General features: G+C 37.0%; 1 protein-coding gene and 2 long non-coding RNA genes across 3 annotated transcripts; 2 read left to right on the top strand and 1 right to left on the bottom strand.

Annotated features, from left to right (window-relative positions):
* The first annotated feature begins 35,156 nt into the window (after positions 1-35,156).
* Positions 35,157-36,681, top strand: LOC111907296 (NAC domain-containing protein 79). The gene is made up of 3 exons (XM_023903075.1): positions 35,157-35,328; positions 35,549-35,826; positions 35,932-36,681. Exons 1-3 carry the CDS (start codon positions 35,157-35,159, stop codon positions 36,679-36,681), a joined length of 1,200 nt encoding a protein of 399 aa, XP_023758843.1.
* An 11,672-nt stretch (positions 36,682-48,353) lies between these two features.
* Positions 48,354-49,973, top strand: LOC122195062 (uncharacterized). Its single transcript, XR_006184999.2, has 2 exons — positions 48,354-48,725; positions 49,454-49,973. It is a non-coding gene; the product is annotated as an uncharacterized LOC122195062 (long non-coding RNA).
* A 12,274-nt stretch (positions 49,974-62,247) lies between these two features.
* LOC111907535 (uncharacterized) lies at positions 62,248-63,272 on the bottom strand. Its single transcript, XR_002855592.3, has 3 exons — positions 62,762-63,272; positions 62,523-62,676; positions 62,248-62,410 (listed from the first exon to the last, which is right to left on the bottom strand). It is a non-coding gene; the product is annotated as an uncharacterized LOC111907535 (long non-coding RNA).
* Between the last annotated feature and the right edge of the window lie 8,817 nt (positions 63,273-72,089).

Below are 72,089 nucleotides of genomic sequence, written 5' to 3'. Positions count from 1 at the left end.
ATTGGAAAGGATCTGAGTAGACTTGGGAGCCGATGTCCAAAATGCGGGAGCATTATCCTGAATTGTTTGCCGCAGCAGGCTACGAGAACGAAGCCTAGTTTAAGTGGGGGAGAGTTGTAACATCCCAAGAATTGCCATTTATAGTCCCTGGGGATGGAAGGGTGAAGCCATGAAAAGTCTAAGGGCTAAATTGCAATTTTGGGATTAGGAGGAGTACGTTGCATGTACATAAGGGTACGTTGAGCGTACTAGGCGCGCCCTAGTACACTGGGCGTACTCATGTCAGAAGGAAACCCTAATATTTAGGGTTGGGGGCTATATAAACATCCTTATGGCTCATTTTCTCTCATCATTACTAGCCTCCATATTCCAGAAACATTCCAAACCCTAGTTTTGTGTGTGAGTGTGAGTTAGTGTGTGTTTTAAGCTCTTGAAGGTGAAGGCATTGCATCAAATAGTTGGAAAAGGAGGGCAAGTTTGAAAATCTGAAGTTCTCTGGTCCTCTAGAAGCTCTAGGAGGTAAAAAGCTTCTAGCTTGGCAACTATTTTGAGTAGATCTTGTCTTGTTTAGTTTCTTGGCATTTTTTTTGTCCCAAAAACCCCAATATGGTGCATGATGCATTCTGGTCATATTAAGTTGTTCTTCCAGACCCTAGAAAGGGCCCTAAGTGATAGAAATGATGTCCAATTAGCTGAATGTGTCACATGCATGGAGTAAGAAGGTCTTAATGGTTTAAGACCATATGTTAAGAACTTTATGGACATCTGAAGTCTTAAATTTCAAGACTTTATGAGTATTGGGCACATTTGGTCGATGGATCTGAAGTTTAGGCTTAAGTGCTTAAGCCATTAAGAACTTCTGAGAGTTTTGGTTCAGACTTGCGTACGCCCCGTATAGAGAGCAGTACGCCCCACTTACTAAGTCAACAGTCCCGTTTTTCAGTCAATACAAGATGGAGTACGCCCCGTGTACCATAGGAGTACGCCCAGCGTACTACCCTTATTGGGCTTTTGTGATTTGGGCTTCGAGATTGGGCCACCTTTAGACTAGTTGGACTTGGGCCTTGATGGGCTCTCTAGATAAGAGTATTTTGGGCCAGTTTTGGTAGTGAGTCTTTGAATGAGGGCTAATTGGGGAGTTGGGCCCAATTTGGAAAAATTGGGCCAATAATGGGCCTTATATATGTGGACTTGTGGATCTGGTATTGGGCCTTGGCCCAAATTAGAGGAAAGGAAAAATGGACTATTATCATGGGTGGGACTCTTGGTAAATTTATTATTCCCATTTATTGACTTAATATTCGTTATTTTGGATAGTTCGGAACTTTTGGTGAGATAACGATTCGGGAATTCCGTTCTTCAGTTCAGATCGACATTACAAGGTGAGTTATCCTCACTATACTAAGGGGTCTAAGGCACCAATGTCGGCCCATTGGATATGATATCCTAGCAGTTGTATTATGTTGAGTATGAGTTATTTATGTGTGCTAGATGTTATGCCAGCAGGTAGATCTGTAGGACTACCTGTGTTATTACCTGATTATTTGTATGTGCATTAGTTATGTTTTATGTCATCATATTATGTGGGCTGGGTTGAGGTTATAGTGATCATGTGGTAGCCAACAAACCCTAGAGTATTCCAGATGTGAGCTGAGGGTCGGGTGGGGCATGCCAGACTCATACTGAGGACTCAGGAGCATTCCATATACAAGTTGAGGGTTGGGCAAGGCATGCCAGACTATAAATGACAATTCTTGGGATGTTACACGACTGGCAGCTGCAAAGGCGCATATTGGATGAGTAGGCGGTTGTATCGCTGGGTGATGTTCAGGTCGGAGAGCATTTGAAATATGTAGGGAGACTAGTAGCAGCATCGGAAAGAATCCGAGTAAACTTGGGAACTGGAGTCCAAGATGCGGGAGCATTATCCTGAATTGTTCGTCGCAGCAGGCTTCGAGGACGAAGCCTAGTTTAAGTGGGGGAGAGTTGTAACATCCTAAGAATTGTCATTTATTGTCTGGCCCAAATACGAGTCTGGTATGCCCTACCCGACCCTCAGCACACATAGCAGACTCGTACTGTGGGCTCGGGAGCATTCCATATACGAGCTGAGGGTTGGGTAGGGCATACCAGACTCGTACTATGGGCTCGGTGGCAATCCAGATGTGAGATGTGGGCCCGGAAGGCAATCCAGACTCACACTGTGGGCCCAGGGGTAACCCAGTCTGTATAGTTGTGGACCCAGTACATGTTGTTATTTGTACATGTGTTAGTTGCAATGTATCGGTTTTGAAACGTTTAAATTTGACATGATTTTTATGGGTGTTACTATATATATATATACATATATATATATATATATATATATATATATATATATATATATATATGTGTGTGTGTGTGTGTGTGTGTATGGGGAAAAGTGAATATACCTTTAAGAGTATATAAGTTTAAGTACCCAAACTCACCATACTACGTCGTTTTGTATCATATATACATTGTAATTGTCTAATGTTCTTATAATATAATTTCTAATTTCATTTACTTAAAATATTTTTATAAATTTCATATTTATTTTCCACTTACATAATTTTTATTTTCAACTATAATATATATATATATATATATATATATATATATATATATATATATAGTTTATTAGGTTTTCGGAAAAAAATATGTGATTTAAGAGGATATAATAGTGAAATTTCGAAAATCTTGAAAGTAAATAAAGTCAGTGGTTGAAGTTTAAGAACATTATAATGAATCTATCAAACAAAACACCACATTATGGTGAGTTTGGGTATCTAAGCTTATATATCGTTAAGAGTATATTCACTTTTCTCATATATATATATATATATATATATATATATATATATATATATATATATATATATATATATATATATATATATATATATGGTTCCAAAGCCAATATGCTAATAATTTTCATTCATAATCAGATTTAAGCCCGAAATAAAATGGTATGATACCTAAAATCGGTTCCCATATACCGGCCTGGTCATCAGTTCTTGCAAATCACACTTTTGGTTTTCGATTTTGATTCGGTTTTGGAACCTAACACATCCCTAACTCACATAATGTTTTTATGGCTCAACTTAAGGATGTAAATTGTATTGTATGAATGTATGTGTGTGTGTCTATATATATATATATATATATATATATATATATATATATATATATATATACACACACACACACACATAAGTCAAATATGAATTACAAGTATTGTGTGAACGTGTGACAATTTTTTTGCCATTAGATTAAAAAAATAATGAGAGGATATGATCTTATGGTACATATTATTAACATCGATCAACAATTGTATATAATTATACCTAATTAATTATAAAGTAATATGACATTTTATTAAGAAAGAAAGTTTAAAACTACTGATATTTTAGGCAACTAAGTCAAATTAATTAATGTAAATGAAATGAAATCTTATATTTTATTCAGCATATTCAAATTAAACAACGTCATTCAACATAAAATCTTTTTTTTTAGAATTATCAATATTGAAGAATGCACCTACATATTATTCTTTAAGAAAAAGTATTGTAATATAACCAAGAATATATATTATAAAAATAAAAAATCATTCTTATAATATAAAACAATCATTTTTATAACATAAAACAAGAATGTATACAACATTTTGAAGAATATACACTAGAATTTGTCTTTATTCTTAAAAAATATACAAAAAATGTATAAGAATAAACTACGCATTCTTGAAAGAAAAACAACAAAAAAAAATAAAAAATGTACTAAATTCTAACAATTTTTATAAAATATACGTTTTATTTTTTAAAGAATACACTATCATCTTTGAATCTTTTTGAAATAAAGTATTTTCAGTTTTGGAAGCATACAACAAAATCCCTCTAAAAGCATAATATTTACAACGAAAACAATGAATATCTAAATTTTAATCATTCTTGAAAGATGATGCTTTATATAGTTTGACCTGATTCAATTTTAATTACTGATATTAAGGTTGAGTGTATTTGAACCTTTTATATCTTTTAAAAAAATTATTTTATTAGTTATATATTTGGAGTTTGTATAAGTTATAAAAATCACTATTTTAAAACTTATAATTGAATATTTCAAAGTTTGCCATTATTAATGTTTTTATAAAAACATATTTTATTTTAAAACAATAACTTGTTACATCTTATATCCATATTATAAATTTTGAAAACCAAAGTCCATGTGATGTTTATTTTGTCCAAAGTTATTTTAGCATGTGATAAACTAATTTATCAACCACACATAATACTTGCATAAAGTTGTAAAATCCGAAATCTTGAAGAGAAATTGTCAAGATTAACCCTATTTCTAGGTGAACTCGACGAGTTGGAGGGACCAACTAGACGTGTTGAAGATGGAAGAATCGCGAGGGTTTAATGAACCAACTCGACGAGTTGGGATGCCTCAACTCAGCGAGTTGGTAGCTGGGAAGGAAACCCTAATTTTTAGGGTCTTACACCCTATTTAAAGTCCTTAAGTCCTTTCTCTAGCCTCCTTATCAGCCTCCATTGTTATCAAAACCCTAAAACGAGTTGTATCCTCCATTGTAAAGCTTTTGAGCCTTGGAAGGAAGTTTGGTGTTCATTTTGTGCCTTGTGAAGGAATTAGAAGATCTTGAAGTTTCTAGCTTGGAGGAGGAAGTCTTGGATCCAGAATCACTCCATTTCTTATAGTCACTTTAAGGTATCAAGTTCATACCTTGACTTGGAGATGATTAGGTATCCTCATTTTGGGTTTTGTTGTGTTTTGACCTCTTTTTAGGGATGATGATGGGGTGGAGTCATTTAAGGAGTTGTTCTTTCAGATCTGAGTTGGTTTTGATACTCTTGAGCTTAAAAGTGCAAATTTATGAGGATTTTGGGTGTTATGCATGCATTAAGTCAATTATTAAACCCATTTTAAACTTAAGAGCTTCATTTAGACATGCATGAATGTAAAGTTGGCAACTTTACATGGTTTTCCAACTCAAGGAAGCCAAATCTATGTTTTGGGGCCATGTCCTTATGTATTAAGATGGGGGTTTCTGGAAAACTCGGCGAGATACTGGATAAACTCAGCGAGTTGGCTTGGTTTTCACTAACCTCGCAGATTGATTAAGGAACTCGGCGATTTGATGGACAAATCGGCGAGTTAGGTAAACTCAGGGCGTTGACCTTGACTTTTGACCAAGCTGTTCTAAGGAGGTATTTGAAGTAATCAGAAGTGTAATTAAGAAGATTATGGGCTTAGGATAAGACCCATATGGGATTGGGCCTAATTTGAAAATCAAGCGATTAATAGGCCTTTGTGGATCCTCTGGTTTTGGGCTTGAGAGTTTGAGTCATTAATGGGCCATCAGAATACAAAGTGTTGGAATAGAGAGAATGGTTGGGCCTTAAGGCAAGGCCATGTATGGGGTTTGGGCATAATTTGGAAAATTGGGCCAATGGTTGATTTGTGTGCCTTTGGGCCTTTCAAATTGTAGTTGGGTCATAAATATGGACAATGCTAGGTTATGGGTAAAATGGTCCTTTTACCCCAGACATGGAGTTGTGGTTATGAATTGGGACCCAATTGTTAATTGGGTGTTGTTTTGTTACTGATAGTTCAGGGATCTGCCGTACAACAGTCAAGGGTGATGTTGTATGATTCAACAATGGGAGGCGAGTCTTCTCACTATATCCATGGGTTGAAGGCACCAATGTCGGCCCATTACGTGTTATGTGGTATGCTAGTTGTCTCTGTGATAATTGCATGGAAGACCTCGAGGGGAGCCCGTGGAATTTGGATATCAGACCCTAAGGAGAGCCCATGGCATTCCAGGCAAAGACCATGGGGGAGACCATGACATATCAGATAAAGACCACGAGGGAAGCCTATGGCAACTATATGTATGTTGCATGGTAATATGTGGTTGTATGTTGTGTGGTATTTTAGGGAAATCACTAAGCTTTGTGTTTACGGTTTTCAGTTTATGTTTTAGGTACTCTGGTTTTCAAAAAGAAGGGCTCAGAATGATTATAGAGCACACACCACATGTTCTGCACTCGTGAATTACTTTAATTTAATGATGTTTAGTTGAGACTTAATTACTCTGATTTTGTGGGAAAGATATTTATTAACGATTTATCAATCCAAAATTAAAAAATTTTATGTCATGATTTTTGGGGTGTTACAAGTTGGTATCAGAGTTTTGGTTTGAGGGATTTGGACATACTCTTGAGTGTGTCTGAACTCAAACCGAGGATTTGGTAAAGTTTTCAAAAAGAAAAGTATTTAAGGAAAGAGTTTTCTAAGATAAGAAAGGGTGTGGTGCATGCAATCAGCCGAGCTCAAGTAAGTTTTCCCAACATATTCATATGTGTTAATGATATGATTTGATTTATGAATATGTGAATCGCATGCTAGTTAGGGCTAAGGATCTGCTCAGTTTTTGCATGATATAATGCTAGGAGAGTTGCCTTTGTGTGTGTGTGTGTATATATATATATATATATATATATATATATCATATGAGTTGGTAGGCTTGCATGCTAGTGTTGATTAGTTAGTGGTAGTTTGTCCTGATATATGATACCTTATTGCATTAGGTGTATTGGATGTTATGCTGAGATGGGAATATCTATTAGAATCAGTAATTGCTAAATGTATGCTTTAAAAATAGTATACAGTTAGGATCTTATAGCATTAGAATAACTTATTTGGCCTTATTTCCTACTCATTGTATGGTTGTGGTCCTAGGGTAAAGTCTGTTATTCAGCTGTCTATTTGATCCTGTTCTGTGTATAATTTGCATGCATAGGGCAACCGACAGTAAGGGTGGAATTTCTTGCATCAGTGGTAGTGTGTAGGGTGAATGTTCTATGATAGTCCTATGGATTGGAGTGTTACTGCATGAATGCTACTTGCTTAATAATTTGTGGAACTCTTGGATGATAGGAGTCAGTTACTAAGTGAATATGACAATATTCTTGAGGTGGATGACTGGCATTATGAGGAGTTCTTCAACAGTTGATGGGAGGGTGAGTCAGGAACCTAGGGGGAGCCTAGGAAGTGCTTCGGCAGGTTTTGTGTTGTTGTTTAGCTAATATCTAGTGCATCAATGGAGTAGGTGACTTAGAGGATTCGGGATGATTATTGAGGAAAGTATGGATAGTGTGGAAGGTAGTATTAGGCCCGTACTACTGAAAGCACAGGATCCATACTCAAATCGGGGAGAGTCTTGGAGAATATAAGAAGCTTGGGAAGAGGTTATGGATATTGTTGGAGCTCACACTCTTTCTTTCTGTGAGTTTCATGCTCGTGGAGCTCTTACATTCGATGGAGGAAGGGACCACATTGCCAGTAGGAGGTGGTTAGCAGTTATGTCTAACGTGTTCAGGACAAATTTATGCCAAGGAGGCGAAGGTCAGGTATGTTTCCTGCCTATCGAAGATCAGGTGTAGATATTGGAGGGTCCCGGGAAGAGACCCAAGGCTTCTGATAAGTGTTTGAGAGGCCATCAGGGTTGGAGTCAATGTGGCATGTGTGGGAAACTGCATGATGGAGTTGTAGTTCCAGGAGTATGGGTTGCTACAAGTGTAGCAAGATTGATCATGTCAACAGGGATTGTCCTCGGGGGGAGAGGGGAAGCCCGTTATGTTTTCTCTGAAATCAAGTGGACCATATGATGGTTGTCTATCCGATGAGGAGGGGGAAAGTGGTGGGTGCAACTGCACTGGTTATTATGAGGATCTTTGATAGTCGTGAGGGTAGAGCAGGAACCCCAATAGTGAGGAGCCAGCGATTACGGTGTCAGTCAGGGGAGGCCAGTGCTCCAACAAGTGATATTACGGGTATGTTATCTTTTGCTTTTTCTTCGGTTGCTATCAGTAATTATGTTGCTTTGAGTGTTTTATTGGTTGGGGTAAGCGATATATTTGGTCTGATTCCCTGTTGTTTTGGGTTATATCTTCGAGAATTGTTATATGCCTTTTTCATGTTGTGAAACATTAGTAGGTTATTGAAGGGTCGTCTCTCGTATAGCAGGATCCAAGTGTTCGGTCGTATTTTGGGTGGTAGTCGAGATCAGTTCAGGGTCATTGTGTAGAGGGTTTATGGTCAGGGTTCAGTGGGTTAATTCTCCAGTATCATAGAGATTCAGTGGTTTTCCAGTCGTGTTGATTAGCTATTAGGGACGAATAGGGAAGTGGTCCATTGTTGAGGTTTTGGTCTAGGCATCGGTTCTGAGGGTTGCAAGTGTTGGGTATTGTATCATTTTAAGTATTAGGGATCATTAGTGTTGTTGGGATTTGAGAAGTGTTCAACGGATCTTCAGGGATTGTGCAGTCCTTTAGGATGGTTAGTGATAAAACACTAGCATTGGTAAGCACTAGATGTCAGCAGATCATTAGAGTGTAAGAAGGGTTAGGAATCCTTCAATTCTCGAGTTTTTTGAGAACTTAATCAAATCAAAGTGGGGGAGAATCGTTCAGGTATTTAGGAGCAGGAGCGGTTATGAAACTAGGATGAGTTTCGCATCCCCGTCGGGGAGGAAGGCGACCCAGGTGGCTGTTTGGTTTGAGGGATGTGTGAGTTGGGAGTTCGATAAACTTCCCAACATGTGAATCGCGTCCTCTTGGTGCGTGATAACAAGATTTGGGGAACCAGGTTGGGGTTCTAGTCATGAATTGAGTTCAGTTGGGTGCTCGGTCAAGTGCGTATGTAACGACCCAAAAATCCAAGGTACAAAATTCATTTTCAATTATAATTAAAACAATGTAATAACTTTGTTCAGGACACTGAAAATCATTTCAATTAACACAATTATCAGAGTCAAATCCCAAAGATCACATATTACGGAAAACATGGGTGTATGCGCTGCGATCGGCCCGAGCTCTTTCATTTGAAAAATGGAGTACATGAAACAAAACTGAAAACTGTAAGCACAAAGCTTAGTGAGTTCCCCAAATACGACATACCATACATATCCAACAATCCATACAAGCCATACATAACCGCGTGCCATACATATCATTCATATAACGTAATCAATAAAAGTGTTATGTGCCGCACATAGTCTTGCCATTATGCCACGAGCCACCTCGTGGTCTTTCTGTTGGATAAGGTGTCTAAGTCCATAACTATTTCAGGCTTGTACTTGACCCGACCCAGCATGGTCCATTTGGGTTGCATGGCACCATGCAATTGGATAGACTAAATGAGAGAAATAACACTTGGAGATTATTAATATATTATAAGTTCTAATATATTAATAATATTATTTAATTAGTTGATCAAAGAATTAATTTGGAATTAATTAAGTGATCAAAGGATAACTAATTAAATATATGGGTTGGTTATGTAAATCATCCATATCTTGTATAGTGGGCTAAAAGGCTCCATGGATTATCAAGTTGGGTTCTACCCATAGGATGCTCCATGGATGCTCCATGGGAGTTACAAACCCATGGGTCATGGAAATGAAGAGTCATGACACATTAGGGTTTACATGGTGTAACCCTAGATGTGCCAACACTATATAAGAGTCCCATTCTCCACAAAATTGGCGACACAAGTTGAACACTAAGAAACTAGAGGGCTTGGCCGATTTTGAGAAGTGTGTGTTATCTCAAGAGTCTTTCCAAGAGCATTTGGTGTTGTGTGAAGCATTTGAGGCATCACACTTGGGGTGCTAGGCTCACAAGGTTTCAAGGAACACAAGCAACAACAAGGTAAGTTATTCTATCTATGATTCAAGTTAAAATTGTTCCCCATGTATGCTAGATAGGAATATAACCTTGGAATTCAACTTTGCATGATAATTAGACAAACATAGATCCAAGGTTATTAGGGTTGCATGTACACTTAGGAAGTGTTAGAATGCTCAAAACCCATCAGTGGTATCAGAGCCTAGGCTTGTTTGTTTGTTATTTGTGCTTAAAAGTTGAAGAAAGTCGAAAATCTTGCTGTCTGACTGATGGACTCGGCGAGTCCATGGGGAGGACTCGTCGAGTTCATGTGTATCTTCAACCTACTCGGCGAGTAGGTTTATGCACTCGGCGAGTAGGGTCGACAGAGTGCAGAATTTCGACTTGAGTTGCTGGAAATGGATTAGAATCATTACCCTAAAATGTTTTGGTACTTGAAAACTTATTTTAGAAGGTGTAATGTCTTTTCTAACTCATTTACAACAACTAGTTATCAAAATTACAAAGATTAAATGTGATTTTGATTCTTGAAAGTGTTCATATTCATATTCTTGTTCTTATGATGTTTAGATGATCATAGGAATTATTTGTAACCTATGTGGTAGATTAATTCATGATCATAATGTGTTTTAATGGAGTCCATAACTTGTCCTCAAGTTATGGAAAACCAAAAGTCTCTTGGATTAAAAACCATTAAAAGAACACAAGAGTTAGGAAAAATGAAAAGTCCTCATTTTATTACTCTATTAAACTCATAAGTTACAAGAAATGAAAAGTTTTGAAAGTTTACAAAACTTGCCCTCAAGTTTTGGAACAAGTAAAGTTAAGTTAAAACTTTAGTTCCAACCCCTAGAATTTTAAAAGTTAAAATTCAACCCTTATACTTATATTATTATGATTTAATAATTATATATATATGTATAAGAACAAAGTCGTCTTACCGCTAGTACGTCTCATTCACGAAGCCGGTCTATAAGGTGGGTATAAGGTTGTTGCCTATAAAATGGTGACTTAATGGGTGTCCACTCTCACCCACCGCTTGCTTGATCGGTGGAGGGTCGTTAGCCGAACGGGTAAGACAAGGACTTATTAATTCTCATTCAAAGTATGATGAATATTATAAAGTAACTAAATGTTTTATTAAATTCCCAATCTTAGTTACTTTAGGAAAAATGTGAATAAGGTGCTATTCCATGAAATTACACTTTACACTTTGATTAAGTCGTTGGTGGAGCGTGTGTGGTTAACCGGCACACTAACTTGGACTTAACAAGGTAGGTAAAGGGTGACTTAGGGTTTATTATAGTATCGATGGAGCGTGTGTGGTTAACCGGCACATCGATTGAGTGATAAACTTTAAGGGTACCAAGTGATCTGCATGGTTACTTCACACCTCGTTTTGTGATCCTCGGTATCCCAGTCACAAAACTTGGAGGGCACACTCGAGATTGAAACATGCCTTTGAAAAGTTCATTGAATCTCAAAGAATCTAGGAATTTCTAAGAACCATTCAAAACCTAATACTAAAATATTGCGGTTTTCGTGGTGGAAATCGGTGAATCGTCATTCACCTACCTTTCAAATATGATATAGCTTAGATTACGGCATACCTCTTCTAAGTTATATTATATTGTGATTGGATCCTAGCCTTAATATTACATTTGGGTGTTTTATTAAGGACTCTCTTATATCTAAACTAATCTTGTCCTCTTTCCTTCAGATGTCTTTCAACAATGCTTCTGGCTCTAATCCTAATGGCTCCTTTACCCTTATGAACTTGTGTGGGAAAGTCACCTTTGATGGATCCAACTTCAATGAGTGGATCAGAAACATCAGGATGATTACCCGCTACGAGGACAAAGAATATGTCCTTGACAAGGAGCTTAAGGAGATTGATGAGTCCACTGCAACTCCTCAGGAGATCGCTGAATTTCGGGCACATGAAAGGGATGCTACGAAAGTAGCTTGCATCATGATGGCCATGATGACAGCAGAACTCCAAAAGTCTTATGAGGATTTCTACCCTTATGACATGCACCAAGATTTGATGGAAAGATACCATCAAAGTGCAAGACAAGAGAGGTATGAAATCATCTGCTCCATGATAACAACCATGATGAAGGACGGGGAATCCGTCACGAGCCACATGCAGAAAATGCAAAGGTATGTGGATCGTTTGCTGAAGCTTAATGTGAACTTCCCGGAGGATCTTGCAATAGATATTATTTTGCATTCCTTACCATCGTGCTATGATCAATTCCGCATGACATATCACATGAACAAGGAAGAAGTCACCCTCAGCAAACTTCAGGGACTTCTCAAGACCGCAGAATCAGGTCTTAAGGGGAAGTCGGTTGCTATCACTCCTACTCAAAACTCTACTCCGGTTTTGGCAATCGGGAAAAGTCGAGGGAGGAAGAGAAAGAGCTCTTCTAAGGGTACCAAGGCTCGGACCCTTGATGGCTCTTCTTCAAGTGGAACCAAGAAAGGTTTCATTACTCCTTCTTCTGACCCAAAAGAGGCTGAATGCTTCTATTGCCATGAAAAAGCTCATTGGAAGCGGAACTGCCCAAAATACCAGCAAGATGTGAAGGATGGGAAAGTTAAACCCAACCATGCAGGTATTTACACTATCATTTCTAATAACTCACCCCATTCTAATTCTTGGGTCCTTGATACCGGTTGTGGTATTCATATTTGTTGTGACTTGCAGGGACTAAGAAGAAGTGAGGATGTGGAGCAAGGAAGGATAAACTTGATCATGGGGAATAGGAAAGCTATACCTGTTACCAAGATTGGAGTTTATACTTTATCGCTAAGTAGTGGGTTTAGTTTAGATTTGAATAAGTGTTGTTATTCGCCAGGAATGGCAAGAAATATTATTTCCTTTCATGCTTTGTACAAACAAGGGTTTACCTTTTCATTTAATAATGAAGTTGGTTCTATTGATGCTTTCTTTAATAATGTTCTTTATTTTAAAGCATTACCTTGTGATGGTGTGTATGAAGCTGTATCTGTTGTAGATAACTTAGGAAATAATGTTTTGTGTATTGATTCTACTAATAATAACTTGGATAAAGCATCATTATGGCATTGTCGTCTTGGACATATAAGCAAGAAGCACATAGGCCAACTCCAAAAGGATGGAGTCTTGGAGTCGTTTGACCTAAAGTCAGATGATAGTTGCAAATCATGCTTACTTGGAAAAATGACAAAGTCACCCTTCACAGGTTCGTGTGAGAGGGGTGAAGGTTTGTTGGACCTTATACACACGGATGTGTGTGGACCATTCAAACATGCCACAAGGGATGCTAATCGTTATTATTTGACTTTTACTGATGATTATAGTAGATATGGATATGTCTACTTGATCAAGCATAAGTCAGAGACTTTCGAGAGGTTTAAGGAATTTAAACAGGAAGTCGAGAATCAATTGGGCAGGAACATTAAGATGCTTCGATCCGATCGTGGTGGTGAGTATCTTAGTTCAGAGTTCCTTGACTATCTAAGGAAATGTGGGATAGTCTCACAATTGACACCTCCCAGGACACCACAGTTGAATGGTGTGGCTGAGAGGCGTAATCGTACCTTGTTAGATATGGTTCATTCCATGATGAGTCGAGCTACGCTACCAATCTCATTCTGGGGGTATGCCTTGGAGACTGCCGCCCATATTCTTAATCTAGTCCCTACAAAGAAAGTTGCCAAAACTCCTCACGAGATGTGGACTGGTAAAGTACCTAAACTAGTCCACATCAAGATTTGGGGTTGCGAGGCTTTCGTGAGACGCGAGACTCATGATAAGCTCGAACCTCGAAGCGAGAGGTGTATTTTCATCGGTTACCCACAGCGATCCTTTGGTTACCTCTTCTACAGACCTAGTGACAATGTGGTCTTTGTAGCAAGAAGAGGAGTCTTTCGAGAGAGAGAATTTATAAGCCAAGGAGACAGTGGGAGACAAATTGATCTTGAAGAAATTCGAGAATCAAGCGGTGAAGGAACTTCAAACTCTAGCCCTCAACCTGAGGAGGAAACTCCTGTTGAGCCAATTGACAAATCTGTACCTCTAAGACGTTCCACGAGAGTTAGGAGTGCACCTGAGCATTACTATGGATTCCATATTACTGCAGAAGGTGAGACACTTATTAGTGATGAGACACTAGTAAGTCAAGATGACCCTAACAGCTACGAGGAAGCCATGGCAGGCCCCGAGTCTGCTAAATGGAAAGAGGCTATGGATAGCGAGATACAATCCATGTATGACAATCAAGTTTGGAACTTGGTTGAAAATGTACCAGGTCGTAAGACAGTAGGGTGCAAATGGGTCTTCAAGAAGAAGACCGACATGGATGGTAAAGTACACACTTATAAGGCTAGACTGGTTGCAAAGGGCTTCTCTCAAATTCCTGGAGTGGATTATGATGAGACCTTTTCTCCGGTAGCCAAGATTAAGTCTATTCGGGTTCTGTTAGCCATAGCTGCATTTCATGACTATGGAATATGGCAGATGGATGTCAAAACCGCTTTCCTTAATGGAAAGTTGGCTGAAGATGTTTACATGAGTCAGCCAGAGGGTTTTGTCAGCAACGAGTACCCTAATAGAGTGTGTAAGCTTGAGAAATCCATTTATGGATTGAAGCAAGCACCTCGCAGATGGAATCTTTGCTTTGATGAAAAGGTCAAGGAATTTGGCTTTTCTAGGAGTGAAGATGAATCTTGTGTGTATGTCAAGGCTAGTGGGAGTATAGTCAGTTTTTTGGTATTGTATGTGGATGACATACTACTCATAGGAAACGACATTCCAACCCTGCAGGAAGTAAAGTCCTGGCTTGGGAAGTGTTTCGCTATGAAGGACCTTGGTGAAGCTGCCTATATTCTAGGGATAAGAATCTTGAGAGATCGGAGTAAAAGACTAATTGGACTTAGTCAGAGTACCTACTTGGATAAGGTGCTGAAGAGATTCAGCATGCAGGATTCCAAGAAAGGAGAGTTACCCATCCAGAGTAACACCAGATTGAGTAAGACACAAAGCCCCAGCACTGAGGCTGAGATAGCAGAAATGAGTCGAACACCTTACGCTTCGGCTGTAGGATCGATCATGTACGCTATGACGTGTACTCGACCCGATGTAGCTTTTTCCTTGAGCATGGTTAGCAGGTATCAGGCGAACCCTGGCAAGGCACACTGGACTGCGGTAAAGAATATCCTCAAGTACCTACGAAGGACTAAGGACTGGGTCCTTACCCTCGGTGGGAGTGATGACTTGAGAGTTGTTGGGTATAGTGATGTTAGCTTCCAGACTGATAGGGATAATTTCCGCTCTCAGTCGGGCTGGGTCTTTACCCTAAACGGAGGAGCAATTTCTTGGAAGAGTTCCAAGCAAGAGACAGTGGCAGATTCTACTTGTGAATCAGAGTATATTGCAGCTAGTGAAGCAGCAAAGGAGGCGATATGGCTGAAGAACTTCATTGGAGACCTTGGAGTTGTACCAGCTATTAAAGAGCCAATGGAGATTTTCTGTGATAGTGAAAGTGCTGTTGCCTTAGCCAAGGAACCAAGGGATCATGGAAGATCCAGACACATCGACAGAAAATACCATTTCATTAGACATCGGATCGAAGAAGGACACCTCGTGGCAAAGAGGGTATCATCAGATGAGAATCCGGCAGATCCCCTCACAAAGGGATTGACTCGGGTTAAGCATCTTCAGCATGCTCGGAGCATAGGGCTGAAGGATGATATTAGATTTAGTAGTTAGATAATCTCGAAATTTGTAAAGTGTAATTGACATTAGATGATGAATAAAACATGTTTTATTTATGAGTAAAGTGTTGCTATCTCTTGTCAATCGTTTACTATATTTCTTTTTGCATGTTTTGACTTCCAGAATAATTTTGTTCGGTATAACATATTATTCAAACCTCCACAGTCGGTCATATGTTGGAAGTAGATATGAATCAAGACTGTCATGTTTGGTTGTAGAGGTCTTGGACAAGGCTACAACAATCATGAGTGCTCATAAGTTCTGAGCATTGGATTCAACCCACGCTCACTGGAATCACTTCATGGAATTTTATCTCGAGTGATCGTGAGACGGTAATATCATATAAGTCTTCAAACCTAGAGATATGATTTGTTACTTACAAGTTGGTTATGCATTGACTGTACGAAACCGCATTGGTAACTCGATGTTATAAAACGTACTTTTGTGTGTAATTTAATGAGTGGTAGAACAAACATATGAGTCGAAGTTTATCTGTTCCTTCTTGGATTAGAAGCTGATATCTGGGCCCCTCGATGATTTTGTTTTGACCCATGTACCGGGCCCGGTCAGAACTAAGTTGATGTGTTCAATTAAGTTCTATGTCAAACAAATCGGAAATCGGGAAACAAATGCTGGACAATAAGCAAGACGTGTTCCATGTATTTGTCCGGCTGATATCTAGAACAGAGGATTATATGATCACTTATCTTAAATGGCGTATCATCATCTTCTCAGTTCCGAGAGACCTTGAAAGAGCTACGATTGCCGGTCGGTTCCTGAAGTACTAGATATTTAGTTATTAGACTTATCCAAGTGGGAGACTGTTGGATAAGGTGTCTAAGTCCATAACTATTTCGGGCTTGTACTTGACCCGACCCGGCATGGTCCATTTGGGTTGCATGGCACCATGCAATTGGATAGACTAAATGAGAGAAATAACACTTGGAGATTATTAATATATTATAAGTTCTAATATATTAATAATATTATTTAATTAGTTGATCAAAGAATTAATTTGGAATTAATTAAGTGATCAAAGGATAACTAATTAAATATATGGGTTGGTTATGTAAATCATCCATATCTTGTATAGTGGGCTAAAAGGCTCCATGGATTATCAAGTTGGGTTCTACCCATAGGATGCTCCATGGATGCTCCATGGGAGTTACAAACCCATGGGTCATGGAAATGAAGAGTCGTGACACATTAGGGTTTACATGGTGTAACCCTAGATGTGCCAACACTATATAAGAGTCCCATTCTCCACAAAATTGGCGACACAAGTTGAACACTAAGAAACTAGAGGGCTTGGCCGATTTTGAGAAGTGTGTGTTATCTCAAGAGTCTTTCCAAGAGCATTTGGTGTTGTGTGAAGCATTTGAGGCATCACACTTGGGGTGCTAGGCTCACAAGGTTTCAAGGAACACAAGCAACAACAAGGTAAGTTATTCTATCTATGATTCAAGTTAAAATTGTTCCCCATGTATGCTAGATAGGAATATAACCTTGGAATTCAACTTTGCATGATAATTAGACAAACATAGATCCAAGGTTATTAGGGTTGCATGTACACTTAGGAAGTGTTAGAATGCTCAAAACCCATCACTTTCTTGCCAAGCTAGGGGCCACAACCCTGGGTCTTACAGACTAGTGCCAGGAGCCACCTCAGGGTCTTCCATGTAAGCATCACAAAGACAACTAGCATACAATTTACTCTGCTTAACCAATTAGCATACGGTGTGCCAGGAGCCGCCTCCTAGTCTTTCATACATAATGCCCAGGGCTAGCCCCCGGGTCTTCCTACAATACATAAACCAAATGGGCCGATATTGGTGCCTTTGACCCATAGAACAGTGAGGAGACTCACCTCGAATGCTGAAGCTCACTGCACGAAACCTTAGCTACTGACCTAACGACTTCCCAAATTATTAATACCCAAACAATAACCAGTTAGCAACTGAAATCCAAACCATGATCCATAATCCAAACTTGGGGTAAAATTACCATTTTACCTTTGGCCCATCGAGACTCACAACCAAGGCCCAAGCCCAAGACCAACAAGGCCCAAAAATATAAGATCCATAAAAGCCCACTAATGGCCCGATCCCATATAGGTCTTATCCTAAGCCCACATTTCCCTTGAATACAATTCAGGTTACCACAAACACCCCTTTGGACAAACTTGGTGAAAAGCATAAGTCAAAAGTCAAAGTCAACGCTTCGAGTTGACTCAACTCATCGAGTTTCCATTAAGCACAAAATCACGATATTTCGATCCAACTCACCGAGTTTCCCTTTAACTCATCAAGTTCCTCCTTTTTCAACAGAATCGGGACAAACCCAACCCAACTCGCCGAGTTCCCTTAAGAAATCGTCGAGTTCTTCGATCAGCCAACCCACTTAATGCATTAAGCTACTATTCTTCAAACCAAAGCCCTATCTTCCAAATCTAGACCGAAAAAGCATCTAGAAGGGTAATGTTTCTGACTTTACCCATTAAGAGCCATCATATTGGGCTTAAAATTAAACCCTAGCCTTAAAAAGCTTATGCCTTAATCCAAAAACCATCAAATCTTCAATATAGATCTCATGAACACATATATGCACCTTAAAGGCTAAAATGTCTCGCAAAGTCTTCAACTTTACTCATAAGCAAGGCTAAAGGGAGCTTAAAAGGCCAAACCAAGGGCTTAATGAATGCATAGAGCTCTTAGGGACATAAAGTTGGCACCTTTATGCCATAAAAGCTCCCTAGGACCCTAGATCTGAAAGGGTGCCCAAATGGGACATCCAACTCCCAAAACCACAACATTTGGACCAAAACAAGCAAAAGAACCCCAAGATGAAGATCTAACAAAATCACCAAGCAAAGTTAAAACTTTTTACCAGAAAGATGACGAAAATGAAGCAAGGATTCAGGATCTAGCAGCTCCTTCTTGTATCACCAAGCATTTCTTTCTTCCAATGGCTTCGAACACACACAAAAACACTCCAAAATGGCTCACAACACTAAAAAATTCCTTAGGGTTTCGAGGTTAGGTTTTAGGACAATGGAGGCTAGAAATGAGGCCAACTTATGGGGTTTAAGTTGTTTAAATAGGGTGCAAAACCCCGAAATTAAGGTTTCCCAAACCACGTCCAACTCGTCGAGTTGGTCCTCTCCAACTCATCAAGTTGGTCTTCACAAATACATGTGACCAATACTTCCAACAAGTCGAGTTTCCTCCCCTAAACTCGACGAGTTGGCCTTTAGAAATGAGGTTTTATTTCCATAATTAACCTTCTAGATCCCGGATGTTACAGCGTGCTCGACTTTGGTTATGTTCGATCTGATAGATCGGCGGTAAGGTTTTGGGCGATTGTGGTGAGGTGGAAGTGTTTTAAGACTGCGGGGGAGCTGTAGCATTCATTAGTGATCAGTTGGGGCGAGATTGTTGTAAGACTGTGGGGTGGCCCGTAGCATTCACCAGACCCTAGGCAACGGTAAGATGGTGGCAAATCTGCATTGCTCTCAGACTTTTTTAGTAAAAGGGTATTATGGGAGGTGATTTGGATTATCCGATTGATTAAGATTTCAAAGAGTACTCTTCAGGATTTCCTGAGTTGGGTAGTCATTGTGTTTGGCTAGCAATGGAGCGCTAGTATTGTTCAAGGTAGGGTATGGGTGGTTCATGCTAGTTGAGGGAGATGGATCAGAGATCCATAAGGTTTAAGAAGTGATAGAGCATCTTTGAGTCCAAGTGGGGGAGAAATATGTGGTTGTTTAGGCTTAGGTTGTGTTGGTGGGAGTTTAGGAAACTTCTAATCGCCGATCGGTATCGTCTTAGCTATGCATAGTGGGCAGTGGAGATTCGAACGCGTAACCCAAACTCCTGATGGGTTACAGAATTCAGCTCATGATGTGTGGTGTGGTGATGGTTTGAGTGTGGTGAGGCCACTGTAGTGGTGTTGATTATGATGGCATGTGCGGAATTAGGAAAGATCTAGTGAATCATCATGTAAAATCAAGAACACAAGGAGTAAATAAATCTTTTTAAGCTCTTATTAGATCCAAAAAGAATATACAAATGGGTTTGTACAAAGTTTCTCTCTCTAGTCTAACACTCCAAATGGTTCACTTCTTACATAATGGGAGTCACTCACTTCCTATTTATAGGAAAGACTCAACCCATTTACACATACAAAGAGGAAAGCCTAAACACTACATCCAAGCATGACTTTGCACCCTAACACTCTCCCCCTCAAAGTTAGGATCGGATGTCCGGCTTTAATCTCCAACGAGCTAGCGCGATCAAGACCAAACTCCTCCCGAAGTAACACCGGTCTTCAAATCCGCAAATGAATATTCGACAAACCCGAGAAGCTTCGAATACCCATCATTCTCCCCTTTTTATAATCAAAAAATGATTATAAAACCCACTAAGGATGAGAAGCGCCCGAGGAATAAACTTCACGATACTCCCCCTTGATGTGTACCAAAAATGAATCACCAAAAATCTTGCACGGAAATACAATCACGAAAAAGCCACAAAAAAATTTCCAATTAATGAAAATTTTTGACTTTTTGGGTGAAAGTTCCAAGATTTTTCAAAATCCGGGTAGAAATTGTCACTTTCTGAAACTTGTAGGGACCCGTTGTGCCAAAAACAGTCAAATATGCGAAACTTTAGCCCATTTGCGAAACCGGGCATAAAGCGTAAATTCGCACAAACTGCAAGGACCAGAACTGAAAATTCTGCAATTTCTCAGCTTTTATTACCCATATGCGAAGTTGGGTATTTGTTGCCAAAAATGCGAAACTGCAAGTACTCATTTTGAAAATTTCTGCATTTTCTTCAAACTTACGAAACGGGCTAATTTTGCCATTTCGTGAAAATATAAGGGGTGCAAACTGAAACTCTTTGTGTTCTTCCCCAAATCACCATATGCAGTAAAAGACTTCGCATCTCTGATTCTTCGCACATCTCCAAAAAAATATCACAAACCATGAATACTTCGCATCTTTAACCCGTCTATTTGAAACCCAAATGCGAACTCGATTTTGAATCACTCATATGCGAATTCAATTGATTTCATATGCGAACCCAATCATCAAATGCGAACATTTTTGCTTTTATATGCGAACTGCTCCCAGATGCGAACTCCATATCACATCTTTATATGCGAATCCGATTTTGATCTCTATAACCAAATGCGAAGTGAGTTTGATCATTAACCACACAATCGTCGTCATTCGCATTTCATTCACAATCCAAGGTTCGTTCTTCCTGTAACATCTTCCCAGTTCCTCCATTGATATCCCGTTCCAATAACTACTCCAATCCTTCAATTAAACTGAAATCAATTTCGATCATCAGCAATTTCAGTTGCGAACATCCAAAAAACCTTTCGAAATCAATTACTCAAAAATCACGAACCAGTGAACGTCAATTCTAAGCAATATACCAACACCGACCCATCGCAATTGATTTTCACATTCATCAAATCCTTCGTTTTCTATCAAGCCACAATCAATCTTATTCAAAACAAACTACCAAAAACAACGAATTTTGATTTCGAAATCAATCGAACCAAAGCTATTTCCGATGCAAACGATTTTGACTTATCAGAAATTCGTTTGACTTTCAACAATGAGACTTGTGATACAAACGAACAACAAAGATCAACTAAATCACCATCGATTGAGAATTAATCAACAAATCTTATCAGAATCGAGTTCGATTTTAAGCTTTAATGACTCAAGCCAAGTTCAATTTCAGTAAAAATTGATTCCAGGCAAGTTAAAATCGAAGAAACTTCATTGATTTCGATCATTAACTCAATCGATTTCAAACATGTAATTTCAAGCCAAAATACTTTGATTAACGAGTGACAAGATTTCGATTCCAGTAACAATTAGACTTCGATCGATTGAAGGAATCGATATTCACGAATGATGAATCCGATGACGCTTTATCAAGATGAACAGTAATAGATCGACTTTTTGGGCTTAAAATGATGAACAATGAACATATTCATTGTCACGGAATGGGCTTGTATTCAAAATTAAATGTACAGAAAACAAATTTGTACATTGGGCTAAAAAAAATTATATGAACAGTAACAAACAAAGGAAATTGGACTTCAGTTTGGATCAAGAACAACAAACGAACTTTAAATTTGAGCTCAATTTTTGATCTAAAAAAATAGATGGATCAATCAATGAGGTTGAAACGGATTTGATCCAATGAGGCAAATCGATCAAAATTTGAAAAACACAAAATACGAATCGAAATCATGGACGTTTTGGAATCCATTTGAGAATTTGAGTTACTTTTTTGACGAATTGAGATCCATTTGCAATGAACGAATCAAATTTGGAAGATCTTGGTTCTTTTGTCGGAATGAGAAAATCTCCAAATCGAACAATGTACCACCCACCATGCGAGATGTACAACTCATTCTTCGTGTTCTTCGTGTTCTTCAATGATCCAAGAACATCTTCAAAAGAACCACCAACACATTTGGGTTTTGACTTCAAATTCAATGCAACCTTTGGAGATTGTTGCTTTGGAACCCAAATTTGCTTCACAGATTTCAGCTTCACAACATATGACGATTTTTGTGAGTAAACCCGCTTATTCTTCCGATTCATCATCTTCTTCTTTTTCTTTCTCATCTTTTTGCATCTTGAAGACTTGACTTCATGAGCAAACCCACTTTCAACAACATGAACATTTTGAGTTTGAATCAAATCTTTTGGAGTTTGATATTTGTGAATATCTTGAACCACCGGCTTCCGATAAGGAATCATTCCTTCAAACGAATCACAAGAACACAAAATATCATCGGTTTGAACTCCAATCGAGCAAAAATAAATTTCATCATGAAAATCAACTTGAACTCCTTTTTCTTGAACATCAAGAACATCACATTGAACTCCATTGTTTTGAACTTCTTTTCCTTGAACATCATGAACACGATGAACATCATCAAGAACATCTTCAACAAACATAAGAGCTTGAAGATCACTTGGGTTTTCAACAAGAGAAATGTAACTCTTATTAAACAAGTATCTTTCTTCTCCTTCCTCTCGATTCTTGCTACGAGCTATCATGAACATGGAAAGATCATACAAACATTCAATCTTCGAAAGTTGTTGAAATATCAATCTTCCATGATCATCTTTCAAACCTCCATAAGAAACCAAAGAATCCCATGAAATCAAACCTCCTTTCAACAATAATCCATAGAATTGAAATTCGTTGACTTCATATTTCACACCTTCAATGATTACAATCCAAGAATCATACTCCAAACGCACCATGATCACAAAAACTTGAAGATTTCTAGAGAGAGAAAGTGATTTTGAATGGGTTTTCTAGAGAGAGAATGTAAAAATCACTTGAATTCTAGTGAAGAAAATCGAATTATGAATAGAATCAAAGATGAATTCGATTTCTAGAATCCAAAAACTCTCTAAAACACGAAGATCAATGAACAATAAGAATCACCAAATCAAAATAGCCATCAAGGATCAATTCTTGATGAAAATCAAAAACACCTGCTCTGATACCAATTGTAGTGGTGTTGATTATGATGGCATGTGCGGAATTAGGAAAGATCTAGTGAATCATCATGTAAAATCAAGAACACAAGGAGTAAATAAATCTTTGCAAGCTCTTATTAGATCTAGAAAGAATATACAAATGGGTTTGTACAAAGTTTCTCTCTCTAGTCTAACACTCCAAATGGTTCACTTCTTACATAATGGGAGTCACTCACTTCCTATTTATAGGAAAGACTCAACCCATTTACACATACAAAGAGGAAAGCCTAAACACTACATCCAAGCATGACTTTGCACCCTAACAGCCATGGGCAGTAAGCATAGTTGGATGGAAGTATTGTAAGGCTGCGATGGGATCGTAGCATTCATTACTTCGAAGTAGACTATTTATGTGATGGTCACGTGCATGGAAAAGGAATCAATTCGTGCCTTGGGCATGCCGGCCAGGGTTGTCGAGGAATTATTCTCTGTTTTAGGTTGAGGATCTTTGGGGTCTGTGGGCGAGCCTCGCGTTATTATAGATAATTCAGGTTAGAACTGGTAGAGAACATTGGGTCGAGGGTTTGAATCTTGAGTTGCAGGATCACGTGGGTAATCAGTGTGTGACACAGAAGGGTTTAGGCTGGGTAGCCAGGTTGTTGGACTCTTGGTAACCTAGTGGATGGACCAGGTGCGAGATTGGAAGTCTCAGAGCTGGTTTGGAAATACCTATTATAGGTTAGGTAAAGGGTTTGGTAATCAGAAGGTTGTGGTATGAAATGCAGGTGCAGACTTGTAGATGTTGGGTTATGAGTGAGGTATCGAATTAGGTTTCGGGTAAAATCTCGAGTTGGGTATCGCGCACCTCTTATACAGGGATTTGTTTTAGTGGAATAAGAGTTTGGGGTATCATTATTTCAAAGGCATCAATAGCAAGGTTCAAGAGTAAGGAATGGGTTTAGTATGATGACAGATCGAGCCATTATGTTGTGCCTTCGGATGGTACTATCTGTTGAGGAACCACAACGTGTTCGGAATCAGGAGAAGTGGATTTGATGGCGAGGTGTTGTGAGGTAGTTTTTGTCAGTCGAGATTTTCTTTTAGGAGTCGCATGGAGCTAATGTGTCTTTTTCTTTGGTATTTAGCAATCGAGTAGGTGTTCGGTGTCCAGATAGTTGGTACACAAGTTGGGACCATGGAGGTCTCGATTGCTTTAGGAAAGCAGCTAGGTGGCAGCAAGATGAGTCGAAGTGGTTTCAGTAATTTGGGATTTGTGTGTGGAGTCGCTTGTATTTCAGGCTATATGATAAGCCACTTGCAGGGGATTGAATAATCTCAAAGTGGTTGATTTGACTCTATTGCACAGCTCTCGTCTGAGTCTAACTGTTGCATGTATGAATCTTATACTCGAAGGATTATCTGAACCTTCTTACGAGTATAAGTGTTATGTGGACGTTTTTGATCAGTAATTTTGCTCCTTTAAAAGCATCAAGATAATCGGGGTTGGAAGTATTTGTCTAGTCTAGGCTTCTTATGGATTTGGTTGATAGTGGTTTAGAGCGGGTGCGCTGCCAGGAAGTCAAATCAATTTGAGATTTCGGGTTTCTTGAAAGGTAGGGATGGTTTTTTTTGCAAGGGTTAGGGTTCCTTCTTCTTCATGTTTGGTAAGTTCCTCTAGGGTTGGTTTCAGTTGCCTTAAGAAGGTTTCAGTATTCTCGGGTTATGGCAGTGCTGCTCAGATTGTTTGGCGTGTTGAGAAAGGTATGGACGGATCTCAAGGACGAAATCTAACTCAAGTGGGGGAGAGTTGTAACATCTGAAATCTTGAATAGAAATTGTCGAGATTAACCCTATTTCTAGGTGAACTTGACGAGTTAGAGGGACCAACTCGACGTGTTGAAGATGGAAGAATCACAAGGGTTTAATGAACCAACTCGATGAGTTGGGATGCCTCCACTCAGCGAGTTGGCAGATGGGAAGGAAACCCTACTTTTAAGGGTCTTGCACCCTATTTAAAGTCCTTAAGTCCTTTCTCTAGCCTCCTTATCAGCCTCCATTGTTATCAAAACCCTAAAACGAGTTGTAGCCTCCATTGTCAAGTTTTTGAGCCTTGGAAGGAAGTTTGGTGTTCATTTTGTGCCTTGTGAAGGAATTAGAAGATCTTGAAGTTTCTAGCTTGAAGAAGGAAGTCTTGGATCCAGAATCAATCCATTTCTTACAGTCACTTTAAGTTATCAAGTTCATACCTTGACTTGTAGATGATTAGATATCCTCATTTTGGTTTTTGTTGTGTTTTGGCCTCTTTTTGGGATGATGATGCGGTAAAGTCATTGAAGGAGTTGTTCTTTTAGATTTGAGTTGGTTTTGGTACCCTTGAGCTCAAAGGTGCAAACTTTATGAGGATTTTGGGTGTTATGCATGCATTAAGTCAGTTATTAAGCCCATTTTAACCTTAAGAGCTTCATTTAGACATGCATGAACGTAAAGTTGGCAACTTTACGTGGTTTTCCAGCTCAAGGAAGCCAGATCTATGTTTTGGGGCCATGTCCTTATGGATTAAGAGCTTAATGTATTAAGATGGGGGTTTCTGGTGAACTCGACGAGTTTCTGGATAAAATCGGCGAGTTGGCTTGGTTTTCACCGACCTCGCAAATTGATTAAGGAACTCGGCGAGTTGATGGACAATTCGGCGAGTTGGGTCAACTCATGCCGTTGACCTTGACTTTTGAGCTTGTCTTTGAACAAGCTATTCTAAGGAGGTATTTGAGGTCATCGGAATTGTAATTAAGAAGATTATGGGCTTAGGATATGTAACCTCCTAAAAATACAGTCCAAAAATTTTGTTTTTAAATCATTAATTAACCATGAATATCATCATCATCAAATAAAAATCATGAACAAAATATCTCAAAACATCATGTCAATACTGTATCAAAATCATATGAGAAAATATCAGAGTCTAAAACAATCCTAGGCTGAAACTGTGGTGTGTGCCATGCGATCATCCCGAGCCCTTCCCCTTGCTAGTGGAAGTACCTGAAACAAAACTGAAAGTCGTAAGCACGAAGCTTAGTAAGTCTTCCCATACTACTTCATACCATACACATTACATATAACATATCTTAGGCCCCGCCCCTGCTACATCGAGTCCAGATCGGCATCAGCTTTCTCGGCATTGGGCCCCGACCTACATCAAATCCTAATCGTCATCGAGCCTTGACCGACATCGAGCAGATCTCGGAAAACACATACATCTCGGCAAACATATACATCTCGATAATTATATAGCATAAACACATAACACTATCATGAAAAAATTCATCGGGAACCGCCCCGACATTGGACCGAAGTCTGGAACATACTATCATAACATATTAACTAGACATCCCTCGGGCTTTCCCCGACACCCGACTAAGCCCGGAACACATAACACATAACAACACATGCAAGAATCACAAAGACATCAAGCATACAAACATACAAGCATTCCTCGAGACCGCCCCAACGTCGGACCTGAATCCAGAAAACAGATAAATCTACTTCGAGCCCCACCCGACATCGGACCGTGGTCCAAAACTACTGCTATCTAAACGGGCCAGCCTTGGTGCCTTAGACTCATTCCTACCGAAGAAAACTCACCTCGCAAAGCTGTCTGCAAAAACTAGCGATGATGAATATCTAATAGCTGCTCCAACGACTCCTCGACTATCAATATCACAATAATAATTAATCAAAATCTAATAATCCTTTCTAGGGTAAAATGACCATTTTACCCCTGGTCAAAATCAACACTAGGTCAAATCAACATTATGGTCATAGTCAACATTCAGGGTTGAACAACTCGCCGAGTCAACCTTTCAACTCGCCGAGTTCTATTACTCAGAAATCCAAAAATCGCGACTCAACTCGCCGAGTCACTCCACCGGCTCGTCGAGTCCTATCGGGCTACTCAGTCGCGACTTGGCTCATCCACTCATCGAGTTCTACTAAACTGACATTGGGACAACCTGATTCGAATCGTCGAGTTCCCTTATGAAATCGACGAGTCCTTCTGTCTGTTTGGCCATCTTAACAGATTAAGCCCCTCTCTTCTAGATCCAAGGTTCTTAGCTCGTTTGCCCACTGGAAAGGCCTTTCTAAGGGTAAAGTTTCCAACTTTACCCGTCCATAACTCTTCTAAAAGAGTTTAGACAAAACCCTAATTCTTATAAGACATGAATCTTGTCCAAAAAGCCTTAGAATCTCAAATCCACGCATGCAAACTAAGATCTAGGGTTTTAACATCTGTTGGACACATAAAGTCCCGAGCTTTCCATCCATGCATGGTCTTTTAGGGCTAAAAAGACCATAAACTTGCTTATATGCTTGCATGGGGCTTCCATGGTCATAAAGTTTGCACCTTTATGCCATGGAACCCTTCCTAGATCCTAGATCTGAGATATAAGTCACTTGGGACGTCCCAACCCCAAGGATCAAGGTTCTTGAGTCAAAACCTTCATAAAATGGAAACAAATAGATCTAAAAGAAGAACGATCAAGTTGGAAACTTGATTACCATAAAATATAGCAAATGAAGTGTAGTTCCTGGATCTGCTCCTTCCCTCTTGAGTCTTCTATCTTTTACTTCTTCCATAAGCTTCAAAAGGCACAAATAACACTCAAAATGGCAAGAAATAGCTCAAGATCACTTATGGCGGATTAAGGTTTCGATATTAGGGTTTAGAGGTGATGTAGGCTGGAATGGATGCCAGATACGATGCTTGGGTGCAAACCCTAAAGATTAGGGTTTCATCCAGCTTGTCCTACTCGTCAAGTCAGGGCTGCGACTCGTCGAGTAGCTCACTTAAGCCCCGCATACAAACTGCCTTCTATTCGACGAGTCAGGGCTACCAACTCGTCGAATAATTCTTTCAAAATAAATAAATACTTAATTAAACGCATACTAGGAAACCAGACGTTATAGGATAAGACCCATATGGGATTGGGCCCAATTTGAAAAAGTGGGCCATTAGTAGGTCTTTGTGGATCCTCTAGTTTTGGGCTTGAGAGTTTGAGTCATTAATGGGCCATCAGAATACAAAGTGTTGGGCTAGAGAGAATGGTTAGGCCTTAAGGCAAGGCCATGTATGGGGTTTGGGCACAATTTGGAAAATTGGGCTAATGGTTTATTTGTGTGCCTTTGGGCCTTTCAGATTGTAGTTGGGTCATAAATATGGACACGGACAGGTTAGGGGTAAAATGGTCCTTTTACCCCAGACATAGAGTTGTGGTTATGAATTGGGACCCAATTATTAATTGGGTGTTGTTTTGTTACTGATAGTTCAGGGATCTGTCGGACAGCAGTCAAGGGTGATGTTGTATGATTCAATAATGGGAGGCGAGTCTTCTCACTATATACATGGGTTGAAGGCACCAATGTCGGCCCATTATGTGTTATGTGGTATGCTAGTTGTCTCTGTGATACTTGCATGGAAGACCTCGGGGGGAGCCCGTGGTATTTGGATATCAGACCCTGGGGCGAGCCCATGGCATTCCAGGTAAAGACCATGGGGGAGTCCATGGCATATCAGATAAAGACCACGAAGGAAGCCTATGGCAACTATATGTATTTTGCATGATAATATGTGGTTGTATGTTGTGTGGTATTTTGGGGAACTCACTAAGCTTTGTGCTTACAGTTTTTAGTTTATGTTTCAGGTACTCTGGTTTTCAAACAGAAGGGCTCAGAATGATTGTAGAGAACACACCACATGTTCCGCACTCGTGAATTACTCTGATTTAATGATGTTTAGTTGAGACTTAATTACTCTAATTCTATGTGAAAGATTTTTATTAACGATTTATCAATCTAAAAACATAAATTTTTATGTCATGATTTTTGGGGCGTTACAAAAATAAACAACACAAACATGCATAAAAATATATGTGTATAAACATAACTAACTAATGACATTTTTGTGATCCAACACAAAATATGTCATGTCCATTCCTAAATTGACATTTAAAGGGACCAAAAAAAATCTTTTTGTAATGTTGTTGCAGAAGCTCCCACATAAGAAAACACTCATTGCTTGCAAAAGATTGAAAATGCTTCTTAAAGGTAATAATTCAACAACATGCAACACTTTTCATAAAAGGCTACAGAAAAGGTTGCACTAGGTCCAACAACTCCAAGGGAAGCTGCCAACAACAACACCTATTGTAACAGTTTGTAGAAAGGTTGCCTTTGCCTTTGCACACTTCAAAGTTGCAAAAATCATATTTTTGTCTCCAAAAAATGGCTCAATCTTTATTTCTTTTTACATTTTTGTTCAAGTAACTTCATTCTAAAAACTAATATATTACTTACAAAAACTAAGCCAAGAAAACTAATCTATTTAATTTATTACATACCATATGAATAAATAAATTATTACAACCATTTTTATAACAAAAAAACAAATAGAACACCACAAAGATACCCGACTACTTTATGCACATCATACATATCAACATATACATAAAACAACCTTTGTTTTTCTAAGACAACTTTAAATGACAAAAGATTCATGAAAACTTTTGTCACAAAAATAACAATTATAAAGCTGCATGTCATAGAAAATATGTATGAACTCATTTTCTTAGAAAAACAAGTTATCAATATTTTCCAAAGACTAAGGTTTCCAAAAACCATAAAATATAACCAAACTTGGAAGGTGTCTTCGTTACCAATTGTCGGGTTTTTATTCAAAAATTAGTTTCAAAAACATAAGATTTAGCAATGGAAGACTTTGATTTTGAATAAAATAAAACAAGTTAACCAACCATGGATCTTCTTGCAAAGTTTGGAAAGAAAACAACCAAGAGGAAGAGGAAGAAGAATAAGAATAAGAATAAGAAGAAGAAGAAGACAACCTTAAACCTTTGTAGACTTTGAATCCTCAAAGGGACGCTTGGAAGTTGTAGAAGAATGAATGAACCTTTGAGACATCAACATGAAACCAAGTTAATGTAAATGCTAGTCAAGACTCTTAAGCTTTAAGTTCATATCCAAATATGAATTAAAAAGAGCAAAATACAAGCAAATAATCTTCTAGCACTTCTTTGCAAGAAAGAATATGAGAGAGTATGAGGGAGCTACAGTTTTGATGAGTAAAAAATGAATGAAAGCCTTCATAAAGCTAGATCATTACCCAATAGTTCTTAACACTTTAAACACCCCATACCATAAAGCCTACTTGCATCTCATGCCTCTTAAGGCATGTTTACTTTCCCTTATTATATTTAAAAGACCATGTCTTGTTTCCTAGAAACTAGCTCATCTTTTTTTTTAAGAAGAAGAAGAAGAGAAGTTTATAAAATTTTTATAACTCTTTATAAGATATAAAATTTTACTTTTAGCTAAAAGACAAAAGAGTCTTTATAGTCCAAAATAATGTACATGACTTAATAAATCATACCATATAATATATTAAGTTGTTGTTAGTATGACGCAGTAGTATCATATGTTAATTTGCAACATCATTTTAATATGACTATTGAGCATACTAGATCTTTCATTTATTGCAAGTTGTGTGTGTGTGTGTGTGTTTTTTTTTTAAATTTTCATTTTTAATGAAGATGTGATATTGTTCTTACTAGTTGTTGGGATAATGTTTTTGTTCTTTTATGTACTAAGTTATGGTTTGTACGTGTACGATATGGTTTGGCTAATATTTTGAATATACTTGGGTGACATATGGTTTAATGAAAATATGTGTGGTTTTTTTTATTTGATTTCTCTTACCACAACATATTTTATAAAATGGTTTTATACATTGAAACTGGGTGTACTATGAAATGCTTTTAATCATTGAAATGGTTTTGTACAATGTAAACATATGTGTAACATTAAAATAGAAATGTATATTTGTTTTGTATTAACCAACCATAATGACCGCTAATGTTTTGCACATTTGGTAACACAATAGACACATACAAATATGGGGTGTTGTATTAATTAAAATAACAACCAAAATAGGTGACAACCATAACATATTAGTGTCTCCAAATACATTTATGACTACCCCCATTTCATACTAGTTATAAAGTCTCGTATAGTACATAAACTAAGTAAATAATAGATTAACCAATACAAGCTAAAATCCCTTCTCGTTTTTACTTTCTCATGCACCTGGTTTTCCTTTTTCCTTCCCCATTCCATCCTGCACTCCTTACCCACTAAACTTTCACTGATATACCTCCTTAACCATTTCAATTTCTTACATTGTGACCTGGATTGTGGCACTTAATTAATACATCTTACATTGAGGTACGTCCACCCAATATTCGAACGGTGTGGTGTGGAATAACCTCATCTTTCTACACATTAAACGGTATATGATGTATCTTCGTTTTACCAACATTGACCTTAGTATTCATAAACCATCTATAAGATTGCAACCTATGCTACATTAATAGAAAAATGTTACATATACCCAAGCAACCAACACAAAATTTTAAAAATTTTATGCGGAAAAAAAATTCAAAAAAAAATACTTAGATTTTTGCTAGTGCACACTATTAACCATAGCCCAACTACAAATATCAAAAATAAAAGTCCAAAAGAGTATTAGACCGGAAACAAACCAAATATGGCATGTTTTTTACTTTATCTATTAGTGGGTTGCAACATATGGTGTGGGACAAACGGGTGATGTTTATAATAAGCATTTTAAGATGGTAAATGTTTCACAATATACTACCAACAAAAGATAATCTTGTAAGCAAATGTATCGATGCAGACTGCTCCCATTACCTTCTGTAAAATTCGTGTATTGAGTCCTTGGCCTATTTGATCCTCAAATGTCCTCTAGTGAAGGATCTTCAGAGTAAAGTTTGGAAGTGGTGGGATCTTCAACATCCTGATTTCGTTAGTATCCACAATCAATTTTCATACATGAAACAACTCAAGATATCTCTTCAAGTGGCTAAATCTCTAAACCGCCCCATATGCACTTCTCTTTGATGTATCTAGTACATATGAAACGAGGCTTCTTCTCCTTTGTGTGGATTAAGAAGTGTTGTCGAAAGGTCAAAATTATTTGGTGGATTGGTTTATCTCTTTATCTGATGCTTGCAGTTTTTGCTAGCCCTTGACGTTTTACTGCTCTTACTACTTACAAAAGAGAATTAAATATTCTTCTATTTTTTATTCCTACAAATCCTCGTACCCAATTAAATAGTGACATTTGTAACATTTAATACTAATTTAATGATATTTTAACATACTAATATGACATATGTCATCATTTAATTGGGTATGAGGATTTGTAGGAACAAAAGTAAAATAATATTTAATTTCTCTTTACAAAAAGCTATTTTTTAGTTGATAAAAATATTTTTACTAAACCTTGCAAACCATGGATCTTTTTTTTTTTTTTTAAATCTTTGTTTCCAAATAGAGATATAAACATTATCGTAGTTGTTTTTCTAAACTCTAGGTAGCTCTTATTAATAAAAAAATTGCCTTCAAAAATGAGAAAACAAATTAATCAAAATGAAAAATACATATCAATGTAGTTAACACATATTTTTAATAATAATTTTTATAAAGATGATAAAATGTAATAAACTTATTAGAGATTAAATTGTAAAAATGAAGACAAGTTAGATTGATTAAATGAAAATTTCACAATTTAGTCCAAAAAAATAGGCAAGTTTTCTACAACCAAAGGTATTGGTTATAGTCTCTAAATATTATTAAAAGAGAAACCTTATGATATCATCTTAAATAATCTGGATCCTTAATTGTATTTAAATCTTATTTTTTCCACCCTTAGATCAAATTGCTGACGTCATCTTCCCCATATGGAATGTATTTAATTCCAATAAATGTTTTCCAATCGTTAAACAATAACTTACATTCGTAGAAATGGAATGTATTTAATTCCAATAAAAGCTTTCCATATTTTAAATTTTGAATTTCCGGTTATAAATATTTTAATATGGTCAATTTTAAAAGTATATTACTAACAAACCATTTCAATCAAGGCATTAATATCAACCATTAATATAAATCCGCTTATATTAGTAAACGATCAATATAAAATCTATTTTTATTTGGAAATCAATAATACCGAAAAATCATATTCAAATTATCACATACATATCCGATTCATCCTTGAATCCGCAACTCACACTTATTTTCAATTGTTTTTTTCTTCAAACCTTCTCCTACAACATCATTATTATTGCTTATAATTTCCATCACCATTCTCTGCTTCAAACATTCGCTCTTGTGCACTAGAAGGTCAGTATCTTCTTTTGCTTTTTATATTTTTTTCGATTATTTTTTTGTTCCTATATCAAATGTATGTATTCATATATTTCGATTTTCTTTGTCACAAATTATTTGAAATCAGTTAACTACTTTTCTAAAACTTTTCAAATAAACAGGAAAAGATATTACGTACATTTAACAAAACATAAATTAACTATCTTGGGAACCGACATTAATTATGAAAATGTTACTTTTATATATTATAGATGATTATGATTTTTTTTTTTAATTTTCAGGTCATACGAATCCGGTTAATTTTGACATGATTTTAAAATATCATTGAAATTATTATGTTTTTGTATATCATATCAACCTACTTTTTTATCTTTATATAGTAACAAGAAAATTTATAAATTTACACAAGAAATAAACATATTTCGAATTTTGTAATATTATTATACCTTTCAAAATACAACTCCCTCCAAAATAATTTTCGCCAGTAATTTCATCCATAATTTCACCAAATTTAAATTTGTATTTTCATTATTAAATTTTTTAATGATCCTGATTTTTTTTCCTCCAAAAGCATATCAAACATTTATGTCTTAGATAATGCTGCCCCATTATAATTATTACTTTCCAAAAGTATATCCGGAGGAATTTGATATAATGAAGGAAGTAAATGTTAATTAAAATGAGATATATATTTCATAATTATTACTCGGGTTTATTAAAAAAAAATTAATGTCAATGTGTACACATTAAGCATTTTTAAAGTGAAATTTCAAAATAAATACAAACAATGTTGTTGTATAATGAAATATAAATTTGAATAGAATGAAAAAAAAAAAACTATTAAGGCAGTAAATCTTAAAAATAACATAGTTATGAAAATTTATTAAGTAAGATAAAAATTATAAGATATTAGGAGATTTGTAAAAAGTACAATTAGTAAAAGCGTTACGATTATTAGAAAAAGTAAGACCGCTAATATTAGTAAAAATACAATATATAAACTAAATTATCACAATAGTAATGAAATGTCATTATTTGATATTTCATATAATTGAAAGATATACCAAATTACATTGATGATATACTAAAATTATTCAAAGTTGCGTCAAAACTAATTCAAAGTTCTTGTGAACACCAAATAAATAAGAACAAACATAAAAGCTAGCACTTATATTCATAATCAATTTAAAATAATCAATCATGATTTAGAAAAAAAAAATCTCCATTAATGATATACTAAAATTAAATTCATATAACATTTAACATTCTATAAATTATATTATATAATTTTATTTGAATAAATGAAATAGTTGTCAATATTTAATGCAGTAGAAAAAAACGGTATATTTGTTGTCAATATATGTTTAAATTAGGTAACTTTATTATGGGATGAATGTCTAATTAAAACGTTTATAATTATATATCAATATTATATCTATATGAGACGAGGAAGGTCGTTCAACTAATAAAACAAAAATGTTGTTTAGAGGTCCTTCAATGATTATAGATATTTATCGTTTTCAATGTATTTTCTATACATTTCAATAATACCATAACCATATATTTTTTTAAAATCATTATGTAATATCTGTAAACGATTATATGTTTTTTATGCGTTTCCCGCGTTTAACGCGGGCTATAATCTAGTTATTTAATATCTTGGAACTTTATGAACGAAATATCCCATTGGATTTTTATAACAGAAAGACTGAATTCAACTTGCGAACCTTTCGCGTCAATCAAGAGAGGATAAATTAACCTTTCCTTTTATTCCTCTTGACACCACTATATAAATAAACATGCCCACTACTCATACTCATCGACTTCATTCTGATTTTCTCACCAGTACTTGTGCTTAATTCCATCGATCTCAAATTCAATGGACGTTGCCCTGGATTTTGCTGATCAGCTTCCCTCCTACTATCGATTCTGTCCCACGGATTCGGAGCTCATCCTAGACTGCCTGAACGCCAAACTCGAATCAAGAGAGCCCCCCAAGTGCCGGTTACACGAGGTCAATATTTACAACCACACGCCGGAACAACTCGCAGGTTAGTTAGTAATCAATTAATTAAAGATACGTGCATGCATGATTCATCTTGAATATAATTAAGATTGTTAATATATTTCTTGTTTGTTCTTATTCTAAATAATTAACATGTGTTTAATAAAGATACATTTATCTATCTTGGATGCATGCATGATGGTTTCTTTCTTGATTGTGTGTCTGCTATGATGCTAAACTTTCGTGTTTTAATTGCTTGCTTACAGAACAATATCGGTCTCACGAGAACAAATGGTATTTTCTGACTTCTGGGGATCGAAAGTACCCTAAAGGGAATCGACCTGATAGAGCATTATCAGTACCCGGAAAACATGGGTGCTGGAAGACTAGTGAAAAACTTATGCCGGTGTATGATGCCACGTCTGGACAAATGGTTGGCCACAAAGGAACTCTTACGTATTATGAGAACGGCAGAAGAACTATGTGGGTAATGCATGAATATACAATAAACGGACCCAATCTTCCTTTTGAAAACGGAGAAGAGGTATGTAGAAATTAGTTGTAAGAAATTTCTGCAGTTCTTATTATATAAATTATAAGCTTTAATTCACAATGTTGTATGCTTAAGTAATATCTGGTCTTCTTGTAGTTAAGCGAATGGGTGTTGTGCAAGATTTACAAGAGGGAGATGGAAGAACCCAAGATACCTTTGCGCAAGAGACGACGAGTATCAGAAAACGATTCTGATAGTGCTTCAAGTTCTGTTTCAGTTGAACCACCTGCCTCCTCCGCACAACCACTTGCTAATGGTGCCTACACAACGGCTACTACTGAGCATGGATTAATTTCCATACAGCCAATGCAAATCAGAGAGTTATGTTATCACACAAATATGCTTTCATTGAGTACTCCATCCGACGGTTTTCTGTTTTCAAATGGTGCTTTGAATTCTTCTTCTATGAAACCACTAATTGATTACATTGACTATCCACCGGTCTTGGTTCAAAATTCTTGTGAATATGCGCCAACCCAACTCGACGTGCAAAATATTTGCGATCAAAATGATGCTGCTGACGATTTTCATGTTCACGATGATAGTAACGAGACAACTATATCAGCTCCTGTTGAAGTTGAATGGAGCTTCAAAAGTCCTGACAATTATTCAGATCAATCCATGGTGGTGCCTCAAGATGATGCTACCGGACATCCTAAAACCCAACTCAATGTGCAAACTTGTTCGAATCATCACATGGTGGACGTGCCTCACGACGATGCTGCCGATCACCATATCCCTCAGCCAGATGGTGATTTCAATGCAAATGTATGGCCTCTTGATGATGCACATAAATTGATCTTGAATACCGTTTCGTTCGATTTTAAACGAATCCGTTTACTGTAGTCCGAGTCTACTGGATATTGATCAATGAAATATTACACTATAAGATGTAATTTTATTATTCCTTACATCATTCTAGAGGTAAATACAAAGTATCAAAATAGTAACATGTTAATTCTGCAATCTTATAACTAAAGTAATATAGTTTTTTGATTAATTACGATTCCTTTTATTATTCAAGAATTTATAAGATAATAACAATTACTTCTTTTTACAAGGAAAATGTAGCATCTAATATGGTCATCAACCTTTAGTTAGAGAAAACCAAATAAATTGCTCACCACACCATTCTTGAGATTTGGGTGTAATGTTTACTATTTAGCATAGACGGGTTATTGACCAATTTTCTTGGAAACGGGTTTGGTGGTTCGTCTAATGATGAGAACCGGTTACCTTGAGTTTGTAAAGTTTGTTACTAACGGATATTTGTACCGAGGGTGGCATGGTTTTGAAATTATGAAAAGTATCTAGCTATAAATCAAAGTAATTAACCATTATAAAATATAAAAACCTGAACTTGTAAAGATCTCGGTTACAAAATAAAATAACTAACCATAATATGATTCCAATAAGTAAATTACTATAAACCATAAAAGCCAAAATACAAAGTAAAAAATTAAAAGTTAACTATTATAAACAATAAAAACTAATTGTTATCACTTGTAATTTTTCAATGAGGTGGTGTTTCCATGGCTTGTATCTATTGCTAGGCATAATCAAAGATAACATGCACGAAGCTTAGTGAAAACTGTAAGCACGAAGCTTAGTGAGTTCCCCCATCTTACCACATATCATACATACTGTCGGGCAATTCTGGGGTGCCCGACCTACCCGGTACAACCATTTTGGGGTGCCGACCTACCCGTGTCAAGCCGTTCTGGGGTGCTGACTACCCATCGGTCCTAACAACCGATCCTCGGGGACTATTTCACCCCTACTGCTACTAGCACATATATCATAACATAACATATTATCAGACATATATGGGGTGTTTGATCTACCCTTCGGTCCTAACGACCGAACTTGGGGACTATTCCCCTCCTACTACCACTATCACATATAACATATCATGTCAGCATATAAACATATCATCACATACTGTCAGACATATATGGGGTGTCTGACCTACCCTTCGGTCCTAACAACCGAACTCTACTACTATCACATATACATATCATGCCAGCATATAACATATCAGGTAGTAGCAAACCTAGATGATATCACAAAGACAATCATCTAACATACAACTCCTACTGGTGGGCCGGCATTGTGGCCGTAGACCCACCGCTACTAGAAGGCAACTCACCTCAAAGTAGCTGCTGATCTGCGTGGGAACTGACGTCTTCTGCTGCTGCTGTCCTAGAAGTCCTCCGGCTAAAATCCCCACAAAACACCCAGTCAAATACTGCTAATCGACCTCAGGGTAAAATGACCATTTACCCCTAACCAAGCCAAGAGTCAAAGTCAAAGTCAACTTCCAGTTGACCCGACTCGCCGAGTTGGCCTGCCAACTCGCCGAGTCCCTATCCCTTTGTCTGACCATAACCCCGTCTCTACTCGTCGAGTTAGGCATTGACTCGACGAGTTTTCCTTCTAATCCAAGGTCCAGTAGTCCTTCATCCTACTCGCCGAGTTGTATGAACAACTCGTCGAGTTCATCTTCATTCGAAGAACATGCTATGCTGAGACTCGTCGAGTTGTATGAACAACTCGCCGAGTCTGTTCTTGAGGCAAGAAGATTTCCTTGAACTCGCCGAGTCAGGGCATTAACTCGCCGAGTTCCTTCATGGGTGAGTCTGGCTTCCGACTCACCGAGTCACACCCCATGACTCACTATTCCACTCCGCAAACACAAAAAGGGGAAAACTCGGGGACTCGCGACTCGACTTATCGAGTCCGATGAACGACTCGCCGAGTCTTTCACATGCAAATACTATATACTCGATTTTGCTTGAATCCAGCTCATTCCATACATAGATCTGGGTTTCTAGGGCTTGATTAACACGTAAAGTTTCCAAATTTACGTGTAAATAAACACCAATGAAGGTTTTAGGGCTCAAAATGCACTAAAAGAGTAGATCTAGGGCTTTCATGCAATATGGCTCCATAAAGGCAGTAGATCTGAGCTCCTGGAGCTCAATCATGCCTAGATCTAAGGGTTAATCAACTTATTACAAACCCTAATTCGAAATCAAGCTTCGAAATGGCCCAAAAAGGACTTTAATGGAGCTACAAAGGAATATAAGCATGAAAACAGAGGGAAATTGAGTTATACCTCAAGGAAATCACTGAGATAACACAAGGATGTCGGGCCTCCTTCTTCTCTTCTTGATCTACTCTTCTTTTCTCTCAAAATCTTCAAGAAACACACCAAAACACTTCAATCTCACAAGGAATAAGGGTTTGGACGATGTTGGGAGCTCTGAGGGTGAAGAGGGCGAGGTTGGGGCGCATAAGGTTGGTTTAAATAGGGTGCAAACCCTTGAAATTTAGGGTTTCATCAGACAGCGGGGACTCACCAAGTCCAGAATGTGGACTCGCCGAGTCGCCAACTTAAACGTGCTCCCAAACCCATCTCTACTCGACGATTCGGGCCTACAACTCGCCGAGTCCAAGTCCAAAAATGCAAAATAGTTAGATAAATTTTACGTACCAGGAACCAAGTGCTACATCGGAAGTTAGAATGGGAAAGGGGGTTGGCTAGTACTCTGGGTGTACAAGGTTGTATGTCGGGCGTACTAGGCTTAAGTGATCGCAATGATTCACCCCAGTACGTTGGGCATGCATATATTATGCGGGGCATAATTATACATAATGCAAACTCTAAATTTTAGGGTTTGGACCCTATTTAAGTACCTTGTATCCCAAGGTATCTCTCCTTTTCCAGCCTCCATGGTCCCCAAAGAATTATCTCAAAACCCTAATCCGTTTTTAGAGAAACTAAACCTTGTGTGTATGTTTTAGTGTTTGTGGGTGAATCTTGAAGAAGAAGAGCTCATTGGAGGAGGATTAGTTTTCTTGGAGCTTAAAGATCCAACACTCTCTTCACCGTGGCAAAGCTTCTGAAGGTATAAAGCTTCAAACTTTATGAATCCTTAGCTTAGATCTAGATTTGGGATTATATTTGGTATGTTTTGGTCCCTTGGTATGGTTCTTGTGAGTAAAAGTTACTCCAGAACTTGTTTTGGTCATTTCTTGGTATTTCTAGAGTCGTGGAATCATAAAAATGGCATCTTGATGGCTTAATCTCCAACATGCATGAGTTAACGGTCTTAATATGAAGTTAGAGTGTTAGAAATGCATGTTGGTCCCCTTTGAGCCATGCGAAGGAATCAAGTTGATGACTTTATCATTTAGGACGTTTTCCTTGAGCTAGATCTGTGTTTTAGACGCTTGGACTTAAGCATTAAGTGCTAAATATGAGTTTTGGCTTTCTAAGGAGTATGCGGGGCGTACAAAGGCGTACGCCCATCATAACACGTTTGAGCCCCGATTTTCCTTTGTTATGTAAGCCATACGCCATGGGTAATTTGGTGGTACGCTTAGCGTACTCACTAGGAACCTTCTTGGACTTTAAGTCTTTTTGGCCATTGTCAGGCCTTAGGTCTTTTGGGCTTGGTCCATGGGTTGAGGGGCCCATTAAGGGAAGGGTAAAATGATCTTTTACCCCTTAGCATGTTAGATGGTAATCTGGACCTTTCATGGGTTATTACCTTGATTATTTATTAGGGTTAATTTGGAGTGTTCAGTGTGAGGAGTTGTGGTAGCAGCAGCCCAAGGGTGTGGTTCGTCTGTCTTTAGATTGAGGTGAGTTTCCTCACTGTACGTGTGGGTCGAAGGCACTAATTTCGGCCCACTATATTATGTTGTTGGATAGTAGTGGTCCTTGTGATACTTATTAATATGTATGTATCAGCTTGTTGTCTTTGTGACTCTTGTTGGTATGACTGTATGCTTAGCTGTAGGGGTGAAATAGACCCGTACTGGTTGAAAGACACCATAGGATTCTGAAGGGACCCAAGGAGTTGGATGGGACTCAAGGAGTCGGAAGGGACTCAAGGAGTCAGAAGGGCTCTGAAAGTCAGAAGGGACTCATGGGTGAAATAGACTCGTGCATGTTTTTCTATGATATGTATGTATGATGTATGGCATGTGGTATTTAAGGAACTCACTAAGCTTTGTGCTTACGGTTTAAGTGTATGTTTCAGGTACATCCAGTTCAAAAACGAAGAGACCGACTTGATCACAATGCATCCACCCATGTTTTCCATGCTTTTATCATTTTGGAAATTATACTCTAATAACTATTTTAATATGGCATACGTTTGGATGGTTTGACATGTTATTTGATGGTTCTGGGTTGAATAAAAAATGAAAAATTTTACCTATGATTTTTGGGATGTTACAGCTTGGTATCAGAGCCTTGGGTTGAGGGATTCAGGCACACACTCGAGTGTGTCTAAACTTAAACTGAGGAATTGGTAATATTTTCAAAAGAAAATTAGTTTTCTAAAAAGATGTCTCATAAAGAAAAAGGGGTGTGATGCATGTAATCAGTCGAGCTCAAGTAAGTGATTCCCAAAATACCTATACATGATGTTATTCTATATGAATTGCATGCTAGATTAGGGCTAAGGACTTGCACCAGATTGCAACATAGAATGCTAGGATACGTGCGTTTATATGCATGTCTGTTGAGCTTTTAAAAGTCCATGCTAGAATGTATTTCTGATGTTAGATAGATTGGCCTGATATGCGATGTCTTGTGGCCAAAGAGGAATTATATGTTATCTTAGATCTGGGATCTTTAATGGTAGCAAGTGAGCTTGAAATTTCCCCTGTTTCGCTTGTGGCTTTCAGTGTTACTGCAGGAATGTTGCTTGCTTTGTGCTTGGTGGGAATCTTCATGATATGAATTAATTATTAAGTGAATATGTTAAGTCACATGCTGCATAGGTTAAATAATCTCAGAGTGATTCATGTGATCCTACTGTGCAACTCTTTCTGAGTCTAACCGTTGTAAGGATGAGTATTTTAGTCGAAGGATTATCTAAGCTTTGTGGCATGTGATTGTGTTCATGAACTAGTTTGCTGGAATTAGTGGGAGTTCTTCATCAGCTAATGGTAGGGCAAGGTCAGGAACCTAGGAGAGCCTAGGAAGTGTTTTAGTGGGTATGGATGTGTTGTTTAGCGAGTACTTGGAGTACCGATTTGAGAAGGTAACTTGGAGGATTATTTATAATTGTTGAGGAAAGTACGGATAGGTGTGGAAGGTAGTATTGGCCCCGTACTGCTGGAAGCACAGGATCCATACTCGAATCGAGGAAAGTCATGGAGAATCTAGGAAGCCTAGAGGATGAGGATTCTTTGGGTATGTTCTAACCATTTGTGTGGTTGCTTTTCAATACGGTGATGAACAATTGTGGAGGAGGTTGTGGTTCAGGTTTGGGCTCGAGTGTTGAGCCGATTGATGAAAGGATACGCTAGTTTGTTATGTCAGAGATCACTCGCAGTATTTTGGATGCGACTCCTGCGATGTTTCGTACCATCAAGGAAGGGATCATGGAGCTCTTAATTGAGTGTCTTGGGGCTTTCCAGGCCGAGATTGCAGCAAGACGGTTAGGGACTTGAACTATCTCTCATCGGGGGTTTAAGGCTCGTGGAGCCCCAAAGTTCTTTGAGGAGGAATATCCTATTGCTAGTTCTTGCTCCGAGGGATCGAATGTGGGTTATGAATCATACCTTCAAGGGGATCGATTCCTCAATTGGATTTTCACTGAGGTTTCTCGGACCATACAAGAGGAATTGACTGGTATTACTGGTCATATATCTGACAGGATAGTCGCCAAGTTCGAGGATCAAATTTAAGTCGTTCAGGCTACGGATGGGATTGTCGGGTGAGTCGGGAGTGGGAGCTTGGTTTGGAGAGGCAACTGGGAAAGAGGAAGCAAACTAATGGTCCGACTCTGCTAACAACATCTAAGTAGCTTGATGTTTCCATGCCTAGTGATGGAGGCCATCGACACCACAACATTCTCGCTAAGGGTGGAAGGACCCACGAGCCTGTACACTGTAAGTTCAAATATGACAGGTGCGGTCGGAAGGGTCATGTTTGCCAAGATTGAACTCTAAAGGTAGAAATGTGTCATCTTTGTCATCATCCTGGTCATATTAGGATAAGTTTCCTACGTTTGTTGAGTGGAGCGGCTCATACCCCATCTCCCGCGGTCTTCCAAGAGGCAGAGTCAAGACTTAAAAACCTCACGAGTATGTATTCCTCCATGCATTTAATTGCTTTTGCTTATATAATTGGGTGTTGAGACGTTATGTTGGGTTTAGTTAAGTCCCCACATAAGTATCATAGTTTCTTTACAATTGTATGGTTATTATTATCGGAAGATTGATATATGCCATTTTGCATGCCGAGAGTCATGATTGGAGTGTACTTGGATGAGTTGGTCTTAGGGTGTCGACCATTATCATTGCGAGTCTCGGATGGAAACGAACTAAGTGTCTTGTCGGGGTCAGCAGCTGTATTAATTTGTTAGATGCAACATAGTGGGAAAGTGGGAGTTGCAATGTAAGTTCATTTGATTAATGGAATTCGAGATGGTTGGGATATTTCCTGGTTGAGAAGTGTAAGGGGTGGTGAGAACGTGATTGCAGTGTGAGTTTCTGCCAAATTCATGTTTCCAAGAATGTAAGTGTGGTCCTCATATTAGAAGCTTATAAGAAAAGGTCTCATGATAGTTGGGTGTCCCTTTTGGGACAACAAAGTAAGGGTTCAAGGTGATTATGCCTCTTATGTTGGTTATAAGTTGATGGTTGATTGGTAGATTGAGCCGATATCCACCATTACTGGGGTAAGAATAGTGATGACCTATCGCTCTTACGATGAGTGATGCATTATTCGCATGGATTTGTTCAGTCGCTGGTAATTGTTAATTGGATTCGAACTATATCTGTTGGCGATATTTTGAGTGCATTGGTTGTTCGGCAAGTGGATTTTTGGTGATCTATTCATTCCGGTTAAGGGTTTATAATTAGATGTCATCAGCTGAGGTGCTTTAAGGATTTGAGATCGTATCAAGGGAAGGTGTCTTGGGAGCAACAATGTTTTCCTGCTTGGTTAGCAAGGTGTTTAATCTGGTATGGGGTGTGGGTACCTTAGCTCGTATGGTCATGGAAATCCTAGACCAGGAGAATAATAGCGAAGTAGTGAGGTTGCGAGATGGTTCGAAAACCTATCCATTACATGGTTGGCAAAGCACAGTTGAATCCATGTGAGGGGGAATCGTTTGGATTAACGGGAATAATCCTAGGTGCGGAACAAGGAGGAGTTCCATAACCCAGTTAAATGGAGAGCCAGTTCTTGTTATAGTTTAGAGTGAGTTGCGCAAGTATTGGGGACTCATGACTTTTTGCTAAAAGGGGTGGTGCATCATTAGTTGCGCTTGGTGGATATGTGATTATGTTCAGGTTGAGGGTTGCGTTAGAGTCTCTCTGCTTGTTCTTGTCTGATAAAGGCTTGGGGTTCGAAGCATGACATGATCACCTGATTGAGGTTTAGTCATATGCGGGTTTGACTCATGATTGATTATGGTTTGGTAGATGGAGGGCAAGACCATGGGTTGGGCCCATGGATGTTATGAGAGTGTTATAAGACTATAGGATAGCCATAACATTCACTAGGTTGATAGATTGTCGGGAAAGTGTTGTAAGTCTGCGATGGAGTCCTAGCACTCATCGGGATGAGATAGACCAGTGTAAGAGTGATTGTTGGGCTGTTGAAGGATCTTAATGCACGTATGAGTCGAGTCGGGCAGTATTGTTGGTTGACCACTCCTGGGTGGGAATGCAGATCGTTGGATTTGAGGCGGTGTTGATCTTGTATAACACTCGAGTGGGTGAGACCCGTGGGTGAGGCCCATTCAATTGTGCAGATTGGGTGAGACCCGTGGGCGACGCCCGTTTGGTGATGATAGTAAGAGTGAGACCCGGTAGGAAGTGGCTTGATTAGGGTGTTGGATCACGTCAGAGTAGGATGACTTTGTGATTAACGGATGGAACCTATGTTATGGTTAGGCTATGGTAGCATTTACCAATTAGACTCTTGGGCGGAGTCACATGGTATCACCAGGCGTGAGGTTTTCACTGTCAATGGGCGATTGAGGATTTTATATCTCAGCTTAGTAGGAGGTCACCATGGAATTAGAAGATCTCAGATAGATTGAATATGTGAATCTTTGGATATTAGGTTGAGACTCACGATGGGAGTCACCTTTGTTTCTGCGAAAGATCTTTCCAATAGCAATGAATGGTTAGGGATTCTATTTTTCAGTGGTATCAGCAAGATAATTCAAGGTCGAAAGGAATTTGTTTGGTTTGGATGACGATGTGTAGTCGTATTGTCTATGTTTCAAAATGGTTTTATATGTCGGAAAGTCAGATAAGGTTTTAGATTCCTAGATTTTGGGCCGAGTAGCAATGGTTATTTTTCATTGGTTTAAGTGAGTAGGTGAAGGATTCGTTTGTCGTCTAGGTATCTGAATTCTGCTAATTTTGGGTCTCGATTAAACCATTAGAGGGTATTCGTGTGTATGAGTCGACATCTAAGTTAAGTGGAGGAGAATTGTAACACCTTGTTCTGAGTCGTTTCTTAATTCGGGGAAGTGATCCGAAGATCAATTATCATAAGTCTTTGGGATTTGCTGGAAGAGAGGCTTAGACCCATTTTGTGACATCCCGAAATTTAGGTCAAAGACTATGAACGGTCAAGTTCACAGTAAATCTCTTTGTAGTTTGATTCATTGAGTTTTAGTACGTCTTTTGTAAAATAAATGAGTTTATTTCAACTATTATAAGATACCATATGGTATCTTAGTTCCAAATATTCCAAATATGTAATCTAGCAAACAATTCAAACAGCTCAACCAAGACCTCACTCAAACATAACCCACACCATGTACAATGATAAAAATCAACAAATGATCACAAATGCTAGATTCACAAACAACCACCAACAATGGAAATCTAAACTGAAAAATTAGTGATTTTTTATTTTCTACCTGAATCTCCATTCACAGTCAAGAACATTTTTGTTTTTGTTCTCCTGACTCCCTGCAAACAAGAACCGCCTCGTTTCTTTTCCTCCCTTCTCGTCGATCACAAAAAAAAAAAAAAAAAAAAAAAAAAAAAAAAAAAAAAAAAAAACCACTGATGTCTTCATTCTTTCTCCGGTCAAACAACAAACAAAAAATGTTCCTATTCCTCTTCAACATTTTTTATCGGAATTATCAAAAAAAAAAAAAAAGGAAAACCTGTGATTATCGAACAATACCAAGCCAAACACCCCTGCGATCACTGCTGTTGCTGCACCACTCCACTGCCGGCAACAAGAAGAGGAAACAGCGGAAGGGAGTCGCCGGAGATCGGCTATCCCCTCCATCCCTCCTTTCCCGTCAACCTTCACTGCCAAATCCTACCATCTGCGGTGCTGTTGTTGATCGTTTTCCCCATCGCATCCCACACCTCCTCCGGTCGAGCAAAACCCACCGAAGCCCTCACCTGCGACGTATTGTTGTCGACCGGACTCCCATCGGACCTCCTTTGTCCCTCGCACCTCCCCTCGCATTGTTCTCTTCCACCTCATTTCCACTTCCTTTCGCGAACTCCACATCAGCCTCGCTGCTTCTCCCTTCCTTCCCTTCGGCCTCATCGACCCTCGGAGACGATCCTTCCCGCGACCGATCGATGAAACATCACGCCTGCAAGCCTTCATGCATCCCTCTCTCCGTTCGTCTGCTTTCGTTCATTTCCCCTTTGTCCGATCGATCAGTCAAATGACGAACGGGGCACAAAAAGCCCTAATTCCTTTAAACTTTGAGAAAATGACCAATAAACCCCCCCTGCTAAACATTCATTTTAAATAAACCCTTTTCCACCAACTTAGGTTTATTTACAGCAAAATAACCCCTCCCATGGAGATTTCTTAACAATATCAGTCAAAGACTCAAACATTAATTCAATTTAAACAATTTTAGTCCCTCCTTTTATTTATTTTAACCAAAGCAGTCCTATTTTGGTTAATTAAATTACCAAACAACATCTGATAGTTTAAATTCGTAACAAAACGGTCCTAAAAATATTTCGGAGTTGGAAGAATTTTGGCTTTGTTGTTTCTCACTACAAAATTTTCAAATAAACCGATTCTATACAAATCAAATTCACGCTTCAAGGGTGAGTGCTTATGGCCCCTTTTAATATATATATATATATATATATATATATATATATATATTTTTTTTTTGGGGGGGGGGGGGGGGGGGGGGGGAGGGGGGTATACATGTGCCTATATACTTCGTTTATACAAATAAATTATCCTTTTATGCGAAAATACAATAATTCTAGTGAATAAAAATGTGGTTTAACAATGTAACATATCGTTACAAATAAACTAGTATAAACATTTCATATATATATTATGGTTGTTTTATTGTGAAATAACTAGTCCGCAAAACAGATGCTATATGATACAAAAAATATATAATTTTTATGTGACATTGTATATTATAACAAGCATGTTATAAAATTTTACAGTATTTTAAAGAATCAAACTATTACTATTCATGTATATTTATATGTTTACCCATATAACGTATACACAGTAATCATATACAACTAATATTTTGTAAACACATATCACGTATGAAGAATCATTTATTTAGTTATATATAATAAATTTTATATTAATTTAATAACATAAATTATGATTCTTCTACAAGAGGCTTTAATGAAAAACACGAGCGATACAATTACAATTGAAACCTTTTTATCCAAACCACTTGGAATCTCAATGATTTAGAAAATCAACACCAAAAAAGGACTAAAAAGGTTTTTTTTTTTTTTTTATTTCCTATGCAATAACTATAGAAACTACTGGAAACCAAAAATCATGTTAGACATAATGAAAACTCACCAAGAATGTATATATGCATAAAATATGATCGGACAGAAAAGTCATATTCAAAGAAAACTGAGTTGCTAAGCAAAGGACATATACCTTCAAATTTTCACCATAGATTTCCCAACGCATCCAGTAATCCACAACCAATGTCACGATCAACTAGAAATATCCACTTAAAAACAAACCAATATCTTTATGAGAAATCACGAATTTGCCTCTATATGATATCTTTGCAACGTAAATCCACTTTCACTGAAAGCATTCGACGGAGCAGAGGTATTGGTAAAGTTCGGAGGTAAATAAGAAGAATTTCATGATTTATGGGCTAGAATCTTGGTAAATGTTTGTTACCTAAATTAAAGGGGATTAAGTGAATGTAATTAATTACTTTAATTAGTTAGTTACATTCATGCACTTATAAGCATTTTTAAAATGATTGGTTAAAATAGGAGTTAAAACAGAGTTAGACATCCACAAAATAGTTGTTAGTTTACAAATTATCCTAACACACACACTCTCTCTCACACACATTATATATATATATATATAACCAATATATATATATATATATATATATATATATATATATATATATATATATATATATATATATAAAAAGAGATAGTTAGGTTCATACATAACTCATATCTATTATGTGAATATATGGCGAATTCTAAACCAATTATTAGATAGTGTTATTTTGGTAAATTCAATAATTAAGTAATTTAATACGACAAAATTATAAGCTTGTATTTATGGAATGAATCCCTAATTATATGATTTACTCGTTTATTGTTCTTCCAAAATCCAATCCAAGCGCTTAGAATCCATGGTTGCCTCTAACCATCCGCTCTAGACCACTTGCGATTAAATTGAAATTGAGCCCTTTTTCGGTATTTTATTCTTCAATTCTTACTTTGAACTTGGTCCTAGTTTATCGATTGGGGAAGAAACATGCAACCTAATAATTCAGACTCGATTGAAGAATGGGTGGTTGAACGAACACATACAGACATACAAGTGGAAGGGAATCCATTGTTCTTAGTTTCTCATGCCGATCTGTGATTCAAAACTCAAGAAGGTACCAACTCAAAAATCTTAATGTCAAGTTTTTTTCTTCTAAATCTAATAATTATATTCTAAAATTTGCTCTTAGAATTTTTGTGATCAAAATAAAAATATTCATATGGTTTATCTGGGTGGGTGTTGAACGAACAAATAGAGACACACAATTAAAAAGGAATCCCTAGTTTTTCATTTATGATGTTGAATTGCGACTCAAAAGTAAATAAGGTACCGACTCAAAAATCTTAATGTCAAGGTTTTTTCTTTAAAATCTAATTATATTCTAAAATCTGTTTATATTCTTGTGATCAAAACAAAGAAATTCATATGATTTACAATGTTTAGATGCATTCTCTATTAATCTATTGTCTATTTTCCTTTTGAGAATCTGGTAGCTTTATTCGTAGTGATTTGACTTCAATTAACACTTAAACAAATATGTTTGTTAATGGATATTCGTTTATGTAAGGTTTGTAAAATTGTGGGTCAAATGGTTGGTTATGAGATTTTAAATACATATCAAGCTACTTAGAATTTAAGAAAAAGAACATAAAAATCTTGGAGATTATAGATTTAATAGAATGATAGTTTGACTTTTCTCTTAACCATTATTTCATACACAACTTCTTTCTTTTATAATCTTTTTCGTTTGATCTTGTGTTGTGATTTTTTTTCAAGAGCTCTAGAATAAGGTGGTTAAAAGATGTTCATGTATTTCTTTATTTTGGAAATTAACCTTTTTAGGTGGTATCTTGGATCCGGATATTTGTATTTTTAAGAGATCCCATATGAAAGAATGGTGTCTTGGGTTTGGAAATATTTTAAAAATGGGGTGAACAACCATCAACCTTATGAATGGTTAGTGCAATGAGAAATTCATGTTTCGATGTATTCTACATTAATCTATTATATCTTTTTTTTCTTTGAGAATTAGGTAGCACTATTTGTACCAATTGACTTGAATTTATGCTTAAACTAGTATGTTTATCTATGGATTTGCATCCATTTTGAAGATGAATGATGAGGTCTGATTATTCAGTGAGTAGCTGCTCCGATGGAAGATCAAATTACAACGGTATTAAATTTGGTTAAAAATTTAAGACCAGAGTTTCAATGTTTCTCTGCATATCTTCTTTGATATGTATGCTTTTATCTCTTTGTTTCATTGTTATTACATGTATCTTGAAATCTTTTCCATTATTCTTATAATTATGCACTTAAATGTAAAAGTTTCAAATTATGAAATCTTGAGTTTTTTTTTTCATTATTCTTAACCCTTTTTCACGTATAATATTTTCTGTATTTTTTCTACATCTGGTTGCACAGGGATGTTGTATCTTTAAGTATTAAAGTCTACACCATCAAAATGGGAACAAGTTATTACTATCAAAATGCATCAAAACCGAAGAAGAATGTCTACTGGACATGTATTGTTCTTTAAGAATATATTTTATTATTTAAAAAATATTATATTATTCTTTAGGAACTTTATCTAATTTTATTTAATTTTTATTCTTCAAGAATATTTTTTTCAAGAATGTAAATGTTTTTCTTAAAGAATATCATATATGAACGCGTAATTCATGACTCATTTTCGAAAATGAGAATAATCAGAATGGAAATTGAATTGTATCGGAAATGTTGAAGTAATACACAATAAAAAATTATTATTCAAGAAAGGAAATTGAATTGTGTAAAAATTATAGTTTTACATTCTTTAAGAATATGTGTTTCTTTGCCTCTAACTACAAGTTCTTGTTATGGGAAACATTAGATTCTAAAAGAATGCTCTACAAGTTTACAAGGAATACATAAACTTATATTGTAAATCTATATTAAACAAGAATATATTCATTTTAAAAGAATGCATTTTTTTTTCTTTGTTCATTATAAATAATGAAGAACGAAACATGAGTTTTTTTAAGTCAATATTTTTTGTGATAATTACAAACAAAATTGTTTTGATAAAATTAAAGTGTAATATGTATCATGATAATTTGCCATTTCCTAATTAAATTGTAAACAATTTAACTAATATATTGTTTCATTTAATTATGTGTAATTATATAATAATTGTTATCCCATGTTAATAACATGTATCATCAATCAACATCATCTGTTCATTTAATCCAATGGGCAAAAAGTTATCATACGTTCACACAATATTTGTAGTTTACATTTAATCCTAACCCTATATATATATATATATATATATATATATATATATATATATATATATATATATATATATATATATATATATATATATATATCTTTACTATCTTATAAAACAAATCCCACTATTTCTAAAATTAGATTGAATAAAATAATAATATTTTTTTAAGACGTCCAAATCATTAAGCTAATTGTACAACTAATCACTAATAAAATAATATTAAAATTTAAACAAACTCCTATAAATCCTCTCTTCCAAGGTTTTGACCAGATCTTTTTCATCCAAATAAATACTTAACACCCTATAATTTGATCATTTCATGATTTTTCTTTATTTTTAATATGACATGTTTCCTAAAACAAACTAATGATTGAATTGAAAATAATCATTCTCCATCGAAAAGAAATTAATTGTCGAAACAAACTATTTGTCGTCCGCCGCTTTGCGCGGGTAAACGGCTAGTATATATTAAAGTGTGTGAGTCATTCTCCATCCTTTAACCTTTCATGTATTTTATTCACCGTTTTCCACTCCACGAAAATATTATTCATTTATAGTTATTAACGACATGTGATCATCCTTAACTTTTAAACCAACAATAATCCTTGTTGGATGTTTCTAGGGATGTTTAAAGACCAACTCCATGTGCACGTCTATTGGTGATGTTTCTAGGGATGTTTAAAGACCAACTCCATGTGCACTTCTATTGGTTGGTTTGAAGGTTAATAAATGTGATCTAAGATATTGTGCTTCAAGCTATTTCATAAGAAAACATGCACATGGTGATATTGTTTGCAAGCTCTGTTTTTCTTATTTTTCATTTTTAATGAAGATGTGATATTGTTCTTATTAGTTGTTGGTATTATGTTTTTGTTCTTTTAGGTATTAAGTTATGGTTTGTACGTTTGGTATGGGTTGGATAGTATTTTGGATATACTCATATGGTTTAATGAAAATATGTGTGGTTTTTTTATTTGATTTCTCTTACCACAACATATTTTATAAAATGGTTTTATTCATTGAAACCTGGTGTACTATGAAATGCTTTTGATCATTGAAATGGTTATGTACAATGTAAACATATGTGTAACATTAAAATAGATGTGTATATTTGTTTTGTATTAACCAACCATAATGATTGCCAATGTTTTGCACATTTCGTAACACAATAGACACATACAAAAATGGGGTGTTATATTAATCAAAATAACAACCAAAATAGGTGACAAACATAACATATTAGTGTCCCCAAATACATTTATGACTACCCCCATTTCATACTAGTTATAAAGTCTCGTATATTACATAAGCTAAGTAAATAATTAGATTAACCAACACAAGCTAAAATACCTTCCCAATTAAAAAATATGTTTTTACTTTCTCATGCATTATGTTTTCCTTTTTTCCTTCCCCGTTCCATCCTGCACTCCTTACCCACTAAACATTCACTCATACATCCTTGACCATTGCAATTTCTTACATTGTGACATGGATTATGGCACTTAATTACTACATAAGGGAGCACGGAACCATTGGTTTTTTGGGGGAGGTACCGTGGGTACCTCCAAGTTATGCTTCCGTGACATGTGCGGGTTCATTTTTGGAGCTTTTGTGTGGGCTTTACAAACCGCTGTTGCATCTTCTATCTCTTTCTAAATTCTCTTTCTTCTCTTCTTTACACACTCAGCAATGTAATTAATTTCAAAACAAACAAATTGAGACCTTGATAATAATTTGCATATAAATATTAAAAGCGTGCATGTGATTCACGTGATTCGTCTTTTTTTTTTTTGTTTTGTTTTGTTTTTAGGTTATATAATTTTGTACACATTTCATATTTTTAATGCATGATTTTTTTAAATATTTTAGATTTTTTTTAAATTAACAAAAGTTTTTTTAAAGAAAAAAATGTTATTTTTTATTTTTTATATTTTCTAATTTAATTAAATAAAAAATAATAATGTGGCAAATAGGTTGAGTAGGTTGAGAAAGATAGGGTTTCCATGTGTCGTGGGTTGAGAAAGATAGAAGAGAAAGATACAAAAAAAAGCTGATGTGGCGGTGGGTTGAGTGGGTTGAAAGGGAAGGATTCCCTCCTCCCTAATACATTGAGGTACGTCCACCCATATTCAAACGTTCTGGTGTGGAATAACCTCATCGTTCTACTCGTTAAATGGTGTATGATGTATCTTAGTTTTACCAACATTGACCTTCATATTCATAAACCATCTATTTATATGATTGTAACCCATGATACATTAATAGAAAAATGTAAGCACACAAGAAATCAACACAAAACTTTAAAGAATTTTATGTGGAAAAAAAATCAAATTTTCGAAAAACAAATACTTAGATTTTCGCTAGTGCACACCATTAACCATTGCCCAACTACAAATATCAAAGATAAAATTCTAAAAGAGTACTTGACTGGAAATAAACCAAATATGGCATGTTTTTACTTTATCTATTAGTGGGTTGTAACATATGGTGTAGGACAATGGGATGATGTCTACTATAGTGAGTATTTTAAGATTGTAAATGTAGCATAATATACTTCCAACAAAATATAATCTTGTAAGAAAATGTATCGATGTGTACTACTCCCATTACCTTCTATAAAATTTTTGTATTGAGTCCTTGGCCCATTTGATTTTCAAATGTTCTCTAGCGAAGGATCTTTAGAGCAAAGTTTGGAAGTGGTGCGATCTTCAACTTCTTGATTTTTTTAGTATCCACAAGCATTTTTCATACATGAAAGAACTTAAGATCTCTCTTCGAGTGGCTAAATCCCTAAACAATCAAATCTTGACTTCTCTTTGGTGTATCAAGATCATATGAAACGAGGCTTTTCTTCCTTTGTGTGGATTAAGAACAAGCGTCGAAAGGTCAAAATTATTTGGTGGAATGGTTCAGCTCTCTATCTAATGCTTGCATTTTTTGCTAACCCTTGAGATTATACTGCTCTTCTATTTTCAGAAAGCAATTTTTTAGATGATAAAAATATTGTTACGAAACCTTGCAAACTGTTGATCTTTTTTTATCTTTGTTTCCAAATAAGGATACGACCATTTTCTTATTTGTTTTTCTAAAAATTAGCTAGCTATTACTAATAAAAACATTTCCTTCAATAATGAAAAACAAATTAACCAAAAAATGAAAAAACAAATTAAACAAAAATGAAAAATACTTGATTAATGTAATTAACACATTTTTAATAATTTTCGTAAAGATGATAAACTGTTATAGCTTATTTTTGGAACTTTGCTTATAGCAGAAAAGTATTATCCCACGTTGGAGAAAGAAAAAACCTTGACTAGCTTTCTAAACCTTTGTCTCCACTTTTTCTTAAATGGATAAAATAAGACAAAAAGGAATTTGGGCTAGAATGGTAGTATTAGGCTATCAAATTAGTCTTGGATTAGGTTTTTTATTAAATATAATTAATGCTCAAAAGATGGCCATGGGCCTTTGGGCTCTTCTTGACTAATTAATTAAGTTTTTATATATACAAATTTTGAAATTGATGTTTTAATTAAAAATTTGTTAATTGTTGATTAACTGAGTGGAAGTTAATTAGGCAGTTAATTTCGGTTTTGTAACATGTATGATGGTTGGTAGTTATTAACTGCTATTTGACAGACAATAAAAAGATGATCAAGTGACAAATTAAAAGGGTTGAATCAGATACACAATAACACCACTTTCTTTCGCTCTCGTTTTTCTGGGAAATCAAGGAAGCATGAAGAAATTTCGTCAAGATCAAGATTCAATCTTGATCAGATTGTTGTATCCTCTAGACAAATCCCTACCTAGGAAATTTCTATCTTAGGACACTGCAATTGCATACCTCAATCTACAATTTTGAGTTTCTATTTTCTATTGTATACATCAACATTCAAGTATGTTTTCTAATTTGTGAATCTTAGATATATATAAATTCGATTTAATTATGTTTCTGTTTGTCTAATTTCATATTTGATTACCTTTATAATACTAATCTAAGACATAATTCAAAAAGTGAAAGAATGGATCAACAATTCATCATCAAAACACATGTGGAAAAGTTTGATAAATTCAAAGGCTTAGATTTTTAGAGATGGCAATAGAAGATGTTGTTTTATTTAACAACTCTTCATGTTTCCAATGTTCTCACTGATGATTCTCCTCCTCCTCTTACTAGTGTAACCACTATAGAAGGAACAACACCACCCATTACAACCCAATTGGCAGAACATCAAAGGGCTGTGGAAACTTGGAACACAAATGAGTATAATTACAAAAATTATATTCTGAATGTCCTGGATGATACCATCTATGATATCTACTCTATCATGACTACTGCAAAGGAGATATAGGAATCATTGAAAAAGAAGTACAAAACAGAAGTGACATGTTCCAAGAAATTCGTGATTGGAAAGTTCATGAATTTCAAGATGGTGGATACCAAAACCGTCCTCAAACAAGTGGAGGAAATTCAAGTTATTGCACATGATCTTGAAGTTGAAGGTATGAGAATTAAATCTATTTTTTTGTTGGTTCAATTATTTAAAAACTTCCTCCTTCAGGGAAGAATTTCAAACTATATCTTAAGCAATTAACTGATGACATGAGTTTTGAGCAACTTGTGTTGAGAATTCGCGTGGAAGAAGATAATAGATTGAATGAGAAGGTAGATGCAAATTCCTTGGAACCAAGTGAAAACTTTGTTGGAGAAGCAAGTATTTCAAGGACTAAGCGTAACAACAAGAAAGCGAAGCAAGGCTCCAAAAACTTTTCCAAAGATGGCAAAAATCATGGCCTAAACAAGAAGAATTCTGGTCCATGCTATGTTTGTAGTAAAACTGGACACAAGGCCAAAGATTACTAATTCAAGAGGGGTCAAGGAGGAAACAACGGAGGGAACATTGGAAAAATGGTGGTAACTATAGTGGAGGAACTTCTGGTCAAACCAACATGGTTGAATACAAATCAGTTTGTTGTTGTGATTGAAACCAACATGGTTAGCAATTATGTAGATTGCTGGATTGATACGGGAGCCACAAGGCACATTTTCAACTCCTAAACCATGTTCTCTACATAGCGTAAAGTCTTTGATTCTGAACCAATGTTTATGGGAATGGATCTACTGCAAAAATTGAAGGAAAGGGAAAAGTGAAGCTACAAATGACTTCTGAAAAAGAACTTGTTTTAAGTGATGTCTTGCATGTTCCTGAAATTACTAAGAATCTGATTTATGGTCCTATTCTTAGTAGAAAGGGATTCAAACTTGTATTTGTGTCTGATAAGTTTGTTCTCACCAAGGGTGGGATGTATATTGGAAAGGGATATCTTAATGAGGGTTTCTTCAAAGTCAGTGTCTTACGTTTGTAATATGGTGTTAAAACACCAAACAATGATGTAACCAATATTAATGCTAATGCAATAATGGGCACTACTAGCCCATCTTCTATGTATATAACTGATCCTTCAATTTTGTGGCATTCTTGATTGGGACGTCTCAATTTTCGTTCTATTCAAAGAATGTCAAAACTTGGCATGTTATCAAAATATTCATTAGATAAATACATAAAATGTGAAGTTTGTGTAGAATCAAAATTCTCACAACATCCTTAGAAATCAGTTGAAAGATCTAATGAAATACTTGGCTTAATCCTCTCTGATTTATGTGATTTTAGAGCAACACCTACAAGAGGGGGAAAGAATTATTATATTTCCTTTATTGATGATTGCCGCAAGTATTGCTATATTTATTTGTTAAATACCAAGGATGAAGCATGGAATTCTTTTAAAAATTATAAGGCTGGAGTTGAAAATCAACTTGACAAAAAGATCAAAATTCTAAGGTCTGGTCGTGGAGGAGAATATGAATATAAAGAGTTTAATGAATTTTGTTCTTTAAATGGTATTATACATCAAACAACTGCTCCATATACTCCTCAAAAAAATGGAGTGGCAGAAAAAAGAATAGAACATTGAAAAACATGACTAATTCAATGTTAATTACTTCTGTAGCACCACATAATTTGTGGGGAGAAGCATGTCCTGCAGCAAATTCAATAACTAATAAAATTCCTCATAAAAAGAGTGATAAATCACCTTATTATTTGTGGAAAGGGAGATTACCCTTTTACAAAAGGATGAAAGTGTGGGGTTGCCTTGCTAAGGTACAAGCACCTCTTCCTAAGAGGACTAAACTTGGACCAAAAACTATAGATTGCATCTGTCTTGGCCCTGCCATGAATAGTAAAGCCTATAGGCTTCTAGTGTATAATCACATGTTGATGATATCCATAATCAAACAATCATGGAATCATTAGAGGTTGAATTCTTTAAGAATATTTTTCGTTTCAAGGACAAAGGGAAAGAGGTTACCTGCTCTACGAAAAGACTTCTAGATGATGGACTGAATGAACTCATTCTTGACAGAAGTTTATAGTCAAATGAAGAGAGTTCTTCAAAGGTTCAAGAAGAGAACTTAGAACCTAGAAGAAGCAAATTGGGCAAAATAGATAAAGATTTTGGACCTGATTACATGACCTATGTAATGAATAAAGAACCACAAACTTATTAGGATGCTATAGATTCTTTTGAAGCTCCTTATTGGAAAAAGGCCATCAAAAGTGATATTGATTCCATTTTGCACAATAACACATGGAAATTGGTAGATTTTCCACCTGGGCAAAAGCCAATTGGGCACAAATGGATATTCAAGAAGAAGTTTAGACCTGATGGTACCATTGAAAAGTACAAAGCTCGTTTAGTAGTTAAAGGTCATCGTCAAAAGGAAAGTCAAGAATTCTTTGATAACTACTCACCTGTTACAAGAATTACTTCAATTCGTACATTGGTAGCAATTGCAGCCATTCACAATTTGGTAATACACAAAATGGGTGTGAAAACTGCTTTCTTGTATGGTGAACTAGATGAACAGATTTATATGAATCAGCCTGAAGGGTTTGTTGTAACGCCCGGTTCCTGATATATAATTTAATCAAAATTTATTCACTTCTGCGTAGAAACTCGACGAGTTGGAGGCCCCAAACTCATCGAGTAGGAAAGGAATTGGACGCAGGTTGTAAAGTCTACTCGACGAGTAGGCTGGCAGAAATGAAACCCTAATTTCATGGTTTTATACCCTATTTAAGGACCTTAATGCCTCATTGTGGCCTCCCTCATCGCCCCCTCAGTCCAGCAAAACCCTAATTCGTGAGCTTGAGCCTTCTTGAGTGTGTAGGAGTGAAAAGAGAGTGAGTCTTTGGTATTTTCTTGAAGGAGTTGAAGTTGGAGGTGCTTGGTTGAAGGAATAAGCTTTGGATCCGGGGGTTTATCTGTTAAGGCAACCATATTAAGGTATAAATTCTATACCTTTACTATTCATTTGCTAGATCTCTTCATGGAGGAGTTTAGGGCTTTTAGTAACTTGTTTTGAAACCATTCTTGGATTTGAGCATGCTTTGAGGTCATGACTTCAGATCTAGACCTTCGTGGCCTCATAAGACTGAAAGTTGCCAGATTTATCAATTGTTGGCCCTTACCCATGCCCTAGACCTCTTTTGGAGCCCAATTTTGGTTTTTTTAGCTTCTTCACACCATGCATGGACGTAAAGTTAGCAATTTTACGTGATATTCCGGCCTTAGGGTACCAGATATATGGTTTGGAAGTGTTGGACTCGATGGAAAGTGACTGAATGGATTAAGACTAAGCGGACTCGACGAGTTGTTCATCCAACTTGGCGAGTTAGATCGTGGTTCCCCGACCTTTCAGATTTTTGAGCAACTCGATGAGTCTAGTAGATGCCTCGGTGAGTTGGCCAAGGTTTTCTGAGTTCTGAAGAATGAAGGACCCGGCGAATTCAAGGAAGGATTCGGCGAGTTAGAGGAGAACTCAATGATTTGGGCGTGATTTCGGGGTTTTATGATTTTGGAACTCGGCTAGTTGAAGTGGTCAACTCGGCGAGTTAAGTCAACCCGGGATGTTGGCTTTGTCCAGAATGTCGACTTTGACGTTGACTTTGACCAAGGTTGACCCTTGGAGGGTTATGTAGTACATAATGGATTCTAATGGGGAGTCCCATGTAAGGGTTTGGGCCCAATTTGGAAAATTGGGCCATTAATGGGCTTTCATGGATTATATAGTATGTACCTCGATGGGTCGGGGTGAAACGGTCATTTCACCCCACGTAAGGGTTTTGGATCATGGTTTGAGACCCAATTGCTAATTGGGTGATGTTTAGGGTATTGGTAGCTCGAGGAGTTGTCAAGGTAGCAGAAACTCGACGAGTTTGGGGCCTCCAACTCGTCGAGTTTCTACGCAAAAGCGAATAAATTTTGATTTAATTACATATCAGGAAGAAGCTTTAGATCGAGGGATTTCTCTGTTAAGCCAGCCATATTAAGGTATAAAGTCTATACCTTGACTATTCATTGGCTAGATCTCTTCATGGAGGAGTTTAGGGCTTTTAGTAGCTTGTTTTTGAAACCATTCTTGGATTTGAGCATGCTTTGAGGTCATGACTTCAGATCTAGACGTTCGTGGCCTCATGAGACTGAAAATTTCCAACTTTATAAAGTCTTGGCCCTTCCCTATGCCATAGACCACTTTTGGAGCTTAGTTTTGGTGTTTTTAGCTTCTTGACACCATGCATGGCGTAAAATTAGAAAATTTACATGATATTCTAGCCTTAGGGGACCAGATTTATGGTTTGGAAGTGTTGGACTCAATGGAAAGTGACTGAATAGATTAAGACTAAGGGGACTCGACGAGTTGATCATCCAACTCAACGAGTTGGATCGTGGTTCCCTGACCTTTCGGATTTCTGAGCAACTCGAAGAGTCTAGAAGATGACTTATTGAGTTGGACAAGGTTTTCTGAGTTCTGAAGAATGAAGAACTCGAAGAGTTCAAGGAAGGACTCAATGAGTTGTATGGAAAAATCTCGATCCTGTTATAGGAAAGAACTCAACGAGTTAGAGGAGAACTTGATGAGTTGGACGCGATTTCGGGGATTTATGATTTTGGAACTCAGCAAGTTGAAGTGGTGAACTCTACGAGTTGAGTCGAGCTAGGATGTTGACTTTGACCAGAATGTTTACTTTGACGTTGACTTTAACCAAGGTTGACCCTTGGAGTGTTATGAAGTACATAATAGACTCTAAAGGGGAGTCCCATGTAAGGGTTTGGGCCCAATTTGGAAAATCGGGCCATTAATAGGCTTTCATGGATTATATAGTATGTAACTCGATGGGTCGGGGGGTGAAACGGTCATTTCACCCCAAGTAAGGGTTTTGGATAATGGTTTAAAACCCAATTGCTAATTGTGTGATGTTTTGGGTATTGATAGCTCGAGGAGTTTCCAGGGCAGCAGCTAAGGAACTCTTGCAGTGGACTTCAGCAGTATGAGGTGAGTTACCTTCCAATAGAAGTGGGTCGAAGGCACCAATGTCGACCCACTAGTAGTTGATTATAGAAGAGATGATTTTCTTTGTGATAATTGTCTGGTATGCCACTATCTGTTATGATTTATGTGCTAGTATGCTATGATGTTGTGTGATAGTGGTAGGAGGGCTACGTTAGACCCCGTAGTCGGTTGATCTAAACCGGAGGGTAGGTCGAGCATCCAGATATGCTTGACATGGGTAGGTCGGGCACCCCATGTATGCCTGACAATATGTTTATAATATGTTATTATGTGGTAGTGGTAGGGGTGAAATAGTCCCCGTAACCGGTTGAGATAAACTGGAGGTTAGGTCGGGAACCCATATATACCTAGTAGGGGTAGGTCAGACACCTCGGTGTGTCTGACAGGGGTAGGTTGGGCAGCTCAGTATGCCTAACATGGGTGGTTTGAGCACCTAGGTATGCTCAGTGGGGTAGGTCGGGCACCTAGATATGCCTGGTAGTATGTGAATCTTTAGATATTAGGTTGAGACTCACAATAGGAGTCACCTTTGTTTTCTGCGAAAGATCTTTTCAATAGCGATGAATGGTAAGGGATTCTATTTTTCAGTGGTATTAGGAAGATAATTCAAGGTCAAAAGGAATTCGTTCGGTTTGGATGACGATGTGTAGTCATATTGTCTATGTTTCAAAATGGTTTTATATGTCGGAAAGTCAGACAAGGTTTTGGATTCCTGGATTTTGGGCTGAGTAGCAATGGTTATTTTTCATTGGTTTAAGTGAGTAGGTAAGGGATTTGTTTGTCGTATGGGTATCTGAATTCTGCAAATTTTGGGTTTCGATTATACCATTGGAGGGTCGTCGTGTGTATGAGTCGACGTTTAGCCCGTTCCTGAAAGGTAGTAAGGAATGATTTCGAGGATGAAATCTAATTTAAGTGGGGGAGAGTCGTAACATCCTGTTTTGAGTCGCTTCTTAATTCGGGGCAGTGACCTGAAGATCAATTATTATAAGACTTTGGGCTTTGTTGAAAGATAGGTTTAGACCCATTTTGTGACATCCCGAAATTTAGGTCAAAGACTATGAACGGTCAAGTTCATAGTAAATCTCTTTGTAGTTTGATTCATTGCGTTTTAGTGAATCTTTTGTAAAATAAATGAGTTCATTTCAACTATTATAAGATATCATATGGTATCTTACTTCCAAATATGTAATCTGGTAAAAAATCAAACATAGTTAATGCGTCTAAAAAACTGAAATTTCGTATTAAGTGGTTGTGAGCAATACAAACACTCTAGTCTTGTAGTACGTGTTCTCAGTTTCTGAAAATATAAAGAACGTCCAAAACGGAGTTCGTAAGCAAAAGATACGACCGTTTTAAGAATCAAAAACCACTATAATACTGTTTTTCTTAAAACTGTCAAAACTGTTTCTATTCGTTGAAAGACTAGCAGACCTCGGGTGGAAATTATGAGAACGTTTTTGAACTCCTGTCATAGTCTATTATTTAATTTCATACTTAAAATATTTTAATAAAAAATTTTATAAAAGTAAAAAAAAAAAAAAAAAAAAAAAAAAAAAAAAAAAACCAGCCACTTTTGGATTAATTAAACTCGAATCTTTAAAAATGATTTCCCGAAGTTATATAACTTGAAAAATTTATCCATTTGAATTTTTGAAATCTTTAAACTAAACTCTACCATTCACCATTTCATAAAAATTATTTAATATCAAGATCAATGACACCCAAATCGAAATAAACTGTTTTTGTAACGCTTTAAATGTCATAAGTGTGACATTACCCATTTTGATACCATAAATTATAAACTTTGACACAAATATTCAACCATATGTTATTGCATATTATTTTTACATAAATTTTATCATTTTCTCTACCATCTAATTTTCAATAATACAGAAATTAAATGCCTAATTAAATTAATATATCAATGCATACACATAATACTTGGGAAAATTGATTATTTACAAATTTCACACAAAATACACATATTATACGTAAATGACAGCTATTAATTCTTAAACATCTAAAATTACACACAAAAGAAATATGTAGGCCTTTCTCAAGCTTGCTCACTCTTCCTTCAACCAAGACCACACTCAAACATAACCTACACCATGTACAATGATAAAAATCAACAAATGATCACAAATGCTAGATTCACAAACAACCACCAACAATGGAAATCTAAACTGAAAATTTAATGATTCTTTATTTTCTACCTGCATCTCCATTACCAGTCAAGAACACTTTTGTTTTTGTTCTCCTGACTCCCTGCAAACAAGAACCGCCTCGTTTCTTTTCCTCCCTTCTCGTCGATCACAACAAATCAAAAAAAAAAAAAAAAAAAACCCACTGATGTCTTCGTTCTTTCTCCTGTCAAACAACAAACAAAAAATGTTTCTATTCCTCTTGAACATTTTTTATCGGAATTATCAAAAAAAAAAAAAAAAAGGAAAACCTGTGATTATCGAACAATACCAAGCCAAAACCCCTTCGACCACTGCTGTTGCTGCACCACTCCACTGCCGGCAAAAAGAAGAGGAAACAGCGGAAGGGAGTCGCCGGAGATCGGCTATCCCCTCCATCCCTCCTTTCCCGTCAACCTTCACTGCCAAATCCTACCATCTGCGGTGCTGTTGTTGATCGTTTTCCCCATCGCATCCCACACCTCCTCCGGTCGAGCAAAACCCACCGAAGCCCTCACCTGCGACGTATTGTTGTCGACCGGACTCCCATCGGACCTCCTTTGTCCCTCGCATCTCCCCTCGCATTGTTCTCTTCCACCTCATTTCCACTTCCTTTCGCCAACTCCACATCAGCCTCGCTGCTTCACCCTTCCGTCCCTTCGGCCTCATCGACCCTCGGAGACGATCCTTCTCGCGACCGATCGATGAAACATCAAGCCTGCAAGCCTTCGTGCTTCCCTCTCTCCGTTCGTCTGCTTTCGTTCATTTCCCCTTTGTCCGATCGATCAGTCAAATGACGAACGGGGCACAAAAACCCCTAATTCCTTTAAACTTTGAGAAAATGACCAATAAACCCCCCCTGCTAAACAGTCATTTTAAATAAACCCTTTTCCACCAACTTAGGTTTATTTAAAACAAAATAACCCCTCCCATGGAGATTTCTTAACAATATCAGTCCAAGACTCAAACATTAATTCAATTTAAACCATTTCAGACCCTCCTTTTATTTATTTTAACCAAAGCACTCCTATTTTGATTAATTAAATTACGAAACAGCCTCTCATAGTTTAAATTCGTTACGAAACGGAACCAAAATTATTTCGGAGGTGAAGAATTTTGGCTTTGTTGTTTATCACAACACATTTCTCAAATAAACAGATTTCGTACAAATCGAACTCACGCTTCAAGGGTGAGTGCTAATGGCCCCTTTTAATATTTTCTATTTTGTCTGTGTGTATGGGGGGGGGGGGGGGGTGGAGCGGGGAATACATGAGCCTATATACATCGTTTATACAAATAAATTATTCCTCATTAAATGTATAATGATCAATAAAGTAACTAAATGTTTTTATAAAATTCTCAATCTTAGTTATTTTAGGAAAAATGTGAATTTGATGCTATTCCATGAAATTACACTTTGTACCCTTGCCAAGACGTTAGTAGAGCATGTGTGGTTAACCAACACACTAATTTGGGTCTAGCAAAGGTGGCAAAGGGTGACTTGATGTTTGTCATAGATCAATAGAGTGTGTGTGGCTAACCGGCACATGGATTAGGTGACTATAACATTGGGGGCACCAAGTACATTTGCATGGTTATTCGCACCTTGTTTGTGATCCTCGGTATTCCAGTCACAAACTTGAGGGGCATATCAAGATTTAAACATGTCATTGAAAAGTTCAATGAATCTCAAAAGATGGAGTTTTCAATACATTTAAAACTTAATTTCCTTTTGTTTTTCATGGTGAAATTAGTGAATCGTCATTCACTTACCTTCAAATTATTTATTGTTTAGATTACGGTATCCCTCTTCTAAATTGCAAATAATGTTGTTGGATCCTAGCCCTAATTTCTCATTTGGGTGTTTAATAGATACCTGCAAATAATGGGAATATAAACTTGATCATGGGGAACAGAAGATCATCACCTATAACCAAGATTGGAGTTTACTCTTTAGTGCTTAGTAGTGGGTTAGGACTAGAGTTGAATAATTGTTGCTATTCGCCAGAAATGGCAAGAAACATCATTTTTTTCATGGTTTTTATAGACAACGATTTAGATTTTCGTTTGATAATGAAAAAGGTTCTATTAATGCTTTTCTTAATGGTGTTTTCTATTTTGAATCATTGCCTTGTAATGGAATATATGAAACTGTGATTGTTGTAAACAACTTAGGAAATGATGTGTTGCATATTGACTCTTCCAATAGTTTGGACAAAGCATGCTTGTGGCATTGTCGTCTTGGACATGTCAATAAGAAACGCATAGCCCAACTCCAAAACGGTGGAGTGTTAGAGTCATTCGACCTTAGGGACGACGATGTGTGTGAGTCTTCTTTACCTGGAAAGATGACCAAGTCACCCTTCACTGACACTTGTGAAAGGGGTGAAGGTTTATTGGATCACATACACACCGATATGTGTGGGACCTATAGATCCACCACAAGGGACGATGACGCCAGTTTTTAGACCGACTGAGACAACTTTCGCTCTCAGTCGGGCTGGGTCTTTACCTTGAATGGAGGAGCAGTGACTTGGAAAAGTTCCAAGCAGGAGACCGTAGCTGATTCAACGTGCGAATCCGAGTATATAGCGGCGAGCGAAGCGTCAAAGGAGGCGATATGGTTGAAGAACTTCATCGGAGACCTTAGAGTTGTGCCAGCCATAAAGGAGCCTATGAAGATTTTCTACAATAATGAAGGAGCAGTTGCCTTGACCAAGGAACCGAGGGATCATGGCAGATCCCAACATATCGACAGGAAATATCACTTATTAGACATCGGGTAGAAGAGGGACTCCTCGTATTGATGATGGTATCGTCAGAGGATAACCCAACAGATCCCCTTACGAAGGGACTGAGTAGGGTTAAACACTTGCATCACACTAGGATCATTGGGCTGAAAGACGATATTAGTTTAGATTAGATAGTTTCGAAACGTGTAATAGATTATTTGTAATTAACATTTGATGATTAAATAAAAGTGTATTATTTATGAGTAAAGTTATTGTCTTGTGTTAATTATTTACCTATTGTTTCACTTTGCATGTTTTGACTTCTTGAATAATAAGATTATTTGAACAGTCCACAGTCGCTCATACTTTGGAAGTAGGTATGAACGAAGACTATCATGAATTGGTTTGTAGACTGTCTACAGTGTATTAGACATAGCAAAAGTTTGCTGCAATGTTCATGAGTGCTTATGAAATAAGATTTGAGCATTGGATTAAACCCACGCTTGCTGGCATCACTTCATGGAATTTATCACGAGTGATCGCAAGACGATAATATCATATAGTCTTTAAACCTAGATATATGGTTTATTGTTTGCAGGTTGGCTGTGCATTGATAATGCGTAAACGCATCAGTAACTTGATGTTATAAAACGCATTGTTGTGCATGATTTGATGAGTGAATGGTGTGACAACCGTAACTTATGGTCAAGTCAAAGTCAAACAAAGTCAACAAGTCAAACCGGTCAACTCAATTAACCCTTGTATATTAGGGTTTACATTATGTTTACTATTGTACAACACACCATCCTAATGCAAAGTATCACTTAGAGTTTTCACATGCTCAGAAAATCTAAACCCTAATTAGGGTAAGTGTTGGAACTATTCGATAAAACATTATTACATACCCTTCGGGGGCGTATAACACTCACAACGAGGCTTAATGGGGTTTACAAATGTGGGCAGGTATCTGACTTGTGCCAAGGTCAAGGTATAATAACAGAAGCCTTTAAGTTTCCTACAACAACCAATGATAACCGAAAGGAAGTGGGAGCAGATAGCCATGAACTTCATAACCAAGTCACCCAAGACAGTGGGTGGTATCGATACCACTTGGGTAATTGTTGATAGGTTGATTGAATCCGCGCACTTCCTACCAATCAAAGAAACTGACAAGGTGGAGAAATTGACTAGAACGTACATCAAAGAGACTGTACGACTGCATGGTGTGACAATATCCATTACCTCTGATAGAGATAGTAGATTCATTTCGCAATTTTGGCAGTCACTCCAAAAGTCTCTGGGAACTAGGCTAGATATGAGTACGGCCTGCCACCTACAAACCGATGGGCAGAGCAAAAGAACTGTTCAAACCTTGGAAGATATGCTAAGAGCTGGTGTGATTGACTTCGATAATGCGTGGGATACCCACTTACCGCTCATTGAACTTTCATACAACAACAACTATCACCCTAACATCAAGGTCGCCCCATTTGAAGCTCTTTATAGCCACAAGTGCAGATCACCGTTGCGTTGGGCTGAAATGGGAAATACACAGCTAGCAAAGGGGCAAGTCCCTAATAGCACCCTCATTGGCCCTAAGATCATAAGGAAGACTGCGGAAAGTATCGTACAAATTTGAGAAAGACTGAAAGCATCTCGAGATCTACAAAAGAGCTACACAGATAAGTGACGCAAACCCTCGGAATTACGGGTTGGTGACCGAGTTCTACTAAAGGTCTCACCATGGAAAGGAATGATACGTTTCTGTAAACGTGGGAAACTAAATCCAAGGTACACCAGGCCATTCGAAATCCTTGCCAGGATTGGTCCAGTGACATACAAATTTCGACTACCACAAGAACTCAATAATGTACATCCGACCATCCACGCGTCAAATTTAAAGAAGTGTATGTCTGACGAGACTCTTGTAATACCTCTCGAAAAAAATCGAAATCAACGAGAGCCTCCACTTCGTAGAAGAACCCGTTGAAATCATGGATCGAGAGATCAAAAGAACGAAACAAAGTCGCATTCCCATTGTGAACGTTCGATGGAACGCTAAGCGAGGACCCGAGTTCACCTGGGAACGTGAAGGCCAGATGAAACAAAATTACCCGCATCTTTTCCCCAACTCTTGAAGTCCCGGTCAAAGTACTAATTTCGAGACGAAATTCCTTCTGACGGGGGGATGATGTGACAACCGTCACTTTCTGGTCAAGTCAAAGTCAAATAAAGTCAATAAGTCAAACTAGTCAACTCAATTAACCCTTGTATATTAGGGTTTACATTATGTTTACTATTGTACAACACACCATCCTAATGCAAAGTATCACTTAGAGTTTTCACGTGCTCAGAAAATCTAAACCCTAATCAGGGTAAGTGTTGGAACTATTTGATAAAACATTATTACATACCCTTTGGGGGCATATAACACTCATAACGAGGCTTAATGGAGTTTACAAACCTTGCACCACGAGGCTAAACATTAACAAAGGTCACAAACAAAGTCTCTCTCAATCTCTCCCGCTATATCTCTCTCTCCCAAATCTCTCTCAAAATCTCTTTCAACTTTTCATGAACACTCGAGGCATCCCGACCCTTAACTTAGTCAAAAATCACTCAAAACGGGAAGAGTAATGGAAAAACAGCTTAAAGGGGGCGAAGCCTCTTAGGACCTGAAGCTAGCCATAAGGACCAAAAACAGCCTCTTAGGACCTAAAGCTAGCCATAAGGACCGAAAACAGCCTCTAAGGAACCGAACCCTAAGGAACCGAAACCCTAAAGACCGAAATAGCTCTTAAGAACCGAACCTGGTTAAGGACCGAACTCATCCTTCGGTTCGGATCAAGCCTCTTCAGACCGAAGCTTTGCCTGCTTTCGGTTCATTTCGCCTTCACTTCCCACATAACACCTTCGCCTGCGAGACTTCTCGGATCAACCTACTTTTGGTTCTCAACCTCCTTGGACCGAACCTTTGGTTCTGACCCTCAGAACTTTGCAGGTTCGCCTCTTGGTCCTGGTTTTCGACCACTTTCGCGTTTTAATCCCGTTTTTCATTATTTTAACGTGGGATTTTCACCCAGATTAATATTTTGACACATAAGACCCCATGTAATCATATTTTAGGGGAAATATCTAACTATGGATAATATCTTTTGTGCAAGATATTGTCTAATAGTGTTGACTTTTCCCATAAAGCTATGACACCTAGCACTCCCATACCCACTCCATGACATCTTCTTGTCATTATTCACCTATACTATTTGTACTCTCACCCTTCTTCAACAAGTTTCCCCACCTTCTATCTTACAATCAAAGCCTATAAATCCTTATCTCCCCTCCAAGATATTCACTTCTCACCTAAAGCAAATTTATCTCTCTCTTTCCTTTTCTCTCTCTAAAAACTCGAAACTCAAGGGTTGATCTTGAGCTTCTCATCCACTTTTGGTAAGTATCTTCATCCTACTCTTGAATATTCTACTCTCCTTCACTCAAATCATGGATCTCTCATACAAACATCGTCATATTTGTTCTTAGGATCTTCAAATCTTCAAGCATCTTCCAAGTGTTCTTGACTTGGAAACTTCTTTTCTTCAACATCCATCCCAAGAAATCACTCAAGGTGAGTTCATACCCCAACATTCTCATTTTTTCTTCAAGTTTTAGAGGGGAGGGGGAGGGGTAATACAAGTTAAATAACCTTAACATAACTTAAACTCATATTTCAGCTTTTCACAGAAAAGTTGAGTTCTACTCACAGACTATTTTGACCATCTTAAACTTAATATCTATCAAAATTGTTAAATATGAAAGTAGTTCAGGTTTTACCTTTCTAATGACTACTTGCACATCTCCATACGATTTTTCTACAACTTATGGTGATTTTTGCAAAACTGCCTATCATTTAAGAAACAAATTTGGACCAGTAATGAATATGAACATTTTCACGTAAGTTAGAGACTTCTAAAAATCATAATAAAAATTAAGAATGAACTAGACACATTTTCTAAACTCTCAGAGTTTACGGATTCAGTTTTCGACTTCGTATGATTTTTCTATGATTTTTATAAAACAGTGCCGAAAAGTTAAAAACTAGTTACATAGCTTACAATATTAACAACACTTTGTAACATGTTGAGCAAAGTGTGAGCAAAGTGTATGACAATAAGTTTCCAAATATTGAATGTATTTCTTGTTATTTGAACATCACAAACAAAAATTAGACACTCATGATAAGGGTTTTCATACACTTCGAACACGTACAATAAACTATAATAGGTATAGTTTATGGATTTTACATTACAAACATGCTACATAAAAGGGGATTTACTTCCACCATAGAAAAGGTTTTTCATTCATTCTACACGTAAACTCGTTAACATAAATTATGAGACATGTCTTCATTGTACTCTTAGAGTACGGGTTAAAATTCCTGTAAATTATAGCCAAGGTCTCTTGTAGGGAGAGCGTGATAATTGTATATAGATCTATATTGGGATTGACAACCCACACCCAATGCTGCTTGCAATAGGTGACAAATGTCATAATAGTTTCGACGCCTGAAGAACGTCGCAGTAGGTCTTCTCTGTCATAGTATAGTTATAGCAAATCACATAGGGAGATAAAGACACATATAGTTTACGGGGATTTCTACTTTAAAAAGGGTTTTATTTATTTTAAAACTGCACACATCGTTACAAGTACGCAACACATACATACATTCGGTCTTGGGATTTAAGACTACATAACATTTTGTAAGGAAAATATTGGATTTTTCTTGGGTATACATTAGAATTACAAACACGTTACAAGTACGAAACACACACATACATTCGGTCTTGGGATTTAAGACTACATAACATTTTGTAAGGAAAATATTGGATTTTTCTTGGGTATACATTACAATTAAAAACACGTTACAAGTACGAAACACACACATACATTCAGTCTTGGGATTTAAGACTACATAACATTTTATAAGGAAAACATTGGATTTTTCTTGAAATATACATTAGATTTACAAACAAAGGTTTTTAGACTTTACATCCAAAAGTTTATGAACTCACCAAATTAATTGTTGACACTTTTTCGAAACTACTTGTATTCTCAGGAAATCAGTGAAACAGGAAATCAACGGCTTTTCATGATGGGACGTTAAGACGTCAAACATTTCTTTTTGTCATTATAGTGTAATTGATTTTGAAACATGTAAATTCATACTATGGTGTAAAATTTTCAATTATATTTATGATGGTTGTATTTGCTTTGGTCACTACTATAGTCGTTGTTATGATACTATACATGAAGTCCACCACCCCCGGACATTTCCGCCATCCTTGGTTTGGGGGTGTAAAAAATGGTAAATGTATATAAGTCGAAGTTTATCTATTCCTTTTATCCTAAGAGGGTAAAAGCGATATCTGGGCCCCTCGATGATTTGGTTTGACTTATGTGTCGGGCCCAGTCAGGACTGAATTGATGTGTTCAATTAAGTTCTATGTCGGACAAATTAGATATCGAGAAACAAACTGTTGGACAATAAGTATGACTACGTTCCATGTAATTGTCCGCACGATATGTAGAACGGAGGACTATATGACCCCTTATCTAAAGGACAAGTCGTTGATAAGATCAAAGCACGACAGTGGTTTTTGAGACCTATAATTGCTAATCGGATCCTAAAGTCATACTTGCATTTATAGTTATTAGACTTATCCAAGTGGGAGACTGTTGGATTAGTGTCTAAATCCATAACTATATTTGGTATGAACTTGACCTAGTTTTTGCATCGTCCTTTTGGGTTGCCTTCACCAAAGCAACTTGATAGAATGATTTATGTAGAGAGAGAGAGAGAGGATATTATGGTTTATTAATATATTATATGAATAATATATTAAAAGAGAAATCGTATTGTTTAATTAATATTGGTCAAGAATTAATTTTGTGGCTAAGAGAGATTAATTAATTATAGGGGACTGGAATTGCCAATTATAAGATAATTGAATTTGGGTTGTGGATCTTATGGATTAAGGGAGTGGACGATTTTAAGGTGGAAGCCCACTTAGAAATCGTCCAAGGGCCCTATTCCAGAAGGTACTTAGAGCTGCTTAGGGCCTAAGCTATCCAATTAGGGGTTTGACTGAAACCCTAGCAGCTCAGCTATTTAAAGACCCAGGGCTTCAGATTTCGGCTACTAGAAGAAACCTTAGAATTCCTATAGCCAAAATTATGCCTCCATTCCCTGTCTTCTTGATCATTTGCTTTCCTTAGTGTTTGTGAGCCATTAGAGGTATTACAATTGTGATACTAAGCTCTTGAAGATTGAATATTCTTGCTACTATCAAAAGGTAATCATCTAAACTTGTATTAGTTGTGGATTTCGATTTTTATAGTATGCTAGATTAGGGTTTACAAGCTTTGGATGAATTTGCATGTACAATAGAGAAACCTAGATCCAAAGCTTTAGGGTTTTGCATGTGCACATGGGAATGTTCCTTTGCTCAAAACCCATCAGGTTATGTGATCTAAGAGTTCGATTTGTGCTTTGGAGCCCAAAGGTAATGAAACATCCCAAAAATATGGTCCAAAAATTTCGTTTTAAATCATTAATAAAACCATAGTTATCAATTCATCACATAAAAAAACATAAGTCGTTGTTTCTCAAAATATCATAACATCTGCCAACCATATCAAAGTAAAAACATCCCAGGCTAAAATCATGGTGTGTGCACTGCAGTCATCCCGAGCTCTTCCATTTGCTACCGGCAGTACCTAAAACCAAAACTAAACACTGTAAGCATGCAACTTAGTGAGTCTCTCCAAACTACCACATACCATACACATGATCACATAATATGGGCCTTGCCCG

This window comes from Lactuca sativa, chromosome 7, assembly GCF_002870075.4.
Source record: "Lactuca sativa cultivar Salinas chromosome 7, Lsat_Salinas_v11, whole genome shotgun sequence".
In the NCBI taxonomy this organism is placed as follows: Eukaryota; Viridiplantae; Streptophyta; class Magnoliopsida; order Asterales; family Asteraceae; genus Lactuca; species Lactuca sativa.
This window is presented reverse-complemented; position numbering and strand designations above follow the sequence as displayed.

Bases quoted from the DNA above. Each gene is read 5' to 3' on its own strand.
- LOC111907296 (XM_023903075.1), top strand. From the start codon at position 35,157: ATGGACGTTGCCCTGGATTTTGCTGATCAGCTTCCCTCCTACTATCGA. The intron at 35,329-35,548 runs GTTAGTTAGTAA...GCTTGCTTACAG, and splicing joins CACGCCGGAACAACTCGCAG to AACAATATCGGTCTCACGAG. The intron at 35,827-35,931 runs GTATGTAGAAAT...GTCTTCTTGTAG, and splicing joins CTTTTGAAAACGGAGAAGAG to TTAAGCGAATGGGTGTTGTG.